This window comes from Salvia hispanica, chromosome 5 (assembly GCF_029641045.1).
Source record: "Salvia hispanica isolate PSC_SH4W2 chromosome 5, Shi_PSC_v1, whole genome shotgun sequence".
NCBI classification, from domain to species: Eukaryota; Viridiplantae; Streptophyta; class Magnoliopsida; order Lamiales; family Lamiaceae; genus Salvia; species Salvia hispanica.
Window position 1 is genome coordinate 22,471,311 of NC_142696.1, and position 60,450 is coordinate 22,531,760.

General features: G+C 38.7%; 5 protein-coding genes across 10 annotated transcripts; 4 read left to right on the forward strand and 1 right to left on the reverse strand.

The window, feature by feature from the left end:
* Positions 1-30,328: 30,328 nt before the first annotated feature.
* LOC125186368 (APETALA2-like protein 1) lies at positions 30,329-32,888 on the forward strand. Of its 2 annotated transcripts, none has more exons than XM_048082722.2 (9): positions 30,329-30,686; positions 30,782-30,807; positions 30,884-30,914; positions 30,981-31,065; positions 31,158-31,303; positions 31,529-31,629; positions 31,752-31,867; positions 32,081-32,215; positions 32,438-32,888. In XM_048082722.2, the coding sequence occupies exons 1-9, from the start codon at positions 30,475-30,477 to the stop codon at positions 32,630-32,632; spliced, it is 1,047 nt and encodes a 348-aa protein (XP_047938679.1). In that variant the 5' UTR covers positions 30,329-30,474; the 3' UTR covers positions 32,633-32,888. The 2 variants fall into 2 exon arrangements, with proteins under 2 accessions (XP_047938679.1, XP_047938680.1); XM_048082723.2 differs by having other exon boundaries at positions 32,090-32,215.
* Positions 32,889-33,043: 155 nt separating this feature from the next.
* LOC125186366 (uncharacterized) lies at positions 33,044-41,628 on the reverse strand. 5 transcript variants are annotated; one of them, XM_089058267.1, is made up of 16 exons: positions 41,472-41,628; positions 40,753-40,851; positions 39,584-39,631; positions 39,379-39,506; positions 39,119-39,272; positions 38,915-39,024; positions 38,212-38,295; positions 38,089-38,137; positions 37,847-37,938; positions 37,195-37,342; positions 36,827-36,906; positions 35,380-36,755; positions 34,762-34,875; positions 34,074-34,664; positions 33,911-33,957; positions 33,044-33,428 (listed from the first exon to the last, which is right to left on the reverse strand). In XM_089058267.1, exons 2-14 carry the CDS (start codon positions 40,843-40,845, stop codon positions 34,096-34,098), a joined length of 3,045 nt encoding a protein of 1,014 aa, XP_088914393.1. In that variant the 5' UTR covers positions 40,846-40,851; positions 41,472-41,628; the 3' UTR covers positions 33,044-33,428; positions 33,911-33,957; positions 34,074-34,095. The 5 variants fall into 5 exon arrangements, with proteins under 5 accessions (XP_088914393.1, XP_088914394.1, XP_088914391.1 ...); XM_089058268.1 differs by having other exon boundaries at positions 33,044-33,437; XM_089058265.1 differs by having other exon boundaries at positions 33,911-34,664.
* Positions 41,629-45,925: 4,297 nt separating this feature from the next.
* Positions 45,926-48,379, forward strand: MPK3 (mitogen-activated protein kinase 3). Its single transcript, XM_048087365.2, has 6 exons — positions 45,926-46,167; positions 46,246-46,375; positions 46,509-46,646; positions 46,728-47,060; positions 47,555-47,738; positions 47,854-48,379. The coding sequence occupies exons 1-6, from the start codon at positions 46,001-46,003 to the stop codon at positions 48,021-48,023; spliced, it is 1,122 nt and encodes a 373-aa protein (XP_047943322.1). The 5' UTR covers positions 45,926-46,000; the 3' UTR covers positions 48,024-48,379.
* A 440-nt stretch (positions 48,380-48,819) lies between these two features.
* On the forward strand, positions 48,820-50,865 carry LOC125187697 (protein NRT1/ PTR FAMILY 2.7-like). The gene is made up of 4 exons (XM_048084326.2): positions 48,820-49,012; positions 49,113-49,330; positions 49,431-49,960; positions 50,035-50,865. The coding sequence occupies exons 1-4, from the start codon at positions 48,919-48,921 to the stop codon at positions 50,807-50,809; spliced, it is 1,617 nt and encodes a 538-aa protein (XP_047940283.1). The 5' UTR covers positions 48,820-48,918; the 3' UTR covers positions 50,810-50,865.
* Positions 50,866-52,256: 1,391 nt separating this feature from the next.
* Positions 52,257-54,221, forward strand: LOC125186468 (protein NRT1/ PTR FAMILY 2.7-like). The gene is made up of 4 exons (XM_048082833.2): positions 52,257-52,377; positions 52,460-52,674; positions 52,739-53,268; positions 53,344-54,221. Exons 1-4 carry the CDS (start codon positions 52,311-52,313, stop codon positions 54,143-54,145), a joined length of 1,614 nt encoding a protein of 537 aa, XP_047938790.2. The 5' UTR covers positions 52,257-52,310; the 3' UTR covers positions 54,146-54,221.
* Positions 54,222-60,450: the final 6,229 nt, after the last annotated feature.

Sequence of the window (60,450 nt, forward strand, 5' to 3'; positions counted from 1 at the left end):
TCTTTGGCAACATGTGAACTGGGCTGACTCATTCGCTTTCTAGAATGGAGTAAATAATCCTCAAGGATAGGAACTTCAAAACTTTCTTCAGAACCTCTTCCCTCATGTTTGGGTTTAGCTTACGCAACGGGTCTCTATGCGCCTTCGCCCCCTCTTCCAGTCGGATGTGGTGCATGCAAAGATCGGGGTTGATTCCCACCAGGTCGGAGAGCGTCCACCCTATGGCCTTCTTGTTCCTCCGGATTACTTCCAGTAGATCATTCTCCTGTTCCGCTGTCAAGTGGCTGTTGATTATTACTCGGGTAGTTTCTTCAACTCCTTCTTTGGTGTGATGGCTTCCTGGGGCAAGGAGTTTTTCTCTAGACCTCCTGTTGCCATTTCACCCAAGTTGGTTCCTTCGTCTAGGCCCTTCACTTGAACAGATCCCGTAGACTCGAATGACAGTGGTTGGTGGCAAAATGCCATGATCGTTTCATTGATCTGTTCATCTGTCAGGTTCCGAGTTAATAGGGTTTCACACCATCCTGCTACCTCCTTGTCAACAGACTGGCTCAGCTCCGAATTGTTAAATTGTTCCTGCATTAATTCAGTCTCAAGATATTCTTGGACCAGGGGGTTAATGATATCGACAGAATGCAAATTCTCAACATCCAGTGGATTTTTCATAGCTTCATCGATGTTAAATGTGTATTTTTCCCCATGGTAATCCAGGCATATTGTTCCATCAAACACATCATTATAGTCTTAGCGGTGCGTAAGAATGGCCTTCCTAAAAGCACTCCGCTAGACTCAGCAGATTCATTATCGCTCATTTTTATTATATGGAAATCAGCTGGGTACAGGAAATCATGCACTTTTACTATCACATTCTCCAGCACACCTTTGGGTGAAATGCATGTTCTATCGGCTAACTGAATTACTACTTTCGTATCAACCAAACTTACCCCCATTAACTTCTTATATATCGAAAGTGGTAACACATTTATCGAGGCTCCTAGATCACACATCGCATGCTCAATTTTTATGTCACCCAGAGAAATGGGCAAAGTGAACATACCTGGGTCTGTGCATTTTGAGGGCATCCTCCTCCTCTGTATCACAGCCGACACATTTTCTCCAATTACTATCTTCCCGTCGGGCTTGGTTTTTCCCGCTATGAACTCCTTAATGAATTTACTGAATGTAGGAAGCTTCAAAGCTTGTAGGAAGGGTAGGTTGATCTCCAGTTTGCCGAAAATCTCCATGAAGTCGTCGGTGTCGTCCTTCTTCTTTTTGGCCTCCCCCCGATGAGGGAATAGCTTCATGCGGTTCAACGTTCCTGTTGGACCTGGGACTGATGATTCTCCGACTTCTTTCCTTCCTTCCTCAATCTCCACTCTAGGCTCTGGGTCTAAGAAAAATGGATCAGCCATCCGAGGTAGTGGTTTCTCCAGGTCCCCTTTTTGAAGACCGTCTTCTACTCTGATATTCCTTACCTCAGTATCCTCTAGGTCATGGGTCATGCCTTTATTTCTAGTCAAAAGAGGTGTACTCTCATCTTCTTTCATCACCGGACCTTCATAGCCCCGTCCTGCCTCAAAGTCATCTGACTAATATTTGCCCGGTCAGGTGGTTTCACTGAAGCTGGTATCCTTCCCTCGTGTCCCCTCATCTCACTCAATGAAGTGGCCAATTGTGACATTTGCTTGGCTAACATATCCATAGCAGACTTATGCTCTTGTTGTGCATCTTGAATTTTGTGTACCACATCATTGTTTGCCTGCATATTGTTCTGCATGTGTTGTTGAGAGCTGACTAGGTCGTGTACCATATCATCCAGACTCCTCGGAGGCTTATAGTTCGATTGATTTGAACTTGACCCCTAATTGTGGCTCGGTCCACTCCCCTGATTTGGGCGATAATTACCTTGACCTCATTGATTGTTGCCGAACTGGCTCCATGACCCTTGATTTCCCTGGTGTGTATGCTGGAAATTCTGGTTGTTCACAGTGGCGTTCCTCTGGTGTGGTGGCACATAAGAACTCCCTTGATTACTCTGGTTCCTGTTGTTCTAATTGGACTGGTCCCCTTAATTGCGATAACTCCAGTTATTTGGCCCTTCCTGGTTTTTCCCTGGCCAGTTTGAGTTCTGCTGGGGCCCGTCCTAACTGCGGTTAGGCCAGTTCTGTTGGACTTCTGCCGGACCTGGGTACTGTAGCTGGAGCTGTTGGTTTCCATCTGCCCACCTAAAACAAGGGTTGTCTCTCCATGGTGCCTCCTTGATCTTCCACTGATTCCAGCTTGTATTCTGATTATTTTGATTCCAATTCCCCACAACATTTACCTGGGCTTGAAACTCTCCATCGGGCGGTGGACCATAATAGAGCTGGAGTTGATTTTCCTCTGGACCTGGCGGTTTCTCTTTCTCCTGCGAGGTTGGGGAATTCTTTTTCTCAATCGCACTAAGAAGTGTCTTCTCCAACCGATCTATCATGTCCCCAACTCCATGTCCTTCTTGTTCCTTGATTGCGTTGGCTGAACCTCTCCTCATGATACGTGGGTGGTCGTATGCCTACTTTGCATCGATCAGCCTTCCCAAAATCTTACGTGCTTCACTTGCCTTGGTCTTTGTAAAATTCCCCCCGCTCGAGGAATTCATTAAGTCCTTCGACTAAGGATTAGCTCCTTCATAGAAAAAGTAAAAAGTCTCAGCCTCCATCATCCTATGATTGCGACAGGCATCGAGCAGCCCCTTAAAAAACGAGACCAGTACTGACTCAAGGACTCATCGTAATCCTGCTTGCATTCCTGAATCTCTTTCTTTAGGGCATTTGTTTTGTTGGACGGGAAGAAATAGTCCAGGAATTCCAGTTTAAAATCCTTCCATGTGTTGATCGAGTCTGGTGGAAGCCTCAGCAGCCAAGTATAAGCCTCCCCCTTAAGGGCAAATGGGACTGCACGCAGGCGGTATTCCTCCTCAGTAGCCTCGTTGGGTCGCTTTTGGATACTGGACAGCTTACTAAACTCGTTTAGGAATTCGTAAGGACATTCATTCCTTCGTCCAAAGAATGTAGGTAAAACACTCAGCACATTTGTCTTGATATCAATAGACCTCTGGCGCTAGTTCGAGACTATGGCATGGGCGGGTTCACCGTCCAGATGCGCGGTGAGTGAACCTATCTCCGGGTCGGGATCCTCCAGGTGTGCCATATCTACGTCTTCCTCCTCCTCGGTTTCGGAGTGCTCTGTTTCTGTTGAAGACTTTGGGTCCTCCCTTCCTGACGAGTTCCACTCCTTCTCACTTTCTGATTCGAATCGAAATGGATCTATTGTTGTAAACCTCGATCTGGTGGTGACGGTGGATGTTGATTCCTTAACCTGCCACCTGACTTGAGTGTCCCTCGACCCAGACGGGTTACTCCAGTTCCCAAATCGTGAGCCCTTGCTCATAAACTGCCAAGAAAAACAAATAATAGAAATTAAAACTATATACAACAAATCCTCAAACACGTAAACAAACTACGCCATCCATCCCCGGCAACGACGCCATTTGAAGTAGCTGAAGTTTAATGGTTAGCGAAAGAGTGTTCAAAATTAAAAACCCTCGATCCAGAAAATCCTCTAGACACTGGGTCTAGGAACTCAGAGAATCTTGAGCTACCTGTCGTTGGACACACAATCACTACCTTAACTCCCCCTTGAAAACCCTCAACCCACTTTAGCTAAGAAAATTAGTACAGGGAAGTAGGGATCGAATTCACAGAGATGAATGCGTAAGTAAACATGTTCAAAAACCTGGAAACTATTTTTGGCTGCTGCCACGCAATTTTTGGGGTTGAGACCTACTTCCTAGACTTGGGAATTTAAAGAACTTATCCTAACAGCTAGATCTAGACGGGATCTTTTAAGCATGCATAAACCAGAATAAAATAGGACAATTACTAGACCGAGCGAACAGCTTTCTAAATTAACCTAGACTTGGGAAAAATTAGATGTGGGGACCATTCCCTAAAACGGCAGGGTACGACTGAAAAGCTGCAAAATAACTAACCTAAGGACTAACTAATAGCGACATCATCTTCTTCAACTTTTACCACGAAAAAACCAGTGAAAAACTGAGCAAAACGAAGATCGAAGCAAAGTGAACGAAATTAAACCGACAGAAACGAAGAACATGTAAAACTAAAGCAGATCTACGACTACTAGACGAGGCAAAATAAGAATGCAGAATTTTATTTAAACAATGAAATCAAGCGAAAACAAGCAGATCCATCCACGGGACTCTTAATCCACTCCGGATTCAAGCTATCCACAACAATCAAACATCATTTCCATCTCCAATCCTCAAAAGTTTACGCAGATTCAACCGATCAACAACAAATTCCTTACAATCCAACTCCAAACTCAAATCAACCAACAATAATCAGCAAATCAAACCAACAACACCTCAATAAGATAAACGAAATAAAAGTAGCAACATCCATTGCAAAATACTAAGTATTCAACGATAATAACGAAACAGAGCCGAGCCTCGAACAGCGAGGACTCGAAAAATACGAAAGTAAACAGGAAAGCAAAAGGTAATTGTTTCTTCGCCTCCGTAGAGACGGTGTTGCTCCACAATCAAACTGAAACGTGAACACCTGTACCAATTCCCCGTGAAAGTGTGTGTAGAGAAGTGGAAAACTAAGCTAAGCGCTGAAAAGTGATGATCTTTCATGTTGATCGCATGCTCTTATTTATAGTGGATAGAGCTTCTAGACTGTTCCTGTGTTCCCTATTTTGCCCTCCAATTTGACGCTCCTCGGTCTAGTAGCTCTTCCTTTTTTTCGCTCATTTTCCCGCTCGCTTTTTCTCCTCGAAAATCTTCATCTTCTTCCTGGGGCTTGCGATTTCTCTACACACCTGGCTTATAAAACTTTGTTAGACCCATGAAATCACAGAATTTTATCCTATAACCAATGCATGAAATTAACCTTATCACACACGCAAGGAGTGGGACTTTTAAAACCAGTGTGTCTAAGGGGATCCACATCACTGACCATCTCCTCCGTTTTGCCCAAGAATTCATTGGTTACAATTTGATGGCCACGGCCAGTTCCAGCATCACCACCACCGAGCTCTACTTTACATGGTGCATGTCCAAACGCATCAAAGTCCACCTTGGGTATTAGTTAGCCCAAGCCTGCCATCAGATGACCGCCAACCCTTTCCACCACATGTACACCTACCATCTTTTAGGTGCCTACATAGAGCGCAACTTCGTGATGAAGATTGGGAAGGCAGAGCCGAGTGTTACAATGTGCGAGCCCCCGGAGCTATTTAGCATGGAGTACTTTTTCAACAAGAGGCTCTTACACATGGAAGGGCAGGAGTTGTGCTTCTTCAACATAGGGGCCAATGTGGACAAAGTGAAGCGTGAACCGGAGCTGGTGGAGGATGTGGTGACTGTGGACGTGGCAGAGCTACAGAAAGAGATGGCCGTGATGAGAGAAGAGATGGGGGGAGTCAAGAAGCAGCTGCAGGAAATTAAGGGGAGTCTGGATGCCCTAGCCGAGCGATCATCTGCCCAAAATGAGAGGATGACCGATGCGGTCAAGCTAATGAAGAGAATGGCAGAATGGTTGGGAGAGGTGCTTCCCCAGACCCAGCAGAAGCTGCCCTCTGGACCCAGCAAAATGGTCTGGCAGCCCGGCCCGGGAAGTTCCTCCCAGCAGCAGCTTCCACCCCCCCCCCCCCCTCCATGTTGGGGTTTGGTGCCCCTTGCACAGCGAAAAACTTGTACAAAACAAATAAATCAGATAAGAATCTATTTGACCGATTATGCGATTAATCAATTCACATGTTAAACAGATAATTGCATGCCAGAACGCAAATAATTCACGCTTAGAAAAATATAAATCCTAAACATGATTTCTACGGTTTAGGGTTACCGATTTTGATTCTCCAAAGAATCGACGATTCCCCGCGCCTTCACCACATGATGATCTTCAATACTAGACCACAGATCTTCTCTCTGGTTTCCGAACTGTATCTCGATATCAGGGTAGGCTGATCTCACCGGGATACTAGGACTTAAATAAAGAAGACAGAAAATTTCTCCTGGAGGAGGAGTTGAAAATTCTCAAGGAGGAGGAAAAATAATGAAAAAAACCATCCCTTGTTCTAGAGAGAGATGGACGAAATTTTTCATAATGAATAATTAAATTTTCTGTCTCCTTTATTCTCCTATTTATATTAAGTTCCTTTTGGGCCCAGACAGGGATCTATAGAAGGTTTTGGATATGGGTTCCCCCCATTAGCTTTTTACTAATTAAATTGAACCCACAATTTAATACAAGCTTATATTGGAATATTACGAGCAGCCACTACAGAAGTAATATTGAACTCTCTCCATCCAAATCCGAAATTAAAAGTAATCCAAGTTTCCGTTATTTATATTATTTATTTCCCACGCTTAAGATATAAATTTCCATTAATTAATTAATGTCTGTTATGGAGTTAATTAATTAACATCTTATTTATTCCAAGAGTGGACTTAGCAAGAAACACTTAATTATTATTCATACAGCGATAAAACTCCAACTAGCTAGTTTTCTGAATAATAAAACCTTGTTCGAGATCCTCTTGAGGACATTATCAAACGAGACTCACCACGCCCACGTTTCAACATAATAGCAATCCTAGCACCGCTAGATATTAATCACCACTACCCAATATATCAAGATTATTGGGTTGCGAAAAACCCGCAACATTTGATAAGTCAAAGAAGTGCATAATCAATACCGTATGCATAATACTAACATATTTAGATTAATAAATAGTATTTTATCAAGACCTAGTCTTTCAGTAGATTGCATAAAGACACGTCTTGCTGTTAGATCCGTTCAGTGCTATACCACACCAATGTCATCTTATTTCAGTAAGGCTTAGAAATATGCGGACTGACATTGCAAACTTTCACGATAGGTAGTCAAAGCCTATCTAGGTTGTGAAATTCTTCTTTTTCTTTTGCAAAGCATTGCATAGATCTGACCGTGTTACCTTAAAGTGGAAGACGCCCACAACCGATCTACTAAGCAAAAGACTTAGACTTTGTTTGCTTCTTATACATTTAAATGTTTATAAAACATCTTATAAATGCACAAGCAAACACAATGTAATAATATACTGATTCTATTCGTGCGAAACTGCTCGAATAATACTGAATCGGGTTAAAAGTGGATTGTAGAGTTTTACGTATACAAGCAAGATTCTATTCGCGTGAAACCTGCTCGAAACATGCTTTTCAGTATACCAAACCTAACACTCCAAGCCATTGGTAGCCCCACTTGTGTCTCCAGCTCTCTTGCGTCTGTCTCTGTGAGAAAACTCCTGACGAAAACCCCCATGATTACTGAAGAGGAAGCGCCGGCGTCACCGGAAAAGAAAAAGTTGAAAGTGCAGCGCCCCATCGTACCATCCAGGTCTGGCTCCCAGGGGGGCCAGACCCAGAATTGAAATCCCCCCCAATGACCAAGTAAATTTTGCTTTCAGTTGTTTCGTTTTTTTTTTTTATGATTATGTTTTTTTGTTTATTTATTGTTGTGCTGAGCATGTGTGATAGTTTTTTTGTGTGTTCTCCCACTTAGCCCAATCTTTGGCCTAAGTGTGAGAAGTTTTTTTTGTTAAAATTTATATATAGCATGCTGTTTTTTCTGTTGCAATGTGTTTTCTTCCCCCACTTAGCCTAATTCTTGGTCTAAGTGTGAGAAGTTTATGTGTTTATTCATCATGTTGTTTTGATATTTGTTTGTGTCTTTTTCTTCTCCCACTTAGCCCGTTGCACGGTCTAAGTGTGAGAAGTTTTCTTTGTTATCTGTTTTGATTGTGTGCACCAACTCCCTTAGTTCCCCTCTTCACTAGGACAGCTTAGAGATAAGCTGGAGTGAAGTGGGAAGGGGGTAGGAGAGTTAGTGCAATGTGTGCTCAGCATGTGTTAGGTCTAGGAGTTAGTCAGTTTTTTTTAGGTTATGTGTTTTAAGCATGAATCTGCAAGGATAATAAGACAAGATTCCCTTAGGGAGAGTAATTGAAAATAGGATACATTACAACTTTGAGGCCTCTTTCCTTGATAAGCTAAAATCGGTTTGTAGGAAACGAGGAAGATAGAAGATGCCTTAGCAGACCTAGTTGTGAAACCCCATAAATATCAGAGAGGTATAAGCCTTAACATTGAGTGCTAACAATCTAAAAGGGGAACTGCCACCTTAAACTTGTGGGGAAAGATGCTTAAAAAATCTGAACAAATTCATGCCTATGTGTTTATTTCTCTTAAGTGTTTGTTTCTTTTGTATGTCAATATTATGTCTAGGTCTAGGAGTTTTTTTAGTGTGTCGGTCAGGGAATAACCATGCATTGAAATTCGCCTTATTTCTCTTTTTCTTGTCTTTATACTTGAGGACTAGTATGGTTTAAGTGTGAGCAGTTTGATAAGGCAAATTTCATGCATTGGTTATAGGGATAAATTCTGTGATTTCCTGGGTCTAACAAAGTTTTATAAGCCAGGTGTGTAGAGAAATCGCCAGCCCCAGGAAGAAGACAAAGATAGCCTGGAAGAAGAAGCTGGCGGGAAAAGTGAGCAGAAGAAGGAGGAGTTACTAGACTGAGGAGCATCCGATTGGAGGGCAAAATGGAAATCACAGGAACAGTCTAGATGCTCTATCCACTATAAATAAGAGCATGCGATCAACATGAAGATATCTCTCACTTTTCATTCGGCTCTTAGCTTAGTTTTTCCAGTTTTCTCTATACACACTTGAGGGAAAATATTCTGGGGAGTGCACTTTCGGATCTAGCTGTGGTGTAACACCATCTCTACGGAGGCGAAGATACAATCCTTTACTGTTTTTCACTTTACATTCTGTATTTTCCCGAGTCTTCATTGTTCGAAGCTCGGTTATGCTTGTTATTGTTTCGCTAGACACTTTGTATTTTGCTATGGATATTTCTATTTTGGTTTCGGTTATGATATTGTCCTTTTATTTGTTTGCCTTGGTGGATATTGTTGGTTGATTTGAGTTTGGAATTTGAATTGCTTGGAGATTGAGGTTGATCAGTTGAATCTAGTTGAATATGTGAAGATCGGAGATGGAAATGGTGTTTCATTGTTGTGGATGGCTTGGATCCGGAGTGGATGAAGCATCCGACGTATAGATCTGTTCGCATTTGGATGGTTATGATGTTTTGGATTCTATTTACTTGCTTGCCTCGTCTAATAGTCATGGACCTGTGTTAGTTTTAGTCGTTCTTTGTTTCCATCGGTTTAATTTCGTCAGCCATGTTTCGATCTTCGTTGCTTTGTTTTTCACCGGTTGTTTCGTGATAAAAATTAGAGAAGATGATGTAGCTGTCAGTTAGGCCTTAGGTTAGTTAATTTGCAGCTTTTTTCAGTCGTACTATGCCGTTCTGGGAAATGGTCCCCACGTTTCACTTTTCGTCTGTCCAGGATAGCTTAGGAAGCGGTTTACCCAGTCAAGTAGTCATTTCAGATACTTTTAGTCATTATGCATATCCCTGCCTAGATCTAGCTGTTAGAGTAAACTATTTCATTTACCCAGTCTAGGAATTAAAGCTCAACCCCAAAAATTGCGTGGCAGCAGCCAAAAATAGCTTTCAGGTCTTTGAACATGTTTTCTCACACATCCGTCTCTGTGGATTCGATCCCTGCTTCCCTGTACTAATCTTTTTAGCGGGTTGAGGGTTTTGAAGGGCGAAGGAAGTGATTGTGTGCACAACGACAGGTTACCCAAGGATTCTCTGAGTTCCTAGACCCGGTGTTTAGTGGATTCTCTGGATCGGGGGATTTTATTTCAAACACATCTCGCTTACTCTTTGACTAACTCTTCAAAGCCCGTTTTTTTTTATTATGTACTTTTTTTAATCTATGTATCTTTTTTTTATTTAAATGAAATGAATGCATTTTTCCGTATATGTCTCGTAAATTTAATTCCGTAATTTATCGTAAATTTAATTGCGTAAATGTAGTTGTTTTTGAATTATTTTTATTGCGGCTAGCCTGTGGCTGGCCTTAGGCTAGCCTATTTGAGTGCAATGATGATGTGGCAGGTGGAATTTTAGTGCTGATGACGTGGCAGGAAGAGAGAGTGACTAGCCTGTGGCTGACCTAAAGCCATTGGAGATGCTCTTAAAACCTGAGCCATAACAATAAGTGCCTCCAAATGTGGGACGGAGAGAGTATTAGAGCATCTCCAATGCTAAATAGGCCAGCAATAGGCCAGCCATTCTCTCTCTCTGCCACGTCAGCAGCACTAAAAATCCACCTGCCACATCAGATTTAGGCCAGCCATAGGCCAGCCGCAATAAAAATAATTCAAAATATACTACATTTATGGAATTAAAATTACGATTAAATTACGGAATTAAATTTACGACACATATACGGGAAAATTAATCCATTCCATTCAAAAAAAGTACAAAGATTTAAAAAAAAAGTACATGATTTTTTTTTAAAAAAAAGGGCTTCCACACATGAGCCCCGCCACTCTCTACTCCTCATCACCGTCGCCGCCGTCCTCGCCGTCGCCGCCGCCGCTGCCGCCACTTGTGGTATCTGAGCCCACGTTGGAACCCCCTAGCCGTGCCCTCGCGACATCCAAATCAACCCGCATGCTCTCGAGCATCGAGTGAAGAAACATCTTCTCCGTGGGGTCAGTGGCGGTCCTCCAATCTTGGAAGACCTTGTACATCTGAGCCCGCGTTTGGTTACGCGAATGGAGAGTGTACTCGAGTGGGGCAGGTGGGAGGGCGGATGACTGGACCTCGCGGGGCGATAGGGGGGATCCGCCCCTCGCAGCCCGTTGCGCCCGCTTCTGTCCAACCGGGCGAGGGCGACCAGCAAATGAAGGAGGGGATGGAAACTCCTCAGCATCCGGGGGGAGGTCGTGGGATCCGCCGCTGCTGCCGCTGTAGTCGCCGGTATAGTTCAGCCTCTGCTTCTTCGGCCACCCAGCGTCGCACCCCGCACGGAACTTCTCGGAGTCCTTCAACAACTCATAGCACTCCCAGAAGTGGAACTCCTTGTACTTCCCCTTCAAAGGGAACTGACTCTCGGCTATCCTCCGGGCGTCCTCCTCATTCTGCCCACTAGTGAGCTGATGGAGGGCGTTGGCGTACAACGCCGAAAAACGGCCGACCGCAGCCCTGATGCGCTCCCACCCCTTCCGGACCTCCTCCCCGCTGAAGTCTTTCCCGTGTGGGCAATGCCTCCTGTAGGCAGCTCTAATCTTCGCCCACATGTTGACGACCCGCTGGTTGTTCGCAACCAGCGGATCGTCGTACACCTCCAACCACCCCCTGGCCACCCCAGCATACTCATCCTCCGTCCACTTCCTCCGGCCGGGGGTGTCGTCAACAACGGGCTGCGACGACTCACCGACCGCCTTGGCCTTCCCCCTCGTCTTCTTCTTCTTCGCCGCGGCCCGCCCCGCTGGAACGGGAGTGTCCGGATCGCCGAGATCGATCCCCATGTCATGCAATGAAAAAAGGTCATCGCCAGTGAACTGCGTCTCCACTGGGGTCGACGTGTGAGACGAAGCCGTCAAAAAATCCAGAGAGGGACGATAGACCGTGTCCCCCCCCCCCCCCCCCCCGGTGACCCCTGCATCCCCCCCTGCATCCCGGGATGCATACCGTGCTGCATCCCCCCCTGCATCCCTCCCTGCCACATCATCCCCATCATCTGCTGCTGCATCTGGGGCATACCTCCCCACCCCAGCGCTGACTGCCCGCCGCTCCCCTGGCTCCCCTGCCCCCCGCCCGGCATCCCCCACAGCATACCCCCCGGCATACCCCCCTGGTTCCCCCCGGCGCACCGGCCATCATCCCCATCAACTGCTCCCAAGGGACGTTAAACCCTGGGCCCATCTGGCCCCATCAAGATCCCACAGGTACCGTGGGAGTCTGAGATCCACTCGTCGCTGGACTGGACTCGTTGTTGTGATCCATCGCTCGATGATGCTCTTGTACAGAAAGTTAGAGAGAGAGAAAACTCGTTAAAACAAGTGGTGCAAATGAAAATGAAACTAAAATCGCGTTTATATAGGTTTTTAAAAAAAAATAAACAAAATTCGGCACTGGCCGATCGGGCCGCAACAATGTCGGCCAGCGCCGAGCGATCGGCCAGCCCACGCCGACCCGCTCGCCGATTTCCCGCTGGCCGCCTCCAATGGTTCGGCCAGCGCCGCGAATCGGCTAGCCGGTCGCTAGCCGACCATTGGAGATGCTCTTATATTGTTGGAGAATAAGTTCCATCTCATTAGAGAAAAGATAGTTTCTAAAATTAGAAAGTGCACTCTTCTGGGGTGGACTAAAAAGCAAATAGAGTATAATATATTAATTAATTATCCTAATTTTTACTTAAAATAAAAATAATGTAAGTAGTTTGAGATGTATCGAAACTAGAAAAGTGTGAATAAAATGGGACGGGGGTATAAGGTTTTTGAAATTGTAAGAGCATCCCCATCCTACTCATAGGCAAGAGCACGGATGTGGGTCTAAACCCACTTTTATTCATTTTGTACTTCATATTCTTAGGCAATAGCATAACACCCACATCAATGCTATTCCGCAAACTTTGTAGTTTGTTAAATCATTGATGTTTATGATATATAGTACTGTTATATTAAAACGTTCTATAAGTCAGCATATCGTTGACGACTGAGTTTCGGACACAGTTGGTCGGCTGGTTTGATTTAATATGAGTAGACGGTAGTAATTATTAACATTGCTATATGAGTATAAGTTTCTCCACCACCCACACGCTACGAGATCACATTTATTACTATAATAATTATACCTTCATCACAGATGCAATTGATTATTATATACGTATGTATAGTATGGTATTGGATCCATTGATTATTCATATAAAAACACGTCATAATATAGTATTGTTAATTGAGAAATATGCGGCGGAATCTATATGACCGATTTGTGAGCAACTATGTTGATTTGACAAATTTCACAATTAATTTTTTTTCTTTTTCCCTTTGTAATTTTTTTTCTCTCCATTTTTAGTTTCTACAACCTACATCACAATCCACCCATATCGTATCGTAGATTCTATTTTTATTTCTTTCATTATCATATTCCTGCAGATGGATATTTGCACCAAACATTTAATTTCTCTCACCTGTAAAATTTCTCCTTCTCATTGAATATATTAACCTAATCAATGAATTTTATCAGCATAAGATCACCACTTCCCACAATTTAATGAATACTACCAAACTATTCTTACAGAATTAGTAATTTCGCACATTATCAATGGGTTTCTGCAACTATTTTTTTTTTCACCAAATGAGTTTCTACATATGCTTTCAAAAATTTGTGAAAGTCGTACAAAGAGGGATTTTAATTTTTTTTTCAAAATAGATTATTGTAGAGAAAATTTCATGGTGAACATAACCAGTTTTGAAATCCCATATTTCTATTTAGTTTGCAACAACATCTATGATAATAGCAAATTATGTCATCGAAAGTAATAGAGATTGTTATAAATTACCAAATAAAACTTCAATTTGCATATTAAAGAGGAAAATTGGTAGGAGAAATAAAGAATGGATGGAAATTGGAAAGAGGGATAGGGATGGAGAAGAGAAGATGACGATGAAAACAAAGTGAGAAAAATATTAAGTAAAATAACAAAAATGAAAAATGTAATTCCACCTCAATTGTCGCTTATAAGACGCTCACAATGTGGACCGCAACGTATCAACCCTCTGAGATCATATATACTCCTATGAGTCCTACTCCTATCAAAGTTCAAATGTACATAGCGTACATATATACCCATGTTTCTTTTCTTTTTTTGACGAGTACAAAATACTCAAATCCAAAACAAAGATAAGCAGAAATTCAAAGAAATTCTCTATTAAGGATTACCAAAATCAAGAAACTCTAAAAAAATGACGGTACAAAACAAAACATAAAACAAGGCCCACCGACCACCACAAAGCAAAGACAACCCTAACAAAAAACTAAACCTCTCTTTAAAGTTAGTACTATATTCTAATTTGGGAAAAATTAATACTCATATTTATTTATCATTTTTAAAATAAATAACTTAACCTCTCTTTAAATTATTTTTTTTGCTCCGCCGGCTACATCTTATGTAGTAGGAGTACTACATGATATTGATATGTATGTTAATCAGTATGCGTATGTGTAAATGTAATGTAAGCTCCGATATCTCAACTAAAGTTAGTAGATTCTAATTGACTCAATCAGGGTCATGTGTTTACAGCTCAATCAGGGTCATGTGTTTACAGCTCATTTTGTTGAATGTTGGAAGTTACATTTTTTCAATTCGATAATTTATGTATTGCACCAAGATTAGACGATATCTAATAGATGCCACATATTTTGACCATTTATTATCCTACATGAATATATATTTATAAGATAGTAGTAATAAAAAACAGTGATAGAAAAAAATAATAAGTTGCATAGGTCCTTACACTTTTATCATAATTTTTATGTGAGGCTTTAGTAAGTAAAATTAGTTACTAGTATAGAATCATTCATGATCTTAAGCTTCTATTTTTGTAGCGCGGTATTTTTACATGTTTTAATATAGGGGAATTTCAAACTAATTTAATTTGAGATAATAAAAGATAAATTAGCTATTAGTAATGCATGTAACAAGTAAGTGCGGAAAATCGTCTCGTATAATATTAGTATGACTTAAATGACGCAACACAATTAATTAACTTATAAAGTCGCTAGTTGAATCGTTTTATTGTCAAGTTCTTGAGACTCTGCTGCGAATACTAACTTTTATTAAATGAAACATGAATATCTAATAGGTGGGGTACTATCATAGTCCAGAGTTCGCTACAAAATTATACTACTACTATTAGTTTTGTTCAAATAATACATAGATTAATTTTAGATTCCGTTATTAAGTTTTGAACATTGAATTTAGATTTAATTTTGTTCTACTTATACCTAGATTAGTTTTAGATTTTGTTATTGAGTTTTGAATAATGAAATTAGATTTCAATTCTTTGACAAAGCTCGACGGGAAATCGGGAATAAAGAAAATACACATGGCTGCAGTTAATGCGTTTTTGAATCCGGATCGGGCTTTGTCCATGGGTTTGGACATCTGATGACGGGTTGCTGGGCTGATTTTGATGTTGGGCAGTGACTTCTTAAGTGATGGGCTCCTAGTGGGCAGCATAACAAATGGATATACGATTAATGGCTCGGCCCATCATCTGTTTATTGTGGATTATATGATTTGGATTGTCGATTAATAATATTTGAAATACTAAATATTTTAGGTAGCATTATAGGGGTGATTATTCGTTACGTAGGATTTTTAATCTGGATCGATTAAAAATTTGAATTTTGAGCGAATATTGTTAGAAGATATTGCACAAAATCAGGAATTGATGTGGGAGAATATTTTGTTTACAATAGGAGAATATATTATTGTAATCTAGGTTTACCATGTATAGCATATCCTAGGCTATATAAATATGTAGAACTCTGTATTGTATAAACGATTGAATAAGAAACATCCCTTCTACCGATTTCTACATGGCCTCAGAGCAGCAACGATCCGGGCTCAGAGAATTCTCATCACAGCCCTGAAATACCTTTCCCGACCTTTTTCACGACCTGAAAACGAACCCTACAAACCAGCCAAAATGTCAGATACCGATGATACCAAACCAGAACAGCCAGAACAGATAACCAGCTTGAGAAATAGCAAAAGTGTCACAATCGCATTCAAATTGAATGGGAAGAACTACCCCCTGTGGTCAAGATTGATCAAGGTGAAAATAGGAGGCCGAGGAGCCTATTCGTACATCCGAAACGAACCCCCAGAACCAGGAAGCAAGGGGTTCGATGAGTGGGAAGAGAACGACTTGGTGGTGTTCTCGTGGATCGTCGACAACATCGAGAACGATATCATCGCCGACTTCGCACACCATCAAACAGCCAAGGCGTTGTGGGATAGCCTCGCTGTGACGTTTGAAAGCAGAGCCGACAAGTACCATATCTACGACCTGGAAGAAAAGGCGATAAACATCAAACAAGGAAGCCTCGATCTAGAGACTTATTACTGGAGAATCCACGGGTTGTGGATTAATATTGACAGAAGCCAGAAGCAGCCGATTAGCTGTTGTGACAAGGGGATTGATCAGTTCCGAACGTTCTCAAACGAGAAGCGTTTAGTTAAATTTCTGACTAGATTGAATCAAGATTATGATTCGATTAAGAGGGACATCTTGAAGGAGGATCCGACCCCATCAGTAGAGGCAGCGTATGGGTACGTGAAGACGGAGGCGGCTCGACGTCACATCATGCCACCGGCGTCGTCTTCACCCACCGGAGAAGCCTTCGGTGGAATCACCGATTCATCACTTGGGGGAGAAATCAGCCAGGGCTTCGCCGCACAGACCCAGCGACCGCCACACCGCAACGGACCACCACCGCCGCGTTCTGCCACCACCAACCGACCGGGAAACAGGCCCGATACCTCAAAATTATGGTGCTCCCATTGTGGAAAACAGAAGCACACTTGGGAAACCTGCTTCAAACGGCTTGGATACCCAGAATGGTGGGAGGAACGACAAAAGGCGAGGGCAGGGCAAGCCCAAGCGAAATTGGCGATCGGGGTGAACGGAGATGGAGCGCCACGGCGGATTGAGGCTGGGAACCATGGAGAACCGACCGGGAATGGAGCAGAACGCATCAGGAAGCCTCACCGGTCGGCGGAGGCGTTAGAGGCGCCGGAAATTTGGCGGAATGGACGGAGAACAGCGGCGGCGTTTCTAAAGGAGGTAAAGGGTTTGGATTTTATCCAAACCCTAGATTAAACTTTCGAAATTTCTATTTTCTACCCCAGAAATTTATGAAATATCGAAACAGACCCCATCCTATTATGTTTGACCCCCCTGATAGACCAAAAATTAAAAGTGCACCCCTACCTTCCCATAAATTGAATATGTACCCCAACTTTGAGTCAGAAAATCAGTTTGCACCCCTACGCGGTTTTTCCGCTGCATTTTATGTTTCTGATATTACTGAAAAAAATTCAAAGGGATGGATATTTGACTGTGGGGCTACTGATACCATGACTCCAGATAGAAATGATTTTCTTGACTATAGTGAGATTCTGAAATCATATATTAAGACTGCGGGCGGGGATTTGATTAATGTTGTAGGATCTGGCACGATTGAAATATCCCCTACCCTCCGTCTTAAAAACTGTCTATATGTCCCTACTTTATCTCAGAGGCTGATGTCTATTAGTCATGTGACTAAGGAATTAAATTGCACACTCCTGATGTATCCCGACTTTTGTATTTTACAGGATATTCAGACGAGGAGGATTCTTGGGCGTGGCACTGAGAAGCAGGGACTCTACTACGTGGACGAGATAGCTCAACATGGCAGTGCGATGCTGGCTCACGGATCCACGAAGCAGGAAACTTGGCTTTGGCACCGAAGACTAGGACATCCCTCTCCTGGTTACTTTAAATTGCTTTATCCGAACCTTTCAATTCCCTCTGATTTTTCTTGTGAAACTTGTGTTTTGGCCAAGAGCCACAGACAGTCTTTTAAACCTACAAATACTCGTATGAAATCCATGTTTTCTTTAGTGCATTCTGATGTATGGGGTCCTGCACCTGTTATTGGGGGGTATGGCTTTCGATATTTTGTGATTTTTGTAGATGATTGCACTAGAATGACTTGGATTTATTTTCTAAAACACAAATCTGAAGTTTTTGATAAATTTACTTCCTTCTTTAAACTGATACAAACACAATTTCATACCACTATCAAAACCCTTAGGTCGGATAATGGGAGAGAATTTGTTAACAGCCCTATGAACCAATTTTGCAAGGAAAACGGTGTGATCCATCAAACATCTTGTGCCTATACACCTGAACAAAATGGGGTAGCTGAACGGAAAAATAGGACCATCCTAGAAATGACTCGGGCCCTTATGATTGAATCCAAAGTTCCCAAGTTTTTCTGGCCAGAAGCCATTGCCACATCAATCTACCTCCTCAACCGCCTACCAACCAAGATCCTCCACATGAAAACTCCCCTCGATACACTATCCAAACAAGCCAAAATTCCAGACCATATGAACCTCTTACCCAAAGTATTCGGCTGTACCGTGTACATTCATATCCCAAAACATGAGAGAAACAAATTATCACCCTGTGCAACCAAATGTGTGTTTGTGGGGTATGGGGTAAACCAGAAGGGATATAGATGTTTTGACCCTCAAACCAAGAAAATCACGACCACCATGAACTGTAATTTTTTGGAAACCGAATTCTTTTACCACACCCACCTTAGTAGCCAGGGGGAGAATGTTCCAGATAGTTCTATGGACTACTTAAGTTGGGTTGTGCCACTGCCAACTTCCCAAATTGAGGAACCACCCGAACTGGTTGTCACTGCCGCCGAGCATGTCTCTTCACAGGAGCCATCTCATCGGCCCCCATGTGGTTCTCCTCCGACGATATCCGAGGTAATCCCTGAACCGACTCTTGAAAGTCTAGTTATTTCTGACCCTGTTGATACAGAACTCCACGAGGAGGATAACACTGTTGATGGAGATACTGGGAAGTATAAACTTCCCTATCGGAGTACAAGGGGAATCCCACCGAAAAGATACTCCCCCGAGAGGATTGGGAGGAAAAGCCGGTATGGAGTAGCAAACTTCGTACAAGGAAATCTTACCAAGATGGCACGAGCTTTTGAGGCTGCACTCTACGAAGAAGAAGAAATCCCACAATCAGCCGAAGAAGCTATGAAACATAAGAAATGGAGAGAAGTCATGCTGACTGAGATGAAGGCACTTATGAAGAACAATACATGGGTGAAAGGGAAATTACCTGATGGAGTAAAAACAGTTGGGTGTAGATGGGTGTTTACAATAAAGAGAAGGCCAGACGGTACGATTGAGAGGTATAAGGCACGACTTGTGGCAAAGGGGCACACTCAGACTTATGGGGTAGACTATGCCGAAACCTTTTCCCCAGTTGCCAAGATTAACACTGTAAGAGTGCTGTTTTCGATCGCAGCAAACAAAGACTGGCCGCTTCATCAGTTCGATGTAACTAATGCGTTCCTACATGGGGAATTACCAAAACCTGTGTTTATGGAACCACCACCTGGGTTCACCGAGGAGTTTCAAGTAGGAGAAGTTTGTCAACTCAAGAAGACATTGTACGGGTTAAAACAATCTCCGAGGGCATGGTTTGGGAGGTTCACAGAGGTTATGAAGAAGTATGGGTATGAACAGAGTAATTCAGATCACACCCTATTCCTCAAGAAGAAGGGAGGCAAGATTACATGCCTGATTATCTATGTAGACGACATGATCATTACAGGAGATGATGAGGAAGAAATGGCAGAACTCAGAAAGAACTTATTCCAGGAATTTGAGATGAAGGATTTAGGCCTCCTCAAGTACTTCTTAGGAATTGAAGTACTGAGATCAAAAAGGGGGATCTTCATAAACCAGAGGAAGTACATACTTGATCTGTTGGCAGAAATTGGGATGCTAGATTGCAAACCCGCAGATACCCCTATGGTGCAAAATCACGGACTACAGATTAAGGAAGATGGAGAACCAGCAGACAGGGGGAGATACCAAAGACTTGTTGGGAAGCTAATCTACCTTTCTCATACAAGACCAGACATTGCGTATGCGGTGGGAGTGGTGAGTCAGTTCATGCACGCACCGCAAGGAGAACACTGGGAGGCAGTGCTAAGAATCGTCCGATACTTGAAGGGAACGGTCATGCATGGGCTCATGTTTGAGAAACACGGACACATGGAGATACATGGTTTCACTGATGCTGACTGGGCAGGAAACCCAAATGACAGGAAATCAACCGCGCGATACTTTGCCTTTGTTGGAGGGAATCTTGTGACGTGGAAGAGCAAGAAGCAGAAAGTAGTAGCTCTCTCAAGTGCAGAAGCCGAGTTTAGAGGGATTAAGAGTGGACTGACGGAGATATTATGGCTACGGAGGTTGATGACGGAGTTGAACCTCCACTCTGCTTTACCTTGTAGATTATTCTGTGACAACAAGACAGCCATTAGTATTTCTGAAAACCCGGTGCAACATGACAGAACCAAGCATGTGGAAGTAGACCGACATTTCATAAAGGAAAACTTGGAAGCTAAGGTGGTGGAAATGCCCTATGTCAAGTCCGAAGATCAACTGGCAGACATCTTGACAAAGGCAGTGAATTCGAAGTCGTTTCGGGAAGTACTTGGCAAGCTAAGTATCGGCAACCCCGTTACATAGCTTGAGGGGGAGTGTTAGAAGATATTGCACAAAATCAGGAATTGATATGGGAGAATATTTTGTTTACAATAGGAGAATATTATTGTAATCTAGGTTTACCATGTATAGCATATCCTAGGCTATATAAATATGTAGAACTCTGTATTGTATAAACGATTGAATAAGAAACATCCCTTCTACCGATTTCTACAAATATAAATCCCAAACAATTTGCAAAATCCAAATTCCAAATAACTAATCTGAATTGAATCAAATAAAAATATGTATTATAAGTAAAAAAACATGATTTTTGTGATCCTCATACTTATAATAGTTATAATATCATTCACAAACCTTCGTGTTTAACTACTTCATGGCTTCCAAATCACTTTCTACCTCATGTCCTTATCCTTTATTCATAAAACAACACGCATAACTCATAATTTCTTCTGTTAGTTATTCATGAATCACAATCTTTAATTTTTTTTTCTTATTTCATTTTAAATTAAATTTACTTAATAATGCACTGATATTTATTATTTTAAAATGGCAGACTTAGAAATGGGGGCCACCAGAGGAGGCTTTAGTCGTGCAATTATCAGAGTTCTAATACATTGTTTCTTTGACTATATATTTTCTGGGAAATAATTGTTTCTTTGACTATCTTAGTGCAACAAATCAATTCTATAATATATTTTAAAAACAGATGAATCGTGATATTGTCTTCGATATTTGCTCGAAATATCTCATGCATCTTTTTGCGGCATTTTTTGGTGGAATTTTTCTTTTTGTACTCAATTCACATTGTTTGAGTGAGTAAACCTATGAATAAAATGAAACAATATAATAGACGAAATACATCAGTGCGTAGACTTCAATTCCAATATAAGCGATTAGATAAAAAGTTGTGTAAATAATAAGTCAAATATTTGGATAGAAATAAGTTAATTTTTTAGTAATGATGCTTGTTTATGATATGATCTGAATTTTAAATTGGTCGAATTTGATTGGCCACCAAACGATGTTGATACTTCCTCAAAAGATAAAGATACATAAAAAAGTCCATTTGGAAGGAAAACATTTTGTTGGGCAACTGGGTTAGCATTAAGGTATTGGAGCTTTAATATTTTTGGTCATATATGGCATGTTGTACTTTAATTGCTTTAACGTTTGTGGTAAGAAGGCATTTTTAAAGTTTGTGACGGCTACCTATGACTATGAGATGTTAATTTCATCACTTTTTGGACTTCTTCCCTTTTAAAGAGAGTGTGACATTATTTTTCCTTATCCTTGTCCAATAAAATATTCGTACGATATTATCTTACTACAATCAATTAATAGTACAACTTGTCCTTCATTAAAGACAAATACTCTCATTTTTCAATTTTCATCCGTCTATCAAATTTATATTTTTATTAATTTAATTACAATACATTTCTAAATCTCCAAATTATAATTGCGCATTAAAATTTATACCGTCAACAATTGAGACTATTTCATGGACGGATACATTTTGTATGTCATAATATGTACTCGTCCCTCCGTCCCACAATAGATGTCACATTTTCCTTTTCAGTTTGTCTCACAAAAGATGTCACATTTTCCTTTTTGGAAAAAAACTTCATCTCACATTAATATAAATATACCTATTTTCTCTTTCACCTAACACACAAAACAACATCACCTAAAATCTTGTGTCAATCCCCAAGTATACGTGTCATCTATTATGGGATGAAGGGAGTAGTGTATATGTCTATCGATGCATAGAGTTGTGATATAGTAGCAAATCTCAATGCAGAACCACAAAACCACACTCGTAGGTCATTTTTAGACAATATGGAGGTCATTCTTAGTTTGTTTTAGGTCATGATAGTAAGCATGATATAAAATGATCTAACATGACATTCGTATTTTTGAAATCTAGATTTTATAAACTAGCCTAAAACAAACTAGCAATGTCTTACAACGACCTAAAACAAACTAGCAATGTCTTACAATGACCTAAAACAAACTAACAATGACGGGTTCAGCAGTTCGACAATAAAAATTAGTTCGACGTTGATTATAACACTCGATGCATATGTATATATATGACAAATAATATTTAGTAGTATAATAACTTTTTCGACTGTTATTTTCTGATTTATTAAAGTTATTCTAGCCTTTAGTAATTTCTTGTTTACTTAATAAAGATAATAATGAGATTAATATGTTGGATTCCTGCTGGATTAAAATTGTTGAATAAAGGTACGTTGTGTTTTGGAATTGCTTGCGAAAAGCATTTATTTAATTGAGTAGTAAGAAACATCATTGCATGATGGCCTATGAGCATATACCATAACACTCCTTTGTTTCTAGTGCTGAATCCTTATAAGACACAGAGACTTTGTATAATATCTTTATACTAGTACTAGTACTATATATTTTGTTTCATAATACTAAAACATTTGTAAAGCAATGACACAATAGTATACAATAAATATATGTTAGAGCATCTCCAAGGGAAAAGGTAAAGGGAGAGGTAAATTAATATAACTACCATATTTACTTTTTTTCATGAAAAATCATTCTCCAAGGAGAAAGGTATTTGATAAGGTATTATACATTTTTCCATTTTGAAGAGGTATCTTTACCTCTCTATTGCATCTCTATTGATGCAGAGGTAAAATCATATAACCACCATATTTACCTTCTGTTAATAAAAAATTATTCTCCAAGGGGAAAAGTATTTGAAAAGGTATTACAATTTATATTTTTTTAATGCTTTTGTACTATTATTTTATTTTTTTAAATGATATACCTTTCTATATACCTTTTATCCTTAAAGTTGATTGATTTTTAGAAAGGTATATTGCACTTTTTGAGAAGGTATAAAAATGATATACCCTTTTCATTTACCTTCTCCTCTTGGAGTTACTCTTACGCTGTGCGAAACAATTAGGTGTGATACATAACCGAAACATAGGCACAACAACATATACTACTAATTTATTGTTAGACTTAAATAAAACTGATCACATTAGTGATATTTTAAAAATTAATGGATATAGTTTAGCATTTTATACTAGAGGAGTATAATTTAATATTATACCGAACATTATATTTTTAACGACCCGTCATTCTAGGGTACAATAATAATGGCGTTCGCTATCTAGGAGGCTTAAATGCAACAAAGATCATAGGCTAGGGTCTCATTTAAAGACAATTTATCAGAGCATTTAATGAACAATTAAATAGAAGAAGAATAATGCCTTAGCAAAGGAATCCAACAAAAAGGCTATCGCAATAAATGCTTATCAAAGTTTCCAAAATAATTCCAACTGTTTCATATCCAAAATATTCCCACGAAATAAAAGAATTTAAACCCAACCAATAGATCACAAGTTTTCATAATATAGCGGAAGCGACCAAGAAAGAAGTGAAGCTATGTAGACACAACGACACTTAAAGTTTCAACAGATCATGTTATTATTTCCTACTCAACACCGCCGCCCGCTCGTCACCTCTCAACCTGCACATAGGGAAAACACATGCAGGGCTGAGTACTATAATCATACTCAGTGGACTCATTGCCGAAAACTGTATTATCACAAAAATAGTTATCATGCCATTTTCAAGTGTCCATCGGGTTTTATCTTTAGAAAGGCCCGAGGCACCACAATATATTATTTATCAAATATCACGGTCGCGCAACCATTTTTCACATCGACGTTTACCATATCCTCATTCTACATGACAAGGAATGCGGCCGCAATCCAGGTCACTAGACCGGCCAACCCGTACGCTGACACTCGGTCTAACATTGGTGTACACTAACCCAAGTAGAGTTTGCGGCTCTACAAGGATCCGAATTCGATTAAATCAATAGTGGCATAGCCACGAGGGATAGGCACGACAAAACAAATCAAGGCATGATAACACATATCTCATTCTCATCAATATCAGTTTAGGACAATATCCTTATTTTAAAAGAAAGCCCACCTCGTCGGCTTAGCTCGAAAGTATTCTCTTCTCCTCGTTTATCACGCTGAGAGCGCGAAGTATCACCTTTAAATTAGGCGTATCATAAATCAGTTTCGAACATTGATTTCAAATCATGCATGTTCCCACGTTTCTCTTTTTCCCATCGATAAATCTTTAATATCATCATTCAAAAATCGAAGTACGATTAGCATATCATTTTTATTCGAATAACAACTCCAAATTCACCATTAAATCGTGTCACGCATGAGTGTTCTACACACACAACACACGCACACGAACACCACACATGTGCACGCACGCCGAGGCGTGCGCACACACACGTTTTCACACGCACACACTTATATGCATCCCATTCATCAATTAATTTCCCCTTTTCGCTCGATCTATATGCATGTGGACTCAAGAACACCGATTAATCGGTAGAAGAAGAGGAGATCAAAATTAAAGTACCTTTTCCAAAAGAACGAACGGTAGAAACAAGTTATAGCCTTGATTCTTCAATAAACTCTTGAATTTCAACTTGGATTCTTCTCAATTTTTGAAGAAATCTTGAAGAAAGTAGAAGAAAACTTTTGGAGAGAGTGGGGAGAGTGATTTTCGAAATTTTGGGAGAAGTGGGCGACGGTTTCTGATGATTTAGGTTTAGGATTTCTCTCCTATTTATAGAGGTTAAGATATACTCCAACAATTAAATAATAAAAGATTTGGAGGAGATTTGTTTGTTGGAGTAGCCGAAAATTTGAAGAGAAATAGAAGGGAATTTCGAATTCTAGGCTATTAAATTAGCCTATGATTTAAATTCAAATATTTCACGAAGTAGAATAATATATCACGGAGCAGGATAAAATAATAAAATCATCCCCAAATAATAGTAGTAGGCGATTTTTATGCCTCTCCCACAAGGAATTTAAATTCAAATCCTAATTTAATTAGGATATGACAATATCTTCTTAGATATGGCAAGATATGGTAAGATATTCTAGCATATTTATATTTATTCATGGAAGAGAATAAATAAGGGATCAAATAATATAATAAATAATTCCTTCTTCTCCAATATATGAGATTTTCGAAAATCTCAAGGGAATGGGGGTGGGTTTCGAAAATTCCCAAAGTGGAATTAAAGTATAATTGGACTTTGGATTTAATTTGGATAATTATCCCAAACAAATAATTAAATCCAAGAAAAATGGGATTTCTTTCCAATAAATAGGAGAGGTCAAAAATTCCACATAATTAAATAATGCTCCTATTAAATTCTCACTCATCCTTTAGGGAAAAAAAAATAATCCACCACAATTATATTACTTCGCATCAAATATTCACGCCAAATCAATCATCTCTTTATTTTCTCTTCATTTTCTCAACGCATTGACCTTTCAACGGCCACGTCATATTTTTCACATCTTTGACTATTCAATAGCCACATCATATTTTCAACAAGTTGACTATTCAACTCAATCTCAACTCCCATACACAATTAGGTCACAAAGACATCATGTAATTAATCACTCATCAATTAATCCACATATCATAGCATTTAAGGCATTTAATGCAAAAATTTTATAACTCGAAAATTAGGATTTGAAAAAGTGGTACGTTACAATATTAATATCTTAGGTAATCAATGTAATACTCAGGCCAACCCTTGTGTAATAAGGAGACTTAGACGAACTTGTAAATGTTACACTCATAAAGTGTTTCAATTATATATAGTACTAATGTCAATTATATACCTAAGAAACTATTGACTTGGTTTATTTATCACATTGGGCCGACAAGGAAAAGGACAATTAAAGAAGTAATGAATGAGTGGGTAAATTGAATCTGAATTCAATGACTAACAACGTTGTTAAGTGCCTATTGGTCCGTCAACTAATGAAGAATGATTGTAAAAAGCATACTTAAAAAAGCAATGTTTTTGGTTTGAAATCATAATACACATTCTGTTTAATTGAAACATAACACGTACTGGCTCTGCCGACATCGTCCTTACCCCACGAGGAAAACAAAGGTAAAAGGGAAAACAAAAAAGGCTTTTTCGCCTCCACAAGGTTTTAATTTGATTCATTTATAGCTAAATTTAACATTTAGTGTTTTTTTTTTCATACAAAGAAATGCTCAAATTGAAGGTACGAACAAACAAAAAAGTCGTTAACAAACAAATGAATAAAGTAAAAAAAAATATACCCAAAAACTATGCTAAACCCCTTACTTACCTGCCACTAAATCAAAAAAACCATCAAGCAAACAAATAAAGACTACAAGTCAGCAGCAACTCGGCCACGAGCCATCTCTCAATAAAAAGCCACACTACGAGCTCAACCAAAAACAAGACATCAACAATAAAAAAAACAGACATCAGATGAAAAGAAAAAAAAAACAGCGAAACTCTAAAATAAACATTTAGTTATTATTTTATTATAAATAAAACAGACATCAGATGGAAAGAAAAAAAAAAACAGCAAAACTCTAAAATAAACATTTAGTTATTATTTTATTATAAATAGAAAAGCATAAATGGTCATTTGATAATGTTACATGATCCTTTTAGTTTGATCATCGTGATACGTGTGAATGTAAATATATGTCGGCAGATAACTTTTACATAGCTTTTCGACAGGTTACGGTAAATACATCTGATCTAGTGACACAGAAATATGAATGACCATCTTTGCATCCAATATTATGCAATCAAAACCTAAAAATGTTGTTATCTAAATATATTTTTCCTTGAAAGTATCCATGACATGAACCCCATTTTAAAAGTTTGAAATCTAAAATATCAAGTAATATAAAATAGAAACATTTATCATAAAAAACGAGTGCTAGGTAGCGTCACAAACAACAAATACTCACGAAAGTGTACCAAGTGGCGGATTTCCCATGCTTCTATAATAAATTTGTTAGGAATTCTTGTCGGTCTAATGATACACAGCGAAAATTTACAAACATGAAACTGACCTAGATTCATAATTAATATCGCATGTTGAACATTTAAACTCAACAATTAAAGAACTAACTTGTTACCTAGTTAGTTTTTCATGATTAATAAAATCCTGCGCTTATAATTCACTACTTTCAGTATATGGGTGCACTGTGCACGCACTGCTAAGAGCACTCCCAATGGCCGGCGGCGTTAAATCCGGCGTTTTATCGCCGGATTTCGCCGAGAAATCGCCGCCAATGGGGTGAATTCGGCGTTTTTTCCGGCGTTAATTCGGTAGAATTAACGCCGGCCCCCGAAAAAACGCCGAATTAACGCCGAGTGAACGCCGGCCACTGTAGGCGCGTTCGGCGTTTTCCGGCGTTTTTTTTTTTTTTTTTAAATACCCAACGGCTATTTTTTCCCCTATATATAATTCCTCCTCCTCCTCCATTCATCACACACAATCTTCATTTTCTCAATTTTCAATCTCATTTTCTCAATCTTCTATATTCAATCTTCAAAATTATGAGTTCAAATAGGAAAAAATCTCGAAAAGGTAAAGGCAAAGAGTCGAGTTCCCAAAATCCCAACCCCACTGATGAAGCAAATCAGCAGTGGATGGCCTCGTTGTTGTCGATGGGTTCTCCTCCCGGCCAATATCCATATGCGGGTCCGTCCCCATTGCAGACTCCTCCGGTGCGCAGACTTTCTCCGTACTTCCAGTCTGCCCTCAGCATGCCCTCTCCAACCGACGATGTGTATCGCCCCCAGATAGTCACATTGTTGTTCGACACCCCTGGAGCCACTCCAGACGACGAAGGATCTCAGGCCGCGACGTACACAACGGATCCGACACTCAGCACGGACGACTACGAGGTGGAAGAAACGCCCGCCGACCCGCCTTCCAGGAGCAGGAAGGGGAAGGCGCCGTCGCCGGAGTCGACGGCTGCGACTGATACGGCTTCCGATGAGAAGCCGAAGCGGGCAAGGACTACTTACACTCTGGCAGAGTCCGAGCTTATAGCCAACTGCTGGGCGGACACGACGCAAGACTCGGAGCGCAGCAACTACCAGACTGAGCTCATTTTCTGGGAGCGGGTTGCGGAGAAGTACAAGACCAACAAGACTGCCTCGATGAAGGACCATGGCAGCGAGGCGATCCGCCGGCATTGGGAGCGCCTCATGAGGGACTGCGGCCACTTCAACGGTATATACTCTAACTTGATGACGAACATGACGAGTGGCCAGAACGAGCACATGGTCCGAGATGAGGCCATGCAGAGGTATAGTGGCAAGTACTTGACGAAGGGCTTCAAGTATTGGAACATCTATGAGACGCTGAAGGATCTCCCCAAATTCCGGACGGGGATGCACAGCGCACTGCACGGGAAATCGGTGCGCTCGCGACTTAGCGGTGCGGAGAGTGAGGGCAGCGCGATCCCCATCGACTTGTCTGAGGATGGTCCGCACGAGCGCCCTGTGGGAGCGAAGAAGGCGAAGGGGAGGCGGAAGGGGAAGGGCACATCGTCAGATGTCCAGTCGGAATCCCCGTTCTTACAACAAGCCACGTTCTCTTCCAATGCCGCCACTCTGGCGCAGTTTTACACGCTGTACTTCACCGGCGGCGGAACCCCAGAAGAGAAGCAGTCCCTCTGGTCGACCATCCAAAATATGAAGATCAAGATGGGCCTCTCGTCGGACGCTCCTCCCTCTTAGTTTTTTAAATCCTTGTTTTTTATGGTTTTTTATTTGTAGTTTTTTTTTCTCGTTGTATTATATTCTCCAATGATTAATACAACGACGAATTGTTCATTTATAAATCTATTTATTAAACTTGTAGGGAAAATTAAATAATATTAAAAATGATGATGTAAAAATGAAATGTTGAGTTAGGGAGAAATAAGGGAGAAACCATTGGAGCAGTTGGCTAAAAGTTGGCTAAAAACTGGGGATAAATTTTGGTGCTGATGTGGCAGGAGTTAGGGAGAAATAAGGGAGACCATCGGGAGTGCTCTAATCAGATACAAGCACAATTTCTCGGTACAAAATTAAATAGTGAAAACTAAGAATCTCTGAACATATGGATTATTTTATTATTTTGAATGACAAAAGAATAATTTTACGTTCTAAACCTTATGAATTTTTAATTATATTTATCTACAATAGAGATTTTAGTATAGTTATAATAATTTGGGTAATGCTATGCGGCCATAATGTGGCCAGCCACACAGTGGCATTTTTGTAAATAATTATAATAGTTAATGTAATAAAATAATAGTAATAGTTAATGCTAAGTTGATTTTATACAATAGCCCTTTTCCACTATTTCGATAAATATTAGGAGTAGTAATGAGAAAATATATACACCATTCTCTCTCCATAATAATGACAAATATTTATTTTCAAGAAAATTAATGATAAGTCTTTAAATTATGTACAATCTGCAATACTTTAAAACATATATATACGTGGATATATTAGAAATAAATCATATTGTACTCTAATAATTTTTAGTCGGCACGAGATTTTAGGAATTGAATAATGTGTTTTGCAGAGAAAAAAAATAGATATTATTAAATGAAGATAGAAAAATAGTACTCCACTTATTATGACATTTTAATTAAAGGGAGAAAATGATATTTTAATTATAAAAAGAAAAGGCGAAGGTGTATTAATTAAAAATAAAAAGTTATTTTATTGTTAAAAAAATTGTACAATATAATTTTATTTGAATCAAATTAAAAAAAAAAATGTCATTTTAGTTAAGACGAGAAAGTAATAGTGTGTAAGTGAAGTAAGGGTCTCACATTGAATATGCAATATGTGATGTGAGTTGTGTAAATCCTATTGATATTAATGGAAAATCAGAGTAATATTTTTGTGAAGATCTAAAGAGTGGCAAATTTTTAGAAAATGAGGAAATAATGATTGCAACTAAATATTAAGTCGTTAAGAAATTTTGCCAAAATTTGTAATTTCAGATATTAATAAAAAACAAATAGAGTGAACCATGGAGTAACCGGGAACCGCTGTGTCCGGTTTGCGCAATAAAATGGCATTTTCCTTGCTATTAGTAGTTAGTTTCCCATGCCTCATGATTGTAGTTGCCTTTGGCGACATTGATTGAGACTCACTACTACTCCTACTTCACATATAAATGCATACAATTGAGGAGAGGAGGAGTGGTTTTCAGTAACTTTTTTAGATTGTTGGAATTCAGAAACCAACTACAGTCTACTCATAGTCATACATGTTTGATCTCAATCTGAACAACTGCGATGGGCGGTCGGTGGAATCCAGGTCTAGCAACGACGACACGTGCTCCTCTGCCCTCGTGACTCGAGACCTGTTCCCGGTGCAAGTGCAAGCGAGGAAGGGGCGGCGTGGGCCGAGGTCTCGAAGCTCTCAGTATAGAGGCGTCACTTTTTACCGAAGGACTGGCAGATGGGAGTCTCATATATGGTCTTTTTCATGTCTTCATATTTTTATAATTATACCTCATTCAATTCATCATTTTCCTTTTTGTTCTTCTCATTTACTCTCTCATTCAATTTCAGGGACTGCGGGAAACAAGTTTATTTGGGTGAGATTTTTACTAGACTATTTTATTTTCTCTTCTAATTTTGGAATTATTGTTGAATGAATCTTATTATGTGTAGGTGGATTTGATACAGCTCTGGCTGCTGCTAGGTAAGACCTTATTATAACTCTCATATGCATACTCATTTTCTTATCAAGTTTGTAAAATTGCATCAGAGCTTATGATAGAGCTGCAATTAAGTTCCGAGGTGTTGAAGCTGATATTAACTTTAATCTCACTGATTATGCTGATATGAATCAGGTGCCTTTTCTTGTTTTTCGTTTCCAATCTCGGACTTCTTATTGTGAGATGATGTTGATGGAGAATTGTTTGCAATGATGTTGGGGTTGTAGGTGATGAATCTGCCCAAAGAAGAATTTGTGCAGATGCTTCGTCGCCAGAGCAGTGGAGTTGCAAGAGGGGGCTCTAAAATTAGAGGAGTCGCATTCCAAAAAGGTGGACGTTGGGAGGCTCCAACGGGGGAGTTTCTTGGGAAGAAGTAAGAGACATTTGATCCAAGGGGAACACTGTGTTTTGGTAAAATGAATTTGCGACTAGAATTGAAACCGTTACCGAGTTATACCATGGCATCTCGAGTGAAGTGAGGCAAATTGTGTGAATTCGAATTTACATAGTGAAGTAGAAGCTGCAAGTTCCTTGTGATGTTTCTGTGAGTTTGCCTCATCCAACTCATTTTTATCCCTTTTGGTTTTGTGCAAATCAGGTATGAGAAGGCAGCCATCGTGTGCAATGGAAGTGACACTGTCACCAGCTTTGGGACGAGCAAAAACAACAGTGAGGAAGGCTTTGAACTGCACAATGGAGGTAGCTAGTGCTTTTAATGTTTTTCTTGTACCGCTCTTGATGGTATTGTTAGCTTTAGACTCCCGTTTCAACCTTTGTGTGGTTCGACTGTTTGCTTGAAATTCACAATGCTCTTAAAACAGGTAGCCAACATGATCTTAATCTAAATTTGGGGATGTCTCTATCTTCTTCAAAGAAGGGTGGATGTTTGGATTCTTTAAAGCTCCATCATGATGCTCAAACCACAAGAACATCGATGGTATTTGAACCTCAATAGTTAAAGAACATATGTTCAGAATTCAAGTTTCTGTGTTTTTTTTCTTCTTTTGGTTGATATACTTTTATGACTCAGCTATGATTATGGTGAAGAACCTTTCCAATGAAAAACCGATTTTATGTTAATTCCTCCAGTTTCATTTGCTAATTCTTGATTAAAAGTGATAATAGGATTTTGATAGACATGTTATCCAAGTTTCTGCAGCTACACGGGGGAAACTCTGCTGCCTCAGACATTGTGTCTAACCTTCCACTCAGAGGAGTACCAGTAACATCACAACATCCTATTTTGTACAATGGTGTGGATCCTCGGTTTGTTCCCAACAATGAGGTAACATGCCGTTGTTTTTGTTTTTGTTTTTGCTTAGTCGACAAATCAGTCGTTGCATTTCGAAGACTGCTCTCTGATCATCTCATTGAGTACATCCAAAATGACAAGATTGAAAAACTGTATTCGCCGTGCTCTTTATTGTGGACCGTGGCATTGTGCATTCAATGAGTTTAAATACAAAAGAAGATTTAGGTGTTGAATTGTTGTATTGAATGAATGCAGGAAAGGGAAAGAAGTGCTCAACTGGAACTGGGAAACTTGGCTTGGAGAATGAACGGGCACGATCAAACGGCTGCTGCAGCATCATCAGGATTCTCATCACCAGCTCCTTCCGGTCCTGCTTCTCCAGTTCCATACGATTATGCGAACCCATTTGCATATTACTCTTGGTTGAAGCCATATCTGCCACCATCTTAGTCTTAATGTGGATGCCATGTAGTAATAGGGGATCATCGTCTTTTTTGCTCTTTTTTTCTAGTTTTTTCTTTTATTTCAAAGTAAAGAGGTTTATACTGTAGAGGTGCTACCATAGATCAGTGGCAGACGTAGAAAACAAATATCGAGGAGCTACACAACTTACAGCCTATACTATTTAATTTATTTGATGTATATATGTGGCAGATGGCCATCACTCTTTTAGTATTCTATATGTAAGGTTCGACTTAATATTCTACTTCCGTCCACAATCAATAGTCCTATTTTTTTCATTCTGGGTTGGCATTCTACCACTGGTCCTTGTCGATGTTCTGGACTCTCAGCAATTCCAGCAGACCACAGGGTTGGCGTTGTGCACTGTCTTGTTCGCAATTACAACTCCAACTACTACACTTTGTATTCTTAACCTCTTTTGAGCCTTTTTTTTACTATGAAAACTGAATGGAATACTATTGTGGCTATAAAAATATAGTCTGGACTGTGGATGACCTTATACAGTTGTTAAGAGATGCATTTCATAATCACAGTTTCGCAGAAGTCACCTAAACCACATCTCATTTTCATTCTCCTACCTCTTTCTATGTTCAAACAAATATGCGACAAAGTTCAGATACCATCTTGAACAATCATGCTTCTTACTCTCTCCCGCCTCTCTGACTATGCTCCCATAGTCTCTCTGGCTGAGATGAAACTCAAGACCCGGACGTCGCTGGGATTCCCATGGATAACATAGGCCTAGCAGCACTCGCATTGAGCTTCAGTCTCAGAGAACTCTCACCTGAAATTTCTGACAAAAAGGTTAGGAAAAGATTGCCATGCCATTAATAAAAGTCAAAACAAATAGGATTCCTGTCAAGAGTTTAGCCAAAGTTAAATATCTTCAAACTCGATCGTTTATCATTATTGCTATATATTTCAAAATGATAAGTTTTAGCTACTTCACCCCGCAACAAATATCTTCTCTTTCTTCATTAACACTTGAATTAACTGTTTCTCCCTCTATGAATACATTCAACTACATTTTCTCTACTAACAACAGCTCCTAAAATCTTGTGCCACCCAACAAGTGTGACATCTTAACCAAGACAGAGGGAGTACTAATTTTACTGAACAAGGATCCTGCCACATTGTTGTTCCTGAACGTTAGAAATCAGTTTTCCCACCTCTTCACATAGCTCGTATATATAATGAGACAGAAACTACTTTATTGTAGATATTATAACATCCATCACAGGAAACTAAAATTAGTCAAAAGTTTACCTGCTGGCTTCTGGACTCCATATGAGAAGATTTGATCCTCCACCAACCTGAAAGTAGCGGAGACAGAGTGATCATGTCAGAGTAAACTGTTGTGAGTTTCATAGGCACCACATTCAAAAGGAGAACTTCAGGCATCAAGGTCGGATATGATCATATATTTCACCAATGATATAATAATCTTCAAATCAAATCCCATAAGCTCCATTGTATATATTGCCAGAACCTGGCATCCTCATCTTGGATTCTTCATAGCCACCGTACAAATTGCTGCTAAGTCTCAACCTCTCGGCTCTGAGCAGTTCATCTATACTCAAATTATTCATACTCTGGGATTCATTCCACCCATCCCATTGACCATTAGAAGTTGCTCCATTTCTATACTGCTGAAGGTTGAATTGAGAAAATGGAGAGTGATTATTGGTTAGTGTCTGCTCGGCAACCCTAGATGGAATTCCATGAGTATCACCAAGGGTTGAAAGATTGTCGCCAAGGTCACTAAATCTTTGGTTGTGATGTGGAGGAAAAGATCTTTGTAAAATTGATTGGAATCTGGCCTCATCATATGCATTGAACTGTGGAGAAAAATTGGATCTTATGTCTAGGCCCATATTGTCGATGCCACTTGCAAATGTCCCTTTGCCAACAGCCAAAATAGCAGGATCCATAAATTCTATATCACCATTAGAATAAGTATCACCACTTGGGGGTGTTTGATACTGATTTCTTAATAAAGAGGTAGCCTCAACCGCATGACCTGCAAATACAAAGTACGAGTAATTATCCAAAACCGAATAGCTTCTGAATACTTTACGAATACAACGTTAAATTGACCCACTAAAAACATTTCTAACCAGAGTGTGATTCAAAAAATTGCTCTGTCCGTGCATGAGAAGTAAAGCCTGGAGGTGCTGCTGCCCTACTAGGAGCCGAAAATCCTGGAGGCGCAGATACATGAGGCCTTGAAACTGTTCAAGGGCATAAGAGTTAGGGGGTACCACATCAAAAAAAATAAAATTGTAATTTAATTTGAGAAAGCATAAACGATTAGCAAGTTTAAATGTTTGTGCAGCAATACCATCTACGGAGGACCTAGCCTAAACTAATAAGCCATTTCAATTTTGAGAAATCATGCTAAATATAAAGATAAAGATAAAGGTCAACAGATGCTTTTTGTGTAATAGAAAATGAAAAAGTGATGGTTACAACCCATGGATTGTTCAAGCTAATAAAGGTGCAAAATGGGTAGATCAGATAAGGAATGGGTCTCTAATTCTATAGTGTTACAGATCAAGAGCCATATGCCACTCCAAGAGGGATGAACAAGCAATCAAATTATACATGTCCACATTACTAAATAAACAGTGATATTCAAGATAAGTTTGCGTAATATGAAACCCCAAAGAAAAGTAACAATGATACTGAAATACTCCTTAAGAGAATTTTGAATTAGCATTTAGTCATTAACTTACTAGGAAGCTTGTTGGAAGAATAATGAGAAACGTTGTTAGCAAAATAATCCTGCTCTGTGCCACTGGAAAAAGGTAAACCATTTGTACTAACAAACTTCTCAACATTGAATCTGTTGCTGCCTGCGAAATTATGGCCAAAAAGATGCTGCTTCAAGGCTTGTTCATGGTAATCAATAGATTGTTCAGGAAAATGGCTCATAGCTTCCTCCTCTCTAGCAAATGAGAATCTTGATTGACTGCTATTCTGAGTTTTCCAGGAACCTGGTGCTCCAAAAGACCCCTGCCGTCTGTCAGTTTCACCTATCAACTTAGCCAGGTTCTGAGGTGAACTTACAGACTCATCCCATGAGTCAAAGTCCAGTGACAAAATATTTGATATGATGCTGCTCTCCCCTGTATCAATAGCAGGCACACCACTGCCTACTTCAGTTTCATATCTCGCAAGCTGAGACATTTTCTCTTTTCTCAGAGACAAATTGGAATTTTCAGCACCATTACTGAATGTATTCTCCAGATACACACTTGGAGAATTAGAACTTGATACCATCAAGTTACCACTTCTATGTACAGCCTGGCTATTAAAACCAATACCAGTTAAACCATTAGCATTGTCAAATGCAGGAGAAATAAAATCAGAACGCTTTAGATTAAGTGCATCAAAAAACTCTGGTGTTCTACTCGAAGCAATCTCAGGATCCTTAATCCTCTGGCTATGAAAAGATAACAAATCATTGTCCAGTTCAGGCAAGTCGATTTTAGTTTCTTCATCAGGCCTTCCCAATCTAGAATCAGACTGGACATTTGCAATGTGTACCACATCAGTGGTACTCTTATCTTCTCCAGAAGTCTCACAAACTGATGATTCTCTAATTTTCTCAACATTGTTGTTTTGTGAATGTTGATTTTCTTGAATGCTCAATGATAATACATCAGAGCACACATTCTCCATGTTATTGTCTATGTAGTCCTTCAGATCTTTATCTGATACAAGTCCGTTAGATGAAGCAGAAGAATCAACTATATTAGAAGTATTTAGAAGTGATCTCGTTCTAGGTGGGCTATGAAGCTGGCTGCTCAAGGGCACACTGGTGATGTATGCAGGTGTCGAGGAAGTGTCAGAAACAATACTTCCATCGGTATTTGCTTCCTTTTTAACTGGCCCAGAAGTTTCTGTTTTATTTTTCTCAAGAGAAATGGTGCTTCCTTCGTTGGGCACCCTTTTCTTCCCAGTGTCATTATGAAGCGAAGAAACTTGACTTGGGGCTGATTTAGAAAATGCTGCTGGACCATTACACATGTCATTTTTCTGATTAGATGGTCTGCTGGAACTCGATGTGCTTGTCAGCAAAGGTTGATTACCAGATGGACGTACACCCCTGATCAAGACAATATTCAGTAAGGTTAGCAAGAAAGAATAGGAGACAACTACCACAAGAGGATGACATACCATGATGCTCCAGCTGGTAGAGCAGCAGATATCCCTGAGCTACTACTTGGTGGAGAATTTCTAGAACTCGTTACTGAATTCTGTTTGAGTAATGAAGCACAAGTAAGTAAGGAGGTACAGAATCTAAGATTAATTAGAACAACTGTTCGTTCATATTTTCACATGTTTTCAAGAATATGATGCATGAGAAATTGAGAATCCCTAAAAATATGGTTCAAATGAACTTCATGGGGCTAGACACAACACGAAATCAAGAAAGAACAAAAAATTGAAACTAGAAATCAGATAAAACTGGAAGAAGAAATCACATTACTGAAAGACAGATAAGCATATCTGCTGGGGTGAAGGAAATAACGATGAAATCTTACATTTGTATTAATAGCAGTTTTAGCAAGAGGCTTCACCGAAGACGTCGAGCTGTTATTATTGCAGTAATCATCTCCTGGAGGAGGTAATACGTTTCCTGAACGCCGTTGGATACTAATTGAGGAACTGGTGACTTGTTGGATTCTACTCCTTTAGATCATTAAGCAAGAGAACAGATATTTGAGAACAAAAATGAGACAAGAAAAGTACAGGAGAAGAGGCAAAACTCAACACGCTATCCAGGACATCATGAAGTAATATTTCAGCAATGCTATAATTTTCTTCTGTAAAGTACTCAGGACACGAAAATGACGCTTCAATAATATTATGATATTCAACCATCACTTGAAACTCTGCCATATAAAGGACAATATACAATGGAGAAAAGAAGGTCAATGAATGAATGGAGAAACGAAGGTCAATGAATACGTGATCTATTTGTTTAAAAATAAAAACAGAAACAAATAGTACTACTTTCCAGATATGTAGACCACAGTATGATAAAACTAATGCCAAGAATACACAAACTCCAACTTCAGGGGGGTTACCCACACGTTCACCAAATCAAAAGAAGCAAATACAGCATAAGGAAAATTACAGAAAAGAAAATTGATGGCAAGGAATACAACTAACATCATTCACACACAGTAATACCTTGTGTGTTCAGATATGACTTCATCCTTCGTAAAACTATCGTCTTGTGAGCCAATGTCATGCAAATACAGACAATCTGGGTTGCTGCAAGGCTGTACCAACACGTAAGACCATGATCAGGTGATAGCCCATGTGATTCAATAAGCTTTAGGTTAATAACTGGGTATGTGTACTATGAGCGAACATATTGCTGCTGTGAGATTGTGCCACAATCTAACTTATAAAATGCTAAGAAGTCGTACCATATTTCTCAGCCATGCATGACAGTATTTTGTGGTCCCAAAGCATGCCCTGCAGCCAGCGTTATCAGAGACAGTCAAATTATTACTAAAAGGTCTACCACATAAATGAAGGATGTCACCCACCTCAATGGTTTACCATCCAGAGCAAATCCATGTACCAACTGAATACATCGGACTGCCTCCTCCTCCTTTGAATATGTTATATATCTATGACAAAAAGGAGAGAGGGACCAAATAAGAAATAAGTAAACAATGATATGTATGTATAATTCATCGATCCCAGAGAAACATGGCTTTTTTGGGGGGGGAGGGGGGGGGTGTGTGTGGAGATTTTAAGGAATCAGAAGGGACTCCTACTTTCCTTAATTCGCTAAAGGGGGTAGGACTTAGGAGTGATTAAATAACTAGTTCCCATTTCTATCACCTACAACCCCCTTGCTGAAATACAAATAATTATAGTAACACTCCAACCCCTCAATTGAACCCATTTAACATGGTCATTCCACCCACCCTCCCACCCCCAAACCAAAAAGATATATCAAAAATCTTAAATGGTATGACAGATCACACAAGAACTATAATATCACATAAGCAACCTTAACAACAAAATTTTAGACTGAAGTTTGCCATAAGATATTGTTAAGCTTAATGCATAACAAAGTAAAACCATTTTTCATCAGAGTTTCACAATCATGAGGAACTCATGATTTAACAGAACCGGATAATTTTGCACCTTAGGTTCTAAACCGCCCAACAGTAAGCAAGTTCATCAAGAAAATGTGCAATTTGAAATCATCGAATAAAACTCTAAAACTTAGGGACCTACACACTGCATGTACTATTTGCAAACTGTTGTATAGTCCCAGTCGCTGTTCGAGATATTGACACCTTCAGCACCTTCCCATACTGACCAAAATATTCTCGGCGCTGAAGTAGCTGGCAACCAAAATAATAACAATTAGAATGGTCACAAAATATAAAAATATGGACGAGGAATCGAATAGGAGCAAAAGAATAGGGTAGTAATTACATCATCATCGGCAAAATTCAGTGGCAGACCCACAACATACACAAGATTCCTCTGAATGACTCGTACACTGCCAAGTTGCTTCCGTCCTTCCAAGCCTTTGCTCTTTCCCTTCTGTGACTTTACCTTTTTCTCCACACTCATCTCTGACACCAATCTGTCAAATCATCACACATTCAATTTAGGGCACTATACTATTCGCCCTTTTGGCTCAAGACTTAAAAGAATTGTAGAGAATTCACGTAAAAACAAACAGAACTTACCTTTCACATTTTGCAGTGGTTCCAACAATCTTTTCTTTGTTATAAGCAGTACGACATGCTGGACAGCGCCCTTCAGTCTCATCTTTCTCAGCCATATCCATAATATGATGCCAACACCAAACACAAATCTGTAGAATTATTGCAAAAGATTCATACATCCAACATTAGCAGAAATATTCAGCAAGAACAACATAAATGACACTACTGTTGTCCAGTGCATAGATGGTACAGGATTCGCATTTGAACAGATACACTGCAAACAAAAATATTTCTATCAAAAGGAATAGAATGGCGCCCTGAAGAAGTAACAACCACGAGTCAAATCAGTCAAGTAAAAACCAACAAAAAGAATGATCATAAAAAGGTAGTCCCACACCTCACACAAGAAATGAAATAACATTCACCAGCAAATAGTGACAAGTAAATGTAGGGTAGCCTTGAATCCAGGAGTGTGATTGAATAAAATCGAGTTTGGTTCTTCAGAAATCAATATGCAAGTAAAAATACTCAAATATAAACATTAAGAATGATAAAAGGATATAGTAATTAACTATATCCCCGATCAATGAAAAGGTTCCTATGGTCGCTCCATTTTCAGCATGGGATCAACTAATCTACGCCTTAAAGTATCTAAAGGTATGATTAGCATAGCAATGCAAAGTAATGATTTTTAATTACATGCAACAAGAACGAGATAAAATGTAAGTATCTAAAGGTATGATTAGCAATGCAAAGTAATGATTTTTAATTACATGCAACAAGAACGAGATAAAATGTGAAATCCAGGATCGCAGGCAGATTAAAGATTAAAAAGTTATAATGTAAGAAAGGAAGTTTCATCACCTAAGCAAGTGTACAACAAAGAGTAACGTTCTTTTCTCTTTTTCTGTACCTCCTTCCTACTATTTCTTCTGTTTCTTTTCACATTATAACAAGAAAATTTAGAACCTTTGAGCAATACCGGCTCGGAAGGAATTTCACTCATTAACTAACGAAAGTAATCATGTGAGCATTTTTGTAATTATTTTAAACATCCTCAAAAAAATTGTAACTGCATCTTCATCTCAGCCTCTTCTAATATAATTCCTTAGCCACCTACAAAAGTAATTGTATGCAACATATTTCCTGACCTGACACTATCAATATGAAAGAGAATGACACTCTCATAGAAATTTAAGCACCTTACATGATCTTAAACTTATAATTCAATCCAACTCTTATACATGAAGGCCGTATGTTACATCTAGAGAGACATAGGCACAGTGCAATGACCATGACTGGTAGTCATGGTTCGTACATTAATGAGGGTCAGGGGGGCAAGAAGAATGGATTTAATTTGCAAAATGAAATAATGAAATGGAACTTCAGTAGTACCTCATAGCCACACTTGCAAGGCTTCAACTGCTGATCAGTTAAATCCATCTCCTCAGCACAGAGGGGGCAAGTCTTCTCTCCTTCGTCGCTCATGGTTGGCTTAAGAGCATTATAGATCATACAAGTACATATTAATTTGATTAGACCAGAAATACTTTCAAAGACTACTAACAGCAAAAGGTTGCCAAAATAATTATAAGTAGTCCCACAAAAACTAACAGTTCAATGAAATGAAGATCAACAATTCAGTAGAAGCATGCAATACATTGAACAAAACAAAATCCAAATCTTGGGAAGACATACTTAATTAAATCAGTACCAAAATCCCTTTACATACCCAATACAAAGTCAAACCCCAAAGTCACTTTTTCCCATAACCATAAAAGTTACACATACTTTCCCAACTAAAAATCAACCATGGGAAAACAAATCTTGCATTAATTAAGCTAATTCGATCCAATTCTAATCAAAATCAAATACAGAATAGAGAGAGGACGAAAATACACGCAAAACAATGGTCTGCATGAACAAGGTAAAATCAAATCAAAACCCTATAAAACAAAAATTGATCCTTTTGCACTCGATAGCAGCAATTGACCTCGATACACCCAATAAAATGAACAAAATTCAACCTTATTGATTAAAAAAATTGACTTTACCATCTGCGGCTAATGGAGCGATCCAGACAGATAAATGAGATTCGGTGATAGGGGACTTACAATGGATGATTGGATCGAAATGAAGGATCCGAGGGGCACAGCGATGTAGAGATGAAGAGAGAGAGCAACAAAGAATACTGTAGTCAGAGTGAGAAAAGAGGAGAGGTTGGATTTGATGCTGTATCAATTTATGCGGGCTCTGACTGTGACCAATCGGGTCGGATGCGGACCCGAATATCTCCAACCTAACTTTTATTATTGCGAGTAATGCTATTTATTTATTTCATGTATCTATTTATTTATGTTAAACACGCCGTCCATCTAAAAAAACGGGAGTGTATTTTTCTCCATCGTAAAACGGTTAAAAAATTTTATTAACTAAAATAATTTCATTTTTTATTATTAACATAGTAGTAGTAAATTTCAATTTGTTCAATTTTACTTAGTATTATAGTTCTCAAATTATATTTATATAGTACTATATTGTAATCTTAATTTCTTTGATTAACTTTCCTTAAAAGTCAATGTTATTATGGAGTAGTTAATAAATGAGAAGATAAATTAAAGAAATTTGAAAAAATAGCCTTTAATGTTGAAAAGTATATTCGTCTAAAAATGTAAAGAATACAAAAGTTTTTGTAATGATATATATATTGAAGTTTAAAGTTGTGTAATGATACTTGATAATTATGCAAAGTTTATAAATTAAATACAGTTTTCTTTAACGTAAAAGTGTAAAAATGCCTTTTAGGTCCAAAAATATGAAAAGTTAAAAAAGTCAACATTACATGAATGGCCAAAGACGAGATGATATTTAATACAGATATGAACCATAAATGATATTAGCGCAATATTCATAAACTTAAAAATATATTTCTCTCAAAATATAATAATTTTAATAATATCTAATCAATAGTTGTTGTGGACCTTCATATTATAGCAAATGTACCATATCGATTACTTTAACGCATCATCATTTCTCTGATTGCGTAATTCAGTTCATTTTCTCAACGACTATATTTATATCTGCATACAGTTATTAAATTTTAAAATAAAATAAACGAGGCGCATTGCTACTTGTATTGGATTTTCAGAAGATTAAATACTTAATCATGCAAGTTGTTGGAAATGGCTAACAAACAAATAAAAAAACGAAAAGCTTTATTTAGACTATTTTTGGCAGCTACTAAATGATTATTTAAAGTGAAAAATCGAAAACTGTGGGTGGTATATATATATTCTCTTGACTCAACTCTGGTGTCTTTAAAAGCTGAAGTGAAATATGTGACTTTGGAAACCTGGTTTACCTACATTATTTACAATTTTTTTCCTTGCTATACGATTCGCAAATTATAATTTACATGATTTAGCATATAGTGATAAAATTTATACATCTTGTGTTATTAAGACATTCCCAATAGTGTGAATATTTCATCAAAAATCGATGAACTCGGTACAGAAATATATTATTTAATGTCCAATTAATATTACATAAACAAAAAGTAAAATGTGATTGATAAGCAAGAAATGAATTTCATGTGCAAAAGAATTGAAAATAGGAATTTGGGCTTCGATATGCTAATAGGCTAATAGCCCACTGAGTCATTTATATTTTATGTATAAGGGTTAGAACCACGCTTTCACCAAACCACTTTACAGGCCAACCCATTTGCAGTGAGGCCCATCCGCCAGCAATCAGCCTCCGAATATACAGATTAGTTTGTGAATTTTACAAATTTGATTTGTCGTACGAAATAATTTACGCTTCGTCTCATGTGTACTTTTCATTTTCGTCACTCTTATTATCCGTATATATCAAGTTATTTACAACTTATTCATCATCAAAATACTAATAATAATATACATTTTACTATCCACTAACACTACTTTAACTATCATTCTTCCCCGTTCTTATTTTACCAATTTTGTCTTAATTTTCTGTCATATCATATTTCCATAGTTTTGTGGGACGTAGGGAGTACTAGTATTATATTAAAATTCAATTCAAAGCAATGTTGTTTAAGTATACCATTTGAATTACATAAACAAAAACTTTGGAACTGTAATGCAAAACCAAGTCGATGAGCCCTTTAACCCCAAAGACGAGATACGTCATAATAGTGCTCTCGAATTAGACGTGTCATCTCCAAAGATGAATCAACTTGTTTGTAGGCAAAGTTAGTATACATTGAAATGTATTGAATGACTACCCTATTTATAGGCAGAGTCAATTGCAATCGGATCATGCTAGAGTCAAAGCATAGTCAATTTTGTCATCATGATTAGCGTGTAATAGCCGAGAGTTACAAACATTACGTGGGTCCCTAAGTACTGTACTTATCTTCAATCCTATGGACCCTAACAAACCGGCCCTAATAATAAGAAAAAATGGTAAATAATGTACATAGAGGAAAAATCATTCTAAATGGTAACCAAAATAAGTAATACAAGAATCGAACTGCATGAAACATAATCCGATCCTAGTCTTTGACAGCATCTAAGCATAACTTAGACTGAGTCATGGGATTATCAGAGTTTAAGTTCAATTATTATTATAACAATTTTGACATTATTATTTCAATGGTTGACAAATGATCATTCCTCATAGATACTCTGTTTCTTATTGACCATTGAAATAAGCAAGAGGGGGGCTTGACTATGTAACATCCATAACCATGAAGATAATAAAAGACCCAAAGACAAGTTCAAATTAAAAAATAAAAACACTTAATCTTAAATTTTACTACTAATTTGGATTCGAGTTCGTGAATATTGCAGAAATGTGATAGTTGGTGTTACGAATCGATCCAGTTTAAATCACCACTCCATTTTATGATTTGGATTTTGGAGGAGATATTTGGATCATAGACGTCAAATAATCTATGATTAGGTTGATGCTTATTTGTGGGGACTATTTATATAGTTTTAAATTACAGTATATGATCAACTATTCAACTGATCAAATAAATTAAATAAACTCACGGGATACAATCCGGTAGGGTATTAAAAGATTATTACTACTATATTTTAATGTTTAATGATGGCTGCATTTGTACATCAAACTATATCTACAGGATATAGTCGTTCCATGAAGTCAACCTTGACGTGCTAAGTTGCATAAATAAATCACATATTGACCCACCCAGCTTAACTGCTCACAGGCTCACAGCTGTGTTGAAAACGCAACCACCACCACTAATATTATATACTACTCCTTGTACATATTAGTATAGCAACAAAACCACATCATTTTTTATAGTACATGTTTAACTATTGTGGAACAATTAATAGTTTTAATTGTAATTATTGTGGAACAATTGAAACCAATATAAAAATGTTACTTCAGTTTTAAAAATTAGAAGATCAATGACAACCCTATTTTAATCAACCATCATTTAGCAAGATTTATTCAAAGTCTTCATGCGAAATACTTTCTATGCCACAGAATCTTGATATAGGAAATTCAACTCGGAATGGTACTATAGGAGTATACATGGAGTATTTAATAGTTCATACACTAAATTTTTTAATTTGCTTTATAGGAGTATATATTTAAATTGAATGGCCTCAAGCACAGCATAAACTATAAAGTCAATCAAGAGATATACAGTCAATTCACCATTTTGTTGAATGATTTCATTATCATGAGTTATAATCCAAATGTTTCAATTTTCGATTTTTGGAATTTATACACGATATCCTAACTAATTCACATATGTTCCACAACAAATTCATACTTATTTTTTAGAGTAGTTAGCCGTTAGCTGTAGTATACACAACACACACTAGATTTGTGTCTTAATTTAGTTCTTTCGAGCTAAATTTTATTTTTTTGACTTGCTGATCATTATTAATGAAGTGTTCCATTATTGCATGACAATAGTCAATAGTAATGAAATATAACAAAATCATTTGTATCAAATAAAAAATTGAATATACTAAATTACTATAAATAATATTTTGTAACCACCTAGTTTTTTTTTCATTTTTATGTTTTGTAATTAATCTTTTAGTTCGTTCTCTCTACAACCATCACAAGGAAATTAAAATTTATGCCAAACAAATGGAATGATTCTTACAAGTTAATGTAGGAGGAGTAGTAATATAAGAAACTGATACACGATGAAAATAAACACGTGTGCAAGCACCAGTTAAAATCCCACGACTCAACAATGAAAAAGCACTAGATTTGCTCCCACTCCATGAATTTTCTAAGATATTTCCATGTTCCAACCTCTGAAAAACGTGGAAACTCAGTTTTAATTCACTTTCACATAGTAGTATTAAATTCCAACCAAAAATTATAAGGAATATTATTTATAAAATAAAAACCAAAAAGCAATACAGTTCAATAATGGACCCAAATCGTTGACGAAACATCACAGCAAATCTGGGGCGTTAGATCTGAAAGCAAGACTAAATAACAGGCGTCCGATCACTGGCGGCTTACTCGCTGTTTACCTTCAACTTCTTCTTCCTGGAAATATCAATTATATATATACATGCAATCCATCTCCAATATTCATACGTGTCTTCATCTTCCACGATTCTCGTAGTATTCCATCTCACAACCACCGCAGTAATCGCATATGGCTGACATGGGAGGCGCCGCCGGCCAGTACCCCGATTTTCCGGCGGTGGCGACGCACGGCGGCCAGTTTATCCAGTACGACATCTTCGGCAACACTTTCGAGGTCACCGCCAAGTATCGCCCCCCGATCATGCCGATTGGCCGCGGAGCTTACGGCATAGTCTGGTAACAATTTCACCTCACACAAATACGACGTAGTTTAGGTTATCATCAGTCAATTAATCAGTTTTGTGAATTAATTAGCTCGGTGAGGAACTCGGAGACGAACGAGATGGTGGCGGTGAAGAAGATCGCGAATGCCTTCGACAACTATATGGATGCCAAGAGGACTCTCAGAGAGATCAAGCTTCTTCGTCACTTGGATCACGAAAATGTTCGTATTTCGATGATTCGATCCCCTTTTAATTCCATTAATTTCTGTGTTTTTTGCCTGAAAGCAGAGTTTATTATTGACTATAAATTTGTGAATTTCTAAATTGATTGAGGGATGTGTATGATGTCGACAGGTTATTGCTATAACTGATGTGATTCCTCCTCCAATAAGGAGGGAATTCAGCGATGTTTATATAGCAATGGAGGTCATGGATACCGATCTTCACCAAATAATCCGATCGAATCAGGGGCTATCGGAGGAGCACTGTCAGGTAACAATTTTGCTCATCTCCGATTGATTCAATTTTTGCCTGATGCTAATACTCTTGCTTGGTAATGGTTGCATTTCGCAGTACTTCTTGTATCAGCTTCTGAGAGGCCTGAAATACATACATTCAGCTGGTGTGATACATAGAGATTTGAAGCCTAGCAATCTGTTGCTCAATGCTAACTGTGACCTCAAGATATGCGACTTTGGGCTGGCGCGGACTAGCACTGAGAACGACTTCATGACAGAGTATGTTGTGACGAGATGGTACAGGGCGCCCGAGCTGCTGCTCAATTCCTCTGAGTACACTGCTGCCATTGATGTTTGGTCAGTTGGTTGCATCTTCATGGAGCTTGTCAACAAGAAGCCGTTGTTTGCTGGGAAAGATCATGTGCATCAAATGCACTTGTTGATTGAGGTACATACATTACCAATCTTAAAAGAATCAGGATTTTCCAATTATAGCTTCATGTATGCTACAAAAGGGCTACATTTTTTTGTTTGTTTCCTAGATTATTTGAGTTGCCTGTTATTTTTCGAGCTACTTATTTTTGTGCGGTTGCTACACAAAATCCATATTGCATCATATCATTCAAAAAGTGAATGAAATTTCATTCTTGATCAAAACTTGGCTTTGTTTTCTAAATTCTTAATCTTGAATTGCTTGATTTGCCTCTCAGGACTAAATTTCTCTGTTTTGAAGCTAATATTTCAAATTTTGATCCATGCCTAAAAAGGACTAGCTTAGTTTCCTAGTTTTATTACGCTAAATTGTTTCATTTGTCTAGAACTAAATTTATCTGTTTCAAAGATTGCCTTTTTGTGGGATTGCTGCATAGATTTCATTGCTTGCCATTACTCTTAATGCTTCATTAGCACTAACCATCTCTGTTTTGATGATCTGTTTTGCAGCTTCTAGGCACACCTACTGATTCTGACCTTAATTTCACAAGAAACGAGGATGCAAGAAGGTACATCCGACAGCTTCCACGCCACTCCCGTCAGGACTTAGCTAAGGTTTTCCCACATGTCAATCCTCTGGCTATTGATCTTGTTAACAAGATGCTGACAATAAATCCAACAAATAGAATCACAGGTAATAATTTCCTCTATATTGTTCGAATCCCACATTAGACCTATGTGGTTCAATTCCCACATTAGACCTTGTTTCAGTTTATGAAGAACTAAAATGTGATCATATCTTATATCAGTGGAAGAAGCCTTGGAACATCCATACCTTGCAAAGCTACATGATATAGCCGATGAACCGGTTTGCTCCACACCATTTGCCTTCGATTTGGAGCACCAAATGCTGACAGAGGAGCAGATGAAGGACATGATCTACAAGGAGGCTTTGGAACTGAATCCTACCTATGCCTGATGACGCTACCCTCGCGAGTGATGATTTTGAATTATTTGGACTCAGATAGCACAGGAAGACATTAAATAACTCTGCTTCGACTTCAACTCCGCCCGTTCCACTTTTTCGTTGGGCAAGGCCAACCATGAATGTGCCAAGTTACATCACTTATCTCTTATGTTTTCTGTAGACTGTATTCTGTATTGAGAGCTTGAGTTGAGTTTTTTTTTTTTTTTTTCATTTTTCTTTAATACATTAATATTATTTTTATGTACAGTCTGCATGTAATCGAGACATGTAACTACTATTTGTGAGAGTTGTTAACATTAATCAATGCTCTTTCATATATTAACTATATGAATCTGTTCTGATCTTTACATAGTGGATTTATCTCTCTCTTATCTTTTCTACAAGTCTTTAGATGATATTTTGGTGAAACGCGCCCACCATTCATCTTATTGGTGCTTAATTCACTATGATACATTAGAAATATCATTGTCATGATAGTTACATTAATAGCAAAACTGGCGATGTGTTGACTGTTGAATGCTTACCATAATTTAAGTATTTAAAAAGAGAGTGATATCACTAATATATTTGTTAAGTTACATTTTAAAGAGAATCATTATGCAAGTAGAGATATTTTTCAATATATGTATGGGACATTTTTTTCAAGAAAATGGGGTCAATCATTCAACATGCCATATCATTGAAATGATTGTCCAAACAAGTTGAGTTTTTTAGGCACGATAATGCTGACTTTGCTTGTTGGCAATGCAATCCTTCCAAAATAGCAGAAAGAAAAAAAATGGTTGTTGTGCTATAACTAAATATAAAAAGAGTAGAACACCACCAATTCATGGACTAACAAATACAATACATCAGTTACTCCTTAGCATAAGCAGTTTGACAAAAAATGGCAGACAATTCAGTAGCTTCCATGGATGAAGCAGCTCGTGTATCGCCTAAAGGAAGACGTGGAGGCTGGATCACCTTCCCCTTCATCATAGGTTATTTCATCTTCTCTTATCAGACCAATTCATAAATTTTAGAATAAAATTGTTGCTGCTTAGGCGAACTGATTAGTATGCCTAACGTGGATACTTTTAGGGACAATGGGTTGCTTAACTCTTGCATCCGGAGGCGTGGTGGCAAACCTGATCGTATATTTGATCCAAGAATTCAACATCAAGAGCATAAGTGCTGCTAAGATTTATAACTTTGTGAATGGAAGCATCACCCTCTTCCCTATTGTTGGTGCAGTCATAGCAGACTCCTTTGTGGGCTGCTTCTCTGTCATCTGGTTTTCGTTGGTCATCTCTCTGCTCGTAATCTCTTCTTCAGCCCTTTCATGTTGTCACTCAGATGAGTTTATCTGTTTTCTTCAAGTGGATTTCATAAGATAAACTAACCATTTTGCTTGTACAGGGTGCAGTTATTCTTGTTCTAACAGCGGCCGTTGATCACCTGAGGCCTCCAGCATGCGAAGATGGATCGAATCTATGCAGGTATCCATCACACCTTCAATTCACAGTCCTGTATCTTGGGCTGGCTCTAGCATCCCTAGGGACTGCAGGCACGCGTTTCACTATTGCAACGATGGGAGCAGATCAGTTCGACAGCCCAAAGCATCAAGGGATTTTCTTTAACTGGTACATCTTCACAATGTACACAGCCACAGTTGTTAGCTCAACTGCCATAGTGTATGTACAAGACAATTTCAGCTGGACATGGGGTTTCACCATCTCTGCAGTGGCTAATGTGCTTGGTTTAGCACTTCTCTTATCTGGGACACGCTCCTACCGCCTCCTGAAGCCTCAGGGAAGCCCGTTCACGAGCCTAGCACGCGTAGCTGTTGCAGCTGTAAGCAAAAGGAAAATGACCCTTTCAGAGAAGAATGAAGATTACTACCAAGACTCCACAAAAACAGCACCTAACCAGCCTTCACAATTTTTCAGGTGATCATCAATATCTTTTTCACATATGATGTCTGATCTTAGTTTACTAAAATATCACCCTCAAATTTGGACAGGTTCTTGAACCGTGCAGCGCTGCAAAGGGAAGGAGACCGCGTGATCACAGTGAAGCAAGTAGAGAGCCTCAAAAGCCTAATCAAGCTGTTACCCCTGTGGTCGACCGGTCTATTACTCTGCACTCCTCTAGCCATCCAGCTGAGCCTAACCGTGATCCAGGCGCTAACCATGGATCGCCATCTAGGGGGGCGTTTCAAGGTCCCTGCAGGCTCCATGCCGGTCTTCATTCTAGTCTCGACCTCACTCTTCATCTTCATCATAGACCGCGTGGCGCTCCCCCTGTGGGAGAGAGTCACAACAAGGCCTCTCACGCTTCTCCAACGCGTTGGCATCGGACACATCCTCACCATCGCCAGCATGGCAGCCTCGGCAGCAGTGGAGAGGAAGAGGCTGAGATCAGTGGTGGGAAAGGATGGGATTGTTGGCATGTCAGCAATGTGGCTAGTGCCACAGCTGGCCATTGCTGGTTTAGGAGAGGCATTCCATTTTCCAGGGCAAATTGCACTTTACTATCAAGAATTTCCAGAGACACTGAAAACTACATCAACTGCAGCTGTTGCATTGTTTATTGGGATTGCTTTCTATTGCAGCAATGCCATAATTGATCTTGTGAGAAGTGTGACAACATGGCTGCCTGATAATATTAATGATGGGAGGTTAGATAATTTGTATTGGTTGTGTTGTGTTTTAGGAGGGCTGAATTTATGTTACTTTATTGTTTGTTCATCATTGTATAAGTGCAAGAGTGTTGAGGAATCATCCAGTGACGATTAAGGAAAGTAGTATTATAAAGTTTTTTTTCAAATGCACAATAATCATGTTGTCTTACTTGTCACACAACAAATTAGAATAAAATAAGTCTCCCTCGAAAATTGAAAATGGTCTTTTGGAAGAATGGATGTTCAGAGGTTTATCTTATTTTAGGTGTTTTATAGCAGTACAAATTATAGTAGTTGTCTATTTTAGATTATTAATTTGGCTGGACGGTAATACCCAATCAAATAAAAGTTCAATAAAAAATTAAGATCTAGTAAAAAAAAGTTACTCGCATCTCATACTATTTAATTAGGACGGATTTGTCATCATACAGATTCATTGATAAAATAGTTAGTCATTTATCATGTAACGAAAATAATTTTTAATTAGAACATTTGAACCACTAGTGACGAGGTTAGAAGAAAGTGAGGTAAAAGTCAGCAACGTGGTCTGACCGAAATTAGAGACTGCTTGTTCTATATTATTATCAAGCTTAATGATAATCTCTTCATATAAAAAAAATCATTGTTTCTTAATAAATTCATGAACATCTATGCAAATTAATTAATAAATACATTTTGTGAGCAGTGAGCCACTCATCGCTCACTGCTAAAATTACTGGACTGTAAACGTGAGCAGTGGAAGAGAACAAATTCATCAACATTGAATTTCTCTTTACATAAAAAATCATGTTTGACCATTATTACTTCACTTATTTTAAAATGCAAAATTAAAACAAATTATGAATTTACCGAAATAACAATCGGGTCTACCTCTAATATTTACTCCTTTCGTTTCGACATGTATACATTAAAACAATATTAAAAAAATTGGTGAGTAGAATGAGTCAGAAGTCTCATTCTTTTCGACACAAGTTTCAAAAAATATTTAAAAAAATTGATAAAAAAATTAGTGGAATGTAGATATTATATGTATATATTAGTTTTAAACAATATGTGAATGAGTAAAATGAGTTAGTAAAATGTGAGCTCTCTTTTACTATTTATAGTAATGTAATTTTAAACTGAAACTCCTATTCGTAGATAGATCAAAATAGAAAAACGAGACTCTTATTCGCTAAGGAAGGAATATCAATTTATGTGAAATTAAAGCAAAGAATTCATTTGGATAGAATCAAGCGTCCTGCACTCCTGCTATAGTATGCCGGTGTGTGACTTTTTGAAATTATTCCATTCACTATGTCAACTTTCCGTATTTAGAATAATGTTAATTACTCTTTCCTCTTTTCTCATTTAAACACAAAATTTAGGCGCCAGGCAGAAACAGTGATAAACAGACTATAAATTTCAATACAAAGAAGGCAAAGATGTATAATTATGTGAGTTTAATGAGATATTATTTGACAATGCATGCTTATCTTTAGATTCCTTACATTTAAAGAATGACATGAATGAATAATAAAACCACACACTACACTGTCTACACATATCTCTTCAAGCTTCTCCATTGAACAAAGGAGAAAATAAAAATAAACAACTTATTGAGTGGGAATTGAGTGATGATGAATAGTGAAGCACTTCTGCACCGCGGTCGTGGCGGATGGATCACCTTCCCTTTCATCATAGGTTCTTTTTCATGTCTCTTTTAATTCTGAAACCATTTTTACAAGTATTGAATTAATGTTTGATTTTGTTGTGGTAAAAACAGCAACACTGGGCTGTTTGACATTTTCAACGGGATTAATCGCCAACCTTTTTACATTCCTGAGAGATGAGTTCCATTTTGAAGATACATATGCTGCCAAAATCACCAACTATGTGAATGGCAGCATGAGTTTCATCCCTATCTTCACTGCAATCATTGCTGATTCATATGCTGGCTGCTTTTCTGTCATCTGCTTCTCCTCCTTCATCTCTTTGCTGGTATGTTTCAATGTTTCTCTTTTCTAATAAGGAAGAGATGAAGATTTTTATTAATATTGTGCAGGGAGTAGTGCAATTGCTTCTATCAGCAACAGTGAGCCATTTGAGGCCTCCTAGTTGTGAAAAGGGCTCCATTTTGTGCAAGCAACCAACGCCTCTTCAAGCCGGTCTTCTGTATCTCGGCCTGACTCTCTTCACTATAGGAAACGGAGGCACACGCTTCACTCTTGCATCCATGGGAGCAGATCAACTAGACTCCACAAGACATCAAGGGATATTCTTCAACTGGTTCATTTTCACACTCTACATTGCCAGCTTCGTGTGCTCAACCCTCATGGTGTACGTGGAAGAGAACCGGCGCTGGGGCTGGGGCTGGGCTTTCACCATCTTCTCCATGGCCAATCTGGTTGGTTTGGTGGTCTTCCTATGTGGTACAAAATTTTATCGCCTTGTCAAGCCCAACGGCAGCCCTTTCAAGAGCTTGGCTTGTGTCATCGTCGCAGCCATCAAGAAAAAGAAGATGCCTCTCTCATCACAAACTGATGATTATCACCATGATGGAGATGGTTTCAACTCTCCCACCCCATTCTTCAAGTAAGTTTATTATCACTTGATATGCTATAATTAATAGTACTAGTTGAAGTTCCATTAATTTGGTTAAATTTGCAGGTTCTTGAACCGTGCAGCGGTGAAGAGTGAAGAAGAGTCTAGTTCAAAGATAGTGAATCCATGGAAATTATGCACAGTGCAACAAGTTGAAGATCTGAAAAGGCTAATCAAGATTGTGCCAATATGGTTTAGTGGTTTGATATTGAGTATACCTCTAGCAGTGCAGATGAGTTTCATGATCGTACAAGCCAAAACCATGGACAGTCACATCACCTCCCATTTCAAAATCCCAGCTGCTACAATACAAGTGTGTGCGCTCATCGCAACCTGTGTCACCATACCGTTACTAGACCGCCTCATTTTGCCGCTTTGGGTAAAGCTAGCTCCCACTAGGCCTCCCACGCCCTTGCAGCGCATTGGGATCGGCCATGTCTTCATTATACTCAGCAGCATTGTTGCGGCGCTTGTGGAGGCGAAGAGACTGAGCGTGGCAAGATCCCATGGCCTCATTGACCAAGTGAATGCAGTGGTTCCCTTGTCGTTGCTGTGGCTGGCGCCACAGTTGGCTATTCTTGGAGTTTCGGAAGGTTTCTATTTGGCAGGACAAGCTACATTTTGTTACCAAGAGTTCCCAGCTCCATTCAAGAACACTTCAACCGCCGTCGCTGGTTTGACACTCGCTGGGGCCTTCTATTCGAGCATTCTCGTCATCAATGCAGTGCAGAGAGCAACGGCATGGTTGCCCAACAATTTAAACAAAGGGAGACTAGACAATGTGTATTGGTTGTGCAGTGGGATAGGAGCTTTGAATTTGGTGTTCTTTCTTGTGTGTGCATCTGTCTACAAATACCATAAAGATTAAAAATGTTGAGGTTGGTTAGTGAATTGTTTTCAAATTAGTTTTTGCATCAATGGAGCATTGAATTTATGTTACTTTATTGTTTGTGCATCATTGTACAAGTACAAAAGTTTTGAAGAATCTGGTGATTGTTGTTGTGCTATAACTAAACATAAAAAGATTAATTAGAACACCACAATTCATGGACTAACAAATGCAATGCATTAGCCACTCCTTAGCATAAGCAGGTAGAGAGCCTCAAAGGCCTAATCAAGTTGTTCTTCCTGTGGACGACTGGCCTATTACACTACACGCCTCTAGCCATCCAGATGAGCTTAACCGTGATCCTGACGCTAACCATGGATCGTCATCTATGGGGGCATTTCAAGATCCCTGCAAGCTCCATGCCGGTCTTCATTCTGGTCTCGACAGACACAACTTATAATACAAACAATAATTACAAGATAATATAATATCAAACGACAAACACAACTTGGTGCATGTTTGTTCAAAGAATTCCTTCCCTAGAATAGTTATATGGTATGCTACAACAGATCCACTACCCAATCGTTAATTGATTTTCAATAAATTGAATAATTGGATGATAACTAATTCTTAATTAAAGGGATTGATGAGTGGTGTTCAAACATAAATACTACTATACTACATTTAAATTTGTAAGCAATTTTGAATTTTCAACACTGCCCAAAATAATCAATTATAGTATATGATTGCTTCATAATTAATGAAAATGGTTTGCAATTAATACAATATACATTTTTTATTTTAAGCTATTTTGAATTTTCAACACTGCAAAAAGTAATCAATTATAGGATTTCTTCGTAATTAATAGAATTGGTGCAATTAATGGGATTAATGATACTGAATCCTTATCGAGAATAATTGGGTTATTATGTAAAAATGATCTTTTACTTTTGTAATTTCGTGATTCTCAATAATTAATTACATAGTAAAATTTTGTTAATATTTTATATAATGAAATAAGTAATTAATAAATTAAATTTGACTCAATTTTTTTTATAATACTAAATAAGTTTTAATTAATTGAATCTAACATTTTAATCATATCAAGCATTTTTATTATGCTTATGGGTCATATTCTAATGCTTATAGCACCTTAATCCAAAATCAAAACTAAATCTCCACCCTTAGATTTTAAAATGAGTGGATGAGATTAAATCTTACGAATCTCAATAAATATTAGACAAAATATCAACAAAAGGGTAATATCGTCATTATGTTATCATATGATAATTTTTGTGAATGTTTTTCTTATATCAACATAGTGTACTACAAATATCAACAATATGAAATAAGAATATCAACACTAGTACAAGAAAATATCAACACATATTTATTGAGATTTTTACATGGTTTTATTGAGATTTTTTGATGTATTTGTTGATAAAAATCTGGTTATCAACATTTACGAAAACTAAAATAAAAAATATCAAATTTCATCATCCTTACGTCGTCGGAACATATGCAATTGAGATCTCGTTGGAATCCTTATAAAATTATCTTTAATTTGATATATTTTTTGCGAAAAAATAATTTAAATTGAGAGAGTTACGTAAATTTAAAGATTTAAGATGATTTTAATGATAGAGAATTGACATTAATACCCTAATTTTATTTATTAATTATTCAACAAGGGGCTGCTGCAGACTCATGGCGCCAAGACCCTCTTCTACTCATTAGGAGACAAGGTAAAAGCAGAGCCTGAAGAAGCCGAGGAAGCCATGCCAAGTGAAGAGGTTGAAGAGCTACGTAAGGAAGTCCAAGATGTGAGGAAGGAGATGCAGTTGATGAGGAAGGAAGTGATGAAGGAACTTGGTGGGATCAGAAAGGAATTGAACGACAACCGGAAGGAAGTGAAGACCCTGAGGGGCAACATTGCAGATTGGCGGTGAGGTGCGCCAAACAAAATGAGCGAATGACGGAAGCAGTGGAGCTTTCAATGAAGATGTTGAAGTGGTTGCAGCAGACACTCCCCTTGACCCAGTCGAAGGTAACTCCTGGGTCCAGTAGTGAAGTCAAGCAGCCCATCCAGAGCAGTCCCTCCGTCAAGCGACCGCAGCAATCGCTCAAGCAGTTGATCTCCCCATCCGTTCCCAAACAAGTTCCAGCCCCACCTAAATCAAAGTCTCTAGTGAAGAAGCCAGTACCCGACCAGCCAGAACAGGAAGAGGAAGAGCTGGAGCAGCCAACAAAGAAGAAAGTGAAAGTGACCCGACCTAGAATCCCACCACAATCTGGCTCTCGAGGGAGCCAGCCCCAGAAGTGAATCACCCCCCCATGACCAAGTAACTTTTATTTTTCTTACTTTCAGTTAATTGTATTTGTTTTTGTTGACTATTGGTGTTTTGTATTTGTCTATGTCTTCTCCCACTTAGCCCACTGCGTGGTCTAAGTGTGAGAAGTTTGTATTTTCTGTTTTGTTGTGTTTTCCTCCCACTTAGCCCAATGCTTGGTCTAAGTGTGAGAAGTTTTTGTTTTTATATGAACTGTTGTTGTTGTTGTTGCATTGATTTCTCTATTTCCCCACTTCACGACGATGGCTTGGGGACAAGCTTGAGTGAAGTGGGAGGGGGAGAGGAGTCAATGCATGAATTTGTCTGCATGGTAAGAGTCTTTAGGTCTATGTTTTGTTGTGTCGCATGAGCCAGTGAATATAATACGGCATGATTCCCTTAGTAAAAGTAATTGAAAATAGGAGGCATTTCAACTTAGAAGCTTTTTCCTTTAATAAGCCAAGTCAATCTGAGTGAAGCGAGAACGATGGAGGATGTCTTTACTTACTTAGTTGTGAAGCCCTACTATAATAGCGAGTTATAAGCCTTAAATAACTTCGAGCTAACACATGTTTAAGGGCCGCCACTGAATGCTTAGGGAGAAGAGTTGTGAAGGAGAAAAAATAGGGGAATTGGGTTATGAAGGTATAAGTTGGACGAAGTCCAGAAGAGAGGAGGAATGGAGGAATAAGCTGGACAAAGTCCAGAGAAAAAAAAAAAAGAGAAAAGGAAAAAAGGGAGGAGAAAATAAAAAATATATAAGGAGGAATAAGCTGGACGAAGTCCAGGGGGAAGTTGTCTAAAGGGCAGGAACAATAATAGCCTGACCCATGAAAAGGAGAATCGATCCTAACATCCCTGGTGAGGAATGAGTGATCGAGTGAATCCAACAATTGGGTAAGTAAAAGGGCTATCTTGACGAGCTGACAGATTGGCTAGGTAGAGGAAGGGAAAGGGCATATTTGGAGGAGTGCAGTATGTTGGATTGACCTTAATCTTGTGTGGACGGTTGACTAAAAGTTGAAGCTAGCTCATGCATATGTGTATATGTGTATATGTGTTTTTCTTAACTGTTTAAGTTTTAAATTGTGTCTAGGTCTAGGAGTCTGTCTAGAGTCTAAAGAGTCGGTCAGGGGATAACCTTGCTTGAAATTCGTCTTATTCTTTTTATCTTGTCTTTATACTTGAGGACAAGTATGGTTTAAGTGTGAGCAGTTTGATAAGACTAATTTCATGCATCGGTTATATGGTGAAAAGCGTTACATTTTGCTGGGTCTAACACGGTTTCTAAGCCAGGTGTGTGACAGAATCGCTAGATCAAGGAGATGCTGAAGGAAACAGTCTAGCGAAGGAATGAAGTAGAAATGAGCAGAATCTAAGGAAAAAGAAGGCTTGAAGGAGGGAGTCTGTAGCTGAGGGAAACAAAGTCCATCTATACCTCGCTGGGCCTCACTCCAACGCCTATAAATAGAAGAGCATGCAACACACAAATCATCACTCTTTTTCGCTCACTCTTAGCTCACACACAACACAAACTTGGGAATGGGAGATCTGGGGTAGTTTCGGTTACGAAGGGGTTTATTCTTCAGAAATTTCAGACGTAACACCGTCCGCGTGAGGGCGAAGATACAATCTCTTTAAATTTCAGTTTGTTTTGCACTTTTACGGTCGAACTTCACTTTTGGGAGTCGATTTGGTTGTTGATGCTACTGATTATCTATTCACTTCTGTTAGTTTGCGTTTATCTGTTATTTTTCAAGTTGATTTACATAGATCCTACTGTTGAGAGTTTATTTTCACAAGTTATATGTCGATCTCTGATTTGGTTGCTGTGGTGCTTGATCTGGGAATTTGGTGATAGATCTGTGGTTTGTTGATTGATTGGAGGTTGTTGTTTAAATCTGAAGTTATGAAATGTTTCCTTTGGCTGGAGTTTGTGTCGGACGCTTGGATCCGGAGTGGATTTAGCGTCTGAGGTTGGATCTGAACAGGGGAGGTCGAGTTGTGCATGAATTTTGAGTTTTCCGCTTGCTTTCTGTTTTACCTCGTATAACATCCTTAGATCTGTTAGTTTTTCTTATTGTTCTTCATCAAAATGATTTAAATTCAGTCTGCTCTGTTCCGATTTCGCTCGTGCTGTTTTTCTTCTGAGTTTTTACGCAATTTGGTTGAAGATGACGATGTCGCTGTTAGTTAGTACCAGAGTTAGTTGTTTTTCCAGCTTTTCGACCGTACTCTGCTTTTTCAGTTATGGTCCCCACAGTCAGTTTGTTACCCAGATCTAGGTAATTAGAGTAGTTTCTTAGATCTAGTGATTGTTCGGTTTAATTTTCGTGCATGCTTTGCTGTTTCGCCTAGGTCTAGCTGTTAGCGTAGCAGTTTAAATTCCCAAGTTAAGTTTATTTTCCTCAACCCGAAAAAAATGCGTGGCAGCAGCCAACCCCAAAAACAAGTCCAAATCCTTGAACATGATTGTTACGCATCCATCTCTGTGGGATCGATCCCTACTTCCCTATGCTAGGTTTAGTAAAGTGGTTGAGGGTTTTTGAAAGAGTGCTTTGTGTGTCCGATGATCAGGGTTTTCCGACGACCAACGAGTTCCTAGACCGCGTGATCTAGTGGATTTGCTGGACCAAGGAAACCTGTTATATTCTTTCTGTGCACACAGCGTGTTAACCGAGTAATCACGTTCTTTCAGTGAGCATTGTGCACTCACTTGCACCATCCCTTCCTTAGGCAATTTTCCCTTCTTTGAGATCAACTCTTTACACAAAGCGAAGAATTTTGGGAAGTTAGCCATCAAGTCCATAAGGGATATCTCAACATTCACCTTTTTCAAGATTTCTCTCAGCCACTCAACATTTTGAGGCTTCTTCTTTCTAGCAAGGGGGAAAGGTGGTGGTGGGAGGTAGTCGGGAAAATTGTAGGGGCTCTTTGGGTCTCTTGCAGGACTCAGCTTCTCTTTGTTCTTAGCCGAATTGCTGAAGCTTTCTATCTTGGAATCCCCATAGCCAGATGCAATCTCTTTTCCTTCTTTTGTCGACTCATGTGCAACCAAGGTAGCCAGCTCACTCACCTCGTCCGCCCCTGCGTGCGAGGTTTGTGAACCTAACACATTGTCCGCCCCTGCGTGCAACGTGTTTGGACTAACTGGGGTTTCCCCTAACTCTCTTCCACTCCTCAGTATCACGGCATTGCAATGCTCAACATTTCCCTTTGGATTTGGAATTGTGTCACTCGGTAGGCCTCCAGGTGGCCTTGTGTTCGAAGCCGATGCAATTTGCCCAATTTGGGTCTGCATGCTCTTCATGGTGGCATCCATTTGCTGAAACTTCTCTACTAATTATAATTATAATATAGGACTTATGATTAATGATTAATGCTCAAGTGGCACACTCACATATATAGTTAATTATCTGCGTAAATGTTATTGGAGAATCCATATTTATGATCTATCATCCGATTTGTGCATTGCTTGGGGGTCATTTTCTCACATATACGGGGTGATACATGGACCTAGAAAATGATCAAGGTATTGCAAATGTTTCTATCAAAGCTTTTAGTTTAGTTTTGAATATAAAATTTATTAAAGACATTCTCTCTTAATTAATGTTCAATTTTATATTTCTATATAATGATGAAATGTTGATAATCATGTATGCACCTCTATTCAATAAGATTATATGCCAAGAATCACTTTTGTTATAGTGATAAAGTGGCATCATACCCATCTCTTTGTTGATAAACATTAACACATGAAAAACACTAATTTCAGGTGCAACATTCTTTCAAATATCATTTCTCAAGTTAGGTTTATCGTTCCATATTCCTTTAAATAACAATGTGCAGACTTCTTATTAGGCACTATGGTTGACAGAGAGATATGTCACGCCAATGGATTTGATTTCTATCTTTGTTGTCATGCTAGGGTCAAGGTTTTAAAATTTTTAGTGCCAAAACTTTTAACAAATCCTTTTATTTTCCTATAGCTTAGGATCACAACTTTCTGAGCAG

Bases quoted from the DNA above. Each gene is read 5' to 3' on its own strand.
- LOC125186368 (XM_048082722.2), top strand. From the start codon at position 30,475: ATGTTTGATCTCAATCTGAACAACTGCGATGGGCGGTCGGTGGAATCC. The intron at 31,066-31,157 runs GTGCCTTTTCTT...TTGGGGTTGTAG, and splicing joins ATTATGCTGATATGAATCAG to GTGATGAATCTGCCCAAAGA. The intron at 31,630-31,751 runs GTAGCTAGTGCT...CTCTTAAAACAG, and splicing joins CTTTGAACTGCACAATGGAG to GTAGCCAACATGATCTTAAT.
- LOC125186468 (XM_048082833.2), top strand. From the start codon at position 52,311: ATGATGAATAGTGAAGCACTTCTGCACCGCGGTCGTGGCGGATGGATC. The intron at 52,378-52,459 runs GTTCTTTTTCAT...TGGTAAAAACAG, and splicing joins CACCTTCCCTTTCATCATAG to CAACACTGGGCTGTTTGACA. The intron at 53,269-53,343 runs GTAAGTTTATTA...TTAAATTTGCAG, and splicing joins TCTCCCACCCCATTCTTCAA to GTTCTTGAACCGTGCAGCGG.
- MPK3 (XM_048087365.2), top strand. From the start codon at position 46,001: ATGGCTGACATGGGAGGCGCCGCCGGCCAGTACCCCGATTTTCCGGCG. The intron at 46,168-46,245 runs GTAACAATTTCA...TGAATTAATTAG, and splicing joins GGAGCTTACGGCATAGTCTG to CTCGGTGAGGAACTCGGAGA. The intron at 47,061-47,554 runs GTACATACATTA...TCTGTTTTGCAG, and splicing joins AAATGCACTTGTTGATTGAG to CTTCTAGGCACACCTACTGA.
- LOC125186366 (XM_089058267.1), bottom strand. From the start codon at position 40,845: ATGAGCGACGAAGGAGAGAAGACTTGCCCCCTCTGTGCTGAGGAGATG. The intron at 39,507-39,583 runs GTAGTGTCATTT...ATAATTCTACAG, and splicing joins CATCTATGCACTGGACAACA to ATTTGTGTTTGGTGTTGGCA. The intron at 39,273-39,378 runs GTAAGTTCTGTT...ATGATTTGACAG, and splicing joins ACCACTGCAAAATGTGAAAG to ATTGGTGTCAGAGATGAGTG.
- LOC125187697 (XM_048084326.2), top strand. From the start codon at position 48,919: ATGGCAGACAATTCAGTAGCTTCCATGGATGAAGCAGCTCGTGTATCG. The intron at 49,013-49,112 runs GTTATTTCATCT...GGATACTTTTAG, and splicing joins CACCTTCCCCTTCATCATAG to GGACAATGGGTTGCTTAACT. The intron at 49,961-50,034 runs GTGATCATCAAT...AAATTTGGACAG, and splicing joins CAGCCTTCACAATTTTTCAG to GTTCTTGAACCGTGCAGCGC.